Below are 72,089 nucleotides of genomic sequence, written 5' to 3'. Positions count from 1 at the left end.
AATGATACATGTGCTTGATTAAAGTGATTGTTAACCACTTAAAACTTGCTTTTCCTTTTAAAGAAGCAGATCAAAGAGCCTGTGATAGCAACCCCACCCTTACAATGCAGTAGCTATGACTAAAGAGCTGTCTGTCAGCCTAAAATTATCAGTTCTAGCCAATATACTTTGGTCCTCTAGAGCTGTAATGTCGGACAGTTGGCTCTTAGGTAGAGTGCAAAAGCTAGTAGGAGGAAACGATGTCATCCAGCTAGGTGATACAGTGGACCTGAAGTCAGGAAGACTCATCTTCCTGAAGTCAAATATGACCCTAGACATTTACATACTGCGTGACCCTGGATAAGTCACTTCACCTTGTTTGTCTCAGTTTCCATATTTGTAAAATGATCTGGAAAAGGAAATAACAAACCACTCCAATGCGATTGAGCACATGAAAGTACTGACTGAGCCTCATTCCCTGTTGTAAACTCCACCACATGAGAAATTCAAATATGCTTGTGAAAAGTCAGACCCATTTCTAAGAGATACCTATTTTTTTAGAATGAAGCAGAAATGAGGTTAATGGTCAGTGTCAGCTGATGTTTCCATTATATTAAAAGAACAAGAGGAAGTCCTCCAGGATGTCAGGTAGGTCTTTCGTGGAGAATCTATAGGGAAACATAGTGTTCTCAACAGACCATCATCAATCAGTGCTGAGGCCATTGACCATTTACTTCAGGCTGAAGTCAATCCCTCCTTAGCTGAACTTCCAACTGAAGAAGAGGTTTTGAGGGTTATTAGACTCCTTTCATGTGGCAAAGCACCTCATGCTGATTCTATTCCAGCTGAGATTTACAAGGTAGGGAGACCATTGCTCATACAAAAGCTGATTGAAATTTTCTAGATTATATGGCAGGAGGAGGTTATCCCCCAGGAGTTCAAGGACGCCTCCATTGTCCACCTCTATAAAGGTAAAGAGAATAGATTGTCTTTCGACAATCACAGGTGGGTCTCTCTCTGTCATTGCTGGCAAGATTCTTGCTAGAGTCCTCCTTAATAGGTTGATCCTTCACCTGGAAGATACTCATCTACTTGAGAGCCAGTGTGACTTCAGAAAGGGCTGAGGAACAGTCGATATGGTGTTTGGTGCCTGACAACTCCAAGAGAAATGCCAGGAGCAGAATAGAGGTCTGTACACAACGTTTGTAGATCTGACCAAGGCCTCTGACACTATTAGTCATGAGGGCTTATGGAAAATTATGTAAAAATTTGGTTGCCCAGAGAAGTTCATCAACACTGTACAACAATTTCATAATGGTATGTTTGCCCAGGGTTCTGGATAGTGGACAAAGCTCTTGCGCCTTCCCAGTCACCAGTGAAATGAAACAGGGCAGTGTGTTTGCTCCCATGCTTTTTAGCACGATGTTTTCAGCCATGTTGTCAAATGCTTTCAGTGAGGATGAATACAGCATCAAGGTCAACTACCACACTGATGGTAAAACCAAGACCAAAGTGGAGGGAGTGTTGGTGCATGACTTTCTGTTTGCAGATGATTGTGCTCTCAATGCAGCCTCTGAAGCTGAGATGCAACAAAGTATGGATCAATTCTCTGCAGTCTGTGCTAATTTTGGCCTAGTAATTAACACCAAGAAAACACAGGTGCTCCACCAGCCACTACCACACCAGCCATACATGGAACCATCAGTTACAACAAATGGAGAAGTTTTGAATGCTATGGATAAGTTCACTTAACTTGGTAGTGTACTGTCCAGGGATGTACACATTGACAATGGGGTTGATGCACGCATTGCCAGAGCTAGCTCAGTGTTTAGCAGGATCCAAAGAAAAGTTTGGGAGAGAAGAGGTATTTGACTACCTAACTGAAGGTCTACAGAGCTATTGTGCTGACCTCATTGTTGTATGCCTGTGAAACATGGATAGTCTACCAGCACCATGCCAGGAAACTGAATCACTTCCATTTGAACTGTCTTAGGAAGATTCTGAGGATCACCTGACTGGATAAGGTAGCAGATACTTGAACTAAACTGCCAAGTGTTCAAACTATGCTTCAGAGAGTGCAACTCTGATGGGTTGACTACATTGTTCAAATACAAAATGTATGCTTTCCTAAAAGACTATTTTATGGAGAATTCACATGGGGCAGGTGATCACATGAGGTCAGAAAAAGCCATACAAGGACACTGTCAAGGTCTCTCTCAAGACCTTTGGATTTGATTGTGCAACACGGGAGACACTGGCACAGGACCACTCAGCATGGTGTGCCCACATCAGAAAGGGTGCTGTGCTCTATGAGCAAAGCAGAATTGAGACAGCACAAACCTAACATAGGATGCTCAAATTTGGACTAATTTCATTTCATATGGACTATCTGTGCCAAGTCTGTGGTAGAGAATTCTGAACTCCTATGAGGCTGATCAGCCACAATCAAATACATTGAAACTTGACTTTATCATGGTGATGTCATTTTGGTCCTCTTCGAAAACAAAGGTCAACAACCATAGGGAGACATCGACAAATATCGCCCAGGATGAGAAGGCGTGGAAGAGCTGTGATCTTACCTGTGAAAAGAGCACCTGCAGCGATGAAATCATGTATTCACCATGACCAAAGAGCAGAACAAGTTTTCATCAAAGCAAAACATCTTTATAAAAAGCAGTTGTTAATTCTTTTATTAATTTAAATTTCTTTTTTTTTAATTTATGGAATAAAACAAGCACTTCCATAACACAGCTGATATTAAAAAGGTGATTGGACATGAAATTGCAGATTTTCTATGTACAACTTATTATTCTTTTATAACTATACAGCAAAGTTATAATGTAAATTTCCTTTCTCCCTTTTTTTCTTCTGTTCCCCATTAGGCACAAATAGGTAGGGGTGTGTGTGTGTGTGTGTGTGTGTGTGTGTGTGTGTGTGTGTGTGTGTGTGTGTGTGTGTGTGTGTGTGTGTGTGTATTCTTGACAACAGGTGCAAACTTGACACTAATGGATGGATTTACTCATTGTTATTCCTTGCTCTGCATTAGTAAGGAGGTCAGCTCTTTAGCAATGACCTTTTCATAGTGGGCTCAGGTGGCCAAAGGGAAGTCTTGTAATTTCAAAGACTGCATTCATGTCAATAAATAATATTAACTCATTATATAGTGCTATAATGTTTGCAAAGTGTTTTCCTCATAACAATACCGAGGTAGCTAGTGCAAGTAGTATTGTTCTGATTCTACAGACGAAATAAGAGGCTCAGAGAGATTGTCTGTGGTCACACAACTGGTGAATACAGAGCCAGGGATCAAACCCAAATCCAGTGCTCTTTCCACTTGGAGAATCTATTGCCCCTCAGGACTGCCATAGGATCACAGATCTGAGCCTGGAAGGGATCTCAGACACCATGTAATCCAACACTCTTATTTTGTAAATAAGGAAGCTGAGATCCACAGAAATCAAATGGTTTGCCCAGAGAAGAAAGGAAAAAAACAAGCATTTATTAAGCACCTATTATATTCCAGATGTGGTGCTAAGAGCTTAACAAATAGCATCTCATTTGATTCCCACAACAACCTTGAGAAGTATGTGTTGTTGTTACTACTACTACTACTACTACTACTACTACTACTACTATTAACTGTGTGACCCTGGACAAGTCACTTAACCCTATTTGCTATTATTATGCCCATTTTACAGTTGAGGAAACTAAGGCAGAAAAAACTCAAATAACTTGCCCAGGGTCACACAGCCAGTAGTGTCTGAGGCCTATTTGAACTCAGGTCCTTCTGACTCCAAACTCCACTCGCTGCACCTAACCGATTCTCAAAGTCACACCTAACAGGCTGGATTTAAACCCAGGTCCTCTGATTCCAGAGCCTGCCCCCTTACCTAATGCTTCCTAGAGTTTCTTACAGTCCAGAATGTGGTAATTACACTGGGCAAACCTGTTCAAGCCTAAATCAACAGAAACAGAACTCAGCTTGAATTTGTCAGGGAAGTTTGTCCTAGATTCATGGTAAATGATGAACAAAGAATTAGACAAAAATGAGTCTCTAGAAGGTGATGAGCAGAGAAATAGCAGTCTCTGACTTAAGGTCAAAGAGCAAAGACTACCCAGAAAAGGAGGGTAGTCTGCTCCCCCATCTACTACCAGGGAGCTCCCATTCTGACAAGTCAAGTCCTGTCCTTGATGAGACTGCATGTGGTGCTAAGCTAGTTAAACCCAGAGCTTGCTGAAGGCTGATCAAGGGGAAACTGGACCTCAACTGGCACTAGCAATTTGTTGTTGTTAACACCTGTGTATTAAGCCTTAAGAGGTGCCCAGCTGTTGGGCGTTTCTAAACTTCGGCACAATTTCTGGTCACTTATAATAGCAGGAAAGATAATAGCAAAGTTTGACTGCCTGTAAAAGTCAATCAAAGCAGGGTGGGGGAAGTTTTTATGTGTCAGTAAAAATGACCAGAGAATTCAGCAAAGTCCCTCTTGAACCATATGTGTTTCTTTTTATGAGTATTTTTCTATGTAGACTACATTTATATGCTTTTTTATGAATATAGCACAAAAGAAGGGTCAAAAAAGGACATGAGGATCCTTTCCTCAATCTCCTCCCCTCCTACTCCTCACCTCCCCCAGCTACTGGTACATTTCTCCAAAAAATTACTTTGTGTTTAAGCATATGTGTCCATATTGTCTCCCCGGATAGAATATAAGCTCCTTAGGGGCAGGGAATGGTTCGGGTTTTCTTTGTATTTCCAGTACCAAATATTGTCCCTGACTCACAGTAGGTGCTTAATACTTGGTGACTGATTGACCAATACAGAGGGTAGAGGAATCTACAATGGAATTTGTGACTTTTTCAGGAGGGTGTAGCTCAACCATTATACCCACCCCTCATTGTTAGCAGATCTATCTTCCTGCATGGTGATTTTCAGGCAAAAACACAGGACTTCAACCCAGGCTAGCCAGACACAGGCAGATATGTGGGTAAGAACTCCCCCCTTGCCCCTGGGGAGACTGAAATGTTCTCAAGCTCAGTTTTCATCTTCTTGCCTCCTATGACCGCCTGCATTTTGTTCATTGTGCTACTTATCATGCAGTATAATGCATGAAAGAATGTTAAATAAAGACATCAGCAAGGGTGTTGTAAGGCTCAAATTAGATGATGGATAAAAGCATTTTGAAAATCTTCAAGTGCTATATAAATACCAGTTATTAATGTTATTAGCCTATAATCATGGAGGCCTCCAATTTGTAGGTGACTTCCTACCCTGAGCCTTCCCCTGCACTCCTGCTGAGCTCAGGCAATGTTTGTAAAGCGACATAAGGGTGTGCTGATAAATGTTTACCCACAAGGGTCTGGGGCTAGGGAGGGGAGGGTTATATATACACACCTTTATGCTTAATCTGCATTATTAACACTTCTCTAACTCTGGACAATCCACAAAATAACCAATCAAACCCTGGTGTGTAAGTAATTGCCAGTTTCTGAGGTGTCAATTCTCACATTGAAAGTTGAACTTTGAGGCTGTAGAAAGCTGATGAGAGCTGGCCCCAGCACATTCTTAGGCTCAGGAAATCTGGATTCTAGCCCAAGCTTAGCTATTCAGTGGCTGTGTGACTTTGGGAAAGCCATTTTATCCCTGTGGGACTTGATTTCCTCAGCTATAAAAATGAAGGGTTAGAATTCTATGATTTCTAAATTCTAAGATTCCAACTCTCGAAGAAGAGACACTGATTAGCTGTGTGGCCCCAGGCAAGTCAGTTAGCCCTGTTTGCCTCAGTTTGCTCATCTGTAAAAGGAGCTGGTGAAGGAAATGGCAAGAAATAATCTTTACCAAGTAAACATCAAATGAGATCACAAAGAGTCAGACACGACTGGCAAACAGTTCAACATAAGAGGAGCAGCTGGTAGAAATAAAAATTATATACCACTATCAAAATTGCTTCAATAAATTCACCGGAACAGAAAAAAGGGGTTAAGCATGTAAGCAAGAAAAAGAGCTTCCATTGATCACTAGAGTTACAGTAAAGATACTAAAGACTGGGGGAAATATCTCTGGAGGCCGTTTATGAAAGGTTTTTCTCATCCAGAGAGGGAGGGATGAAGGACAGAAAGCCAAGGGCCCTATAACCAGAGCATCAAGAGGTCTTAACTTGGAGTTGTTGAACATATACTTTTAAAAAATATTTTGATCATTGTATTTCAATTTAATTTCTTTCTGCTATAATTCTATGTATTTTATTTTATGCTTTTAATAACAATATTCTGAGAAATGTTCCATAGTCTTCAATCAACTCTCAAAGGGGTCCATGACATGCACAAAAAACAATAAGAACCCCTGATCTAGAATGAGAGATAAAAAAACAGGAAGTTCAAAAGCAGGTTTGTCAGAGACTTAGCTCTGTGTGCGTGTGTGTGTGTGTGTGTTCATCTTTCATTGCCTAAGAAAACCATGCCATCAGATAAATGATGACATGACTTGCACTTTGTTTTGAGTGAGAGAGGGCTGTATAGGTCACCAGCCTCACTTTTGCTCCGGAGCCATCTGAATCCAGTGACCAGATATTCATCAGAATGACTGGAGATGACCCAGGATGAGGCAACTGGGGTTAAATGACTTGCCCAAGGTCACACAGCTAGTGAGTGTCAAGTGTCTGAGGTGAGATTTGAACTCAGATCCTCCTGACTCCTGCACTGGTACTCTATCTACTGTACCACATAGCTGCCCCGAAGAGACTTAGCTAGTTACCTTTCAAAGACCCAAGGCTTCTGAATCTGAAACTGTGAATGGAGTCTCCTATTCCAGAAAAATGGAAATACTCCGCAGCCCTTCTAAACCAAATCTATATCATCCAGTAACCTAGAACTTAATCTAATAATATCCAGTTCATTTGGGAATAGGTTGACATATTACTGGAATTAGCTCATGGAACATGTAATTCTTGGGCTAACAAGTATGAGGGTGACCTTTTCAGATTTCAGCAAATTTGTAGATCACAAGGGGCAAAGAGAAACACAATTTAAGGCTTTGAGTAGCTGATTTGCAAGCCAGGAAAGCAACAGAGACAATGAACTTGCTCCCTAGATGTGGACTGTCTTAGAACCTTGTTTCCCAGCTAATTGCTTGCATAAGACCCAAAGGAGACCCTTTAAATTAAAAATTAAGGAACCCTGACCCCAAAGCTGTTTGATCATTGAGTCCATAAACTACCCATCTAGCCCAGATGCCACACCCAGCAGTGAACTTTGTGAGGACCATTTAAGAAAGATAAAATATGCTGAAGTTCCACAGTGTGAGAGAGAGAAAGAGAAAGAGAGAGAGAGAGAGAGAGAGAGGACATCAAGGCCATGCAATTTCAGAACTATGTGTTGCCTGGGGCACATATGCTCCCTAAACATGTGCCTCACTATTATTGTGCCCACTTTCCCTAGATACCATGTGTATTAGTGAGAGAGGGTTCTCTAGGTTCATGAAAGGAATGTTATGTAAATGTTTTTGCTTTGTCATTTGAGTTAACCCCTTTGTTGATGTTAATTGAGTCTACTGTCTGAATGTTAATGGAAATCATACTAGGAGGGGTTCAGGGGCTACAGTGTTCATTGTGTTGCCAACCACAAAGGCTATCCCTAACACCTGAGACACCTACTGTTTCCTGGGAGACCCTATCGTATATGTGCAAGTTCAGAGAAGTGAGATCAGGGTTGGGGGAGGGAGTCCATACACACAAAAAAACATTCTTATACAAGTAATTAAACTTTCTGTCAGTAAAAGGAATCTGTTTTCTGGACCTACTAGAAAAGGATGTAGAAGAGTGGCCAGCATACTTTACTTTGAGTTAAGAGACCTGTGTTTTGTACTGACTTAGGTCTTACTAGCTACATTGTGATGGGTAAGACACTTAGATTGAGTCTGTCTTTGAATAGTGAAAAAGAAAATTAAGACTCCCATCCAGACAAGGAAAAAAAGAATCCACCCCCCTCAATTTCAGTAACCAGAAAAGTCTAGTCAAGAGAAGGTATTTCAGAGCACAATTAACTAAAATAGGTCATTTAATCTTTTCAACGCTATTCTGTAGTTATCTATAAAACTATGCTCTAGCTAATAAGATCTCACAGTCTGATGAGATGAGAACATAAATCTAAATACTAAAGAAAATAACTTATTTCTTTTGAACTTACAGATGTTTTCTCCTTTTTCCCCCTTTTCAATGATCACTTTTGGGTTGCTACATAATAATTTCTCTCTCTCTCTCTCTCTCTCTCTCTCTCTCTCTCTCTCTCTCTCTCTCTCTCTCTCACACACACACACACACACACACACACACACACACACACACACGCACACACACACCACACACACACAGTTTACTTCCAAATAATAATTCTACACACCAAGATAATAGGATTTGTTTTGATTTAGAAGGCTAAGAGAATTAGAGGAGAAAGTTATACAGTATTTTGAAGATTAGGAAAGATAAATCCCAACCTTATTAATTTTATTAATAATCTTTTAAAAAATCTTTGGAAATATAAAAAAGTAGTCTTAGCTAAGAATACTTTGGCATTGATATAAGCAGCAATGCATGAGGGAAACTTCAGTACATTGGAAGAGGGGACAATGAAATATAATAGCTCTTCTAATCAGATGGAAGCTGATGTGCTTAGCTATAAGCATGAATTCATTTTGCCTCATACTATAAGGTTATTCAGGAACTAAATCTAGGAGTAAGTCCTAAGGAGTGATTTTCTTGAAAATCAAATCAGATTTAGGGTGAATCTTGGTTGAAACACTCATTTACTTCCTTGAATCCAAAAAAACTTTAGGATATATACACTGGACAAATTACCAAACTGGAAACATTGCATGATGTGTGTATACATATGTACATATATATATGTACACATGTACATATACATATATATATATAAACCATGTTATTGAGAGGTAAAGTAGTTACAATTTTGGTAACTTTTATTTCCTAGCTATTGAACAAACCAAGCATTTTATCTTGTCTTAGGTGATAAGATACCATTCAAGACACTGTTTATTGACATGATCTTGATAAATTGAGAGTGAGAGAGAGAGAGAGAGAGAGAGAGAGAGAACAAAACAAGGAGAACAAGGTTCAGTGGGACTGAATTCTGGGTAATTCTATAAAGAATAGATCAGTGCTGCAGTCAGAATTGTTATACTCTTTTATCTAGTGATCTTAAGAAAGCACTAAAACTAAGAGGAGATCTGAGATCTGGGGTGGGAGGAAAGCCTAAGTATGCACACCGTCTCCCACCAGGAGGTGGTAATGATTGCTTTGAGGAAAAGGTACTGTGTAGCTCAGTGGTGTCCCTTAAATAGAAATGAGGGCCACTAAACTATAAATAAGCATCCATTGGGCTCCATATTGACTTAGAAATCCACATATTAACATCTACTTTCTACTGTAGTTTTCTTCATTTTGTTAAATGTTTCCTAATCACATTTTAATCTGGTTCCGGCCCCCTCCAGAGTGTTGCCAGTGAAGGAGGCTGAGGAGCGGTATGTTTGACTCCTCTAGTGTAGCTGAAGGTGCTTTTTACTACAGGACTGAGAAGAGAAGTCCTGCAACTAAACGTTTTTATGGCTCCAACCCAACGATTTCCATAACCAACTAATTTAACCCCAAGCAACTATTTGCAATCAACATTGATCAATCAATAAACATTAAGCACCTACTATGTGCCATGCACTGTTGATAAGCACTGGATCCCAATCACCTGGATGGAGCAGAATGAAAAATTTACTGGGCAATGCTAGCCAGTTGGAGAGATGATCTGAGCAAGCAATCTTGTAGAAGGGAAAAAGAATTCCTGGGCAGCATCAACCTCCAGGTTGCCACGCTAGCAACCTCAAGTTTTAAAGGTCAATGATCCAACCTTTTAGAGGGGGTGGGGTAGCTTCTGGCCAATGTTGGTCATTTAAGGAGATGAGAATCATTCACATGGTTCTGGAACTGGAAGAGAATCAGGAACCAATCCAGGAAATGAGGGAGCAAAACACCTAGACCTTGCATCTGAAATTACCATGGAATTATCTCAAAATTTGGACAGTTGCCTCTCTCACAATCTCAATTTTTTTTTCTTCCAAGAAGATTCCTATCTCTCTAGGCAACAGCATAAGGTATTTCACAGCAAAGCTACTAAGAGGAGCTGGCAATATCTTCAAGAATCATGTCCCCTGGCAGCAGAAAAGAGAGCCAGCAATAGATTAAAGGAGAACTGACTTTAGCAATTGAAATTTGAGCCATGAAAGGCACTATACAAGAAGAGAAGGACATCGAGGACCTGTAGTTTCAGAGCCATGAGTTGCCTTGACCTCATACTTTCTAAATGTTTCCCTTACTCACAGTGTACCCAAAAGTTTCTGCCCCTTTTTCCTGTGGAAGCTGCCCAACTCTGTGGGAGAGTGCACCAAGAGGTGTGTGGGTAAATTTTCCATCTCTCCAGGAAAACAGTACACACAACATACTTTAAAGTTTAACTGGCATTATTACCATTTTTTCCACATTGCTTTCTTAAATGCAGAGCAGAGGTCTGCAAACTACAACTTGCAGATCAGATCCAACCAGAAGTCTCATTTTGTACGGTCCCTGAGCAAAAAATTTTTTTCTATTTTTAAATAAAGTTATAATAAATGTGATATTTTTTACTAAACAATTTAATTATAACAAAACTGCAAAAAACATTCTTAGTTCAGCCCCATGAAAATAGGCCTCAGGTCTTATTTGGCCCACAAGTCACAGAAAGCTACTTCCTGGCTTCAAGGTATCAATGCTCACATCAAAAATTTAACACATGACTCTAGTGTGAGCTGACCCCAGTACATCCCTAAGTACACCCCTGAGTTGTATGTGTTGAGGGGGAGAACATTATAAAGCTGCTGTTCTTACTATACCATCTTAGAAAATGGTTGTCATTGGACCTAATTTTGTATAATGTCTGACTATTAATGGGAAGGATATCAGCAGTATAGCTCCAAAGATTCTCTCTAAAACAAGTTTCTTAATTTTTTTGTGTATCATGGACCCTTTTGACAAGCTAATGCATCTTAATGCCCTCCTCAGAATAATGTTTTAAAATGCACATAATAAAATACATAGGATTATAAAAGAAAATAATTATATTGAATGTAGTTCTGAAAAAAAAAGTTTATAAACCCAAATTTATGAACTTTTGCTCTAGAACTCAAAGTTATCAATTTTATCTCCCTAGGGACTCAGTTGCTCAGTTTGACTTCAGGTAGATGGGCATTTGGGGGGGGGTCTTAAGTGGACAAGAGTCTATCATGTTTGTTAACTTTAGGAGCCCAACCAATATTTATTAAAGAAATTCACATTTTTAAATGAAAATATAGGCCCAGAAAAGTTAAATGTCTTGCTCAGGGTAAAAAAAAAAAGTCAGTGATAAAGCCAGTTGAGTTCCTTTCATATCATGCTTCCAGTAAGGAAATTCTTTCTTATACCTAAGCTAAAAGCTAAAGAGTAAGGGCAGCTAGGCTATAAGTGGATGGAGTGCAGAGCCTGGAGTCAGGAAGACTCATCTTCATGAGATCAAATCTGAACTCAGACACTAACTCTGTGTGACCCTGGACAAGTCACTTAACCCTGCCTACCTCAGTTCCTTCATCTGTAAAATGAGCTAGAAAAGGAAATGGCAAACCAGTGTCTCTGTCAAGAAAATCCCAAATGGGGTCACAAAGAGTCAGACATGACTGAACAACAACAGGACCATTTTATGTCATCAATTGCTCACTTTCTCAGAGTTAACAATATCTATTGAGCTGATTGGGTCATACTCCTAAAATGAAACATCTTTGAAAGAAGGGAGTAAAAAAGGACATCTATGTTGAAAAATAAAGCTGACTCCCTCTATGTGGCCTGTAAATATGGCCAGGTCTCTCCCATCCTTAAAAAAAAATCATTGTCTCTACCACCATGTCAAACTGCAACATATCTTCTGCCTTTTACAGCTAAACTCCTATAAAAGATCATCTATACCCATTGCCTCTGTTTCCTTGCTTCCCACTCACTTCTTGACCTCCTACTATCAGGCTCCTGACACCAGCACTCTGTTAAAACCACTTTATCCAAGGTTACCATCAATCTCTTAACTACTAAAATCAATAGACTTTGCTTAGTTCTCATTCTGCTTGACCTCTGTACAGTTTTGACACTAACAACAGCCCCTCCTCCTGGACACTCTCTTCTGGCTCCTATGACACTAAAATCTCTTGATTTTTCTACCTGTTGGATGTTCCTTCTAAGTCTTTTCTGTTGGATCATCACTATCCTTCCACCAAGTATGAGCATTCCTGCATGTTCTGTTCTGGTCCCTCTTTTCTTGATGAACTCTCCCATGATGACCTTATCACTGGTTCAATTATTATTTCAAAACAGGTTACTTCAAAATCTATGTATCCATGCCTAATACCTTTCCTCAAGTCCATTCTTCAGATGTCCTGTAGACATCTCAAATGGAACAGGTCCCATCTGCTTGTAACCCATCCCTCCTCCAAATATTTCTATTTTATTCTTTTTATTTCCCTTTTCAATTAACATTCATTTATTTTCTCTTCCTTCTACCCACCCCCAATTCAAAAGAAAAAAAGAAAAAAAACCCTTGTGATAATATTAGTGAAGTTAAAACCACACATTGATCCTATTAAAAAAAATTCTTATTCTGCACCTTGATCCATGGCCTCTCTGCCAGGATGTGGGGAGCACAGACCAATATCAGACCTCTGATATTGTGACACCACCACCCTTCTAGCAAGTCTCCTAGGTTAGCCCCATTGGAGACATTATTGACTCTTTCCTCTTATTCATTCTCCAATGAATAACCTACTCAGTTGCTATATTTGTTGATTCTAATTCCATAATAACTCTAACACCTATCTCCTTTTGGCCACTCAGTTGCTAACCTGGTATAAGTCCTTACCACCTCTCTTTCCTGGACAATAACTTCCTAACTGGCCTCCCTGCTTTCAGTCTCTTCTTTCCTCCTCTGCTGCCAGGTTAATATTACTACTATTATTACTACCTGCTACCACTACCACCACAACCAGCACCAACAGTAATAATAATAGCCAGCCTTCATATAGCACATACCATGTTCCAGGCCCTATGCTTAAGTGCTTTACAAATATTATCTCAGTTGATCCTTCTTATTATCTCCATTTTACAACTGAGGAAACTAAGTCAAACAGAGTTAAATGACTTGCTCAAGATCACCCAGCTAGTACGTGAGCATTGGGCATATGTTCAGCTGTTTCAGTCACATACTGCTCTTTGTGATCCCATTAGGGGCTTTCTTGGCAAAGACACTGAAGTGCTTGGCCATTTCCTTCTCCAGGTCATTTTAGATGAGAAAACTGAGGCAAACTGGTTAAGTGACTAGCCCAGGAACACACAGCAAGGGCCTGAGGTCACATTTGAACTCAGGTCATCCTGTTTCCAAGCCCAAAGCTCTATCCACTGAGCCACTTAGCTACCCCAAAACATAAAGTCAACTCTGTTCTTCTCAAATAAAAAATCTTCAGTGACCTCCCCCATTATCTCAAGGAAAAAAAATAGTTAATATCAACCTGACACTTGAGGCCCTTCACAATCTAGCACTTCCTTTCTAACTTCATCTCTTCTTATTCTGCTTCCTGCATTTTTCTTTCCGATCAAACTGTCCCCTTAACTTTTCCCTATAAACAACATTCCATCTCTTATCTCATGGTCCCCCATAACAGGAATGCACTCCCCACTCTAGTCCACCTCCCAGAATCCTTCAAAGCACAGCTCAGAGGCCAGCAGCTATGAGGATTTTCCTGATTCCCCCAGTTGTTAGTGTTCTCTCTCTTTTAGAATTATTCTGAATCATTTTATGTACGTGTGTTTGATTGGGAGAGGATGGAAAGGGGAAGGGAATAAGCATGTATGTAGTACCTACTGCGTGTCAGGCACTGTACTAATACAAATGTTGTCTAATTTGATCATTACAACAACCTTAGTGCTGTTATTAGGTGCCGTTATTATCACCATTTTGCAGTTAAGGAAACCGAGGCAGAGGCTAAGTGTGCCACTTGCCCAAGGTCACTCAACTGGTAAGTTTCAGATGCAGCCTTTGAACTCAGACTCTAGGCCAGGTGCCATCTAGATATACATTGTATTTACTGAATTTTGTACCTATTATTTCAAATGCAAGCTCCTTAGGACAAAGACTGTTTTGGTTTTGTCTTTGTATCATTAGCACCTAACACACTGTAAGCATTTAATAAATATTTGTTGAATTAAATTAAGAATTGGTTACAGGCCATACTCAGATTTTATACACACCCTGATGGTGAGATCCAGAGAAGGAAGGGGGAGAGGAATGGCACCTATATTAGTATCAATATGGTAGTTATTACACTTGCTTCATATTCAGTTGGAGAAGGAAATGGCAAACCACTCCAGTATCTTTGTCAAGAAAACCGCAAATGGGGTCATGAAGAGTTGGACGGGACTGAAAAATGACTGACGCTAGGGATAAAGAGTAGAAGAAATAGTCCTTATCCTCAGAGAGCTTACACTCTACCTGAGGAGATAAGATTAATTTATGTGAAACAAGAACAAACATGGCATGTCCATGTGGGAGTTCATTTCAGAGAAAGGAAGATCAAAGAGATTTAAGAAAGCTTCATAGAGAAGGTGGAGTCTGAAAGATCCCTAAGTTCTAGATGGAGGAAAAGATATGTTGAGGGTAAGGGGTGGGTAAGTACATGAGCAAAGTCGTTATTTCAAAGGAAGTGATTTCAGTTTTAAACGTCCTCTTTTCCAGCTCTACAACCCTTCTAAATGCTCTTTAAGTTCTTTATAATTGAAAGGGATATACAACACAGACCTAGATCTAATAAGTTAAGTGCACTGTATATTGGGGCAACAGTCTTCACTAATAATTATCCCAGTATCATGCCTGTTTCATTCATAATGGTTCTAAATTATTGACTCAGACTGAATTATTGGCCCATTATGACCTCTAGTGTTGGAATCCTACCACCATCAGACGTTTTCTTGGGATGGGGGTGGAGGAATAGCATATATTCATAGGAATGGTCTTTGGGCACTGAACACTGAACACACACGTTGATCATTGGTGATCCCAAAGCTTGTGACCCTCATGATTAATTGCTGCCCTTTATGACTTTTCCTTCCTTCCAGAGCCCTCTCACCAGATATCCTGCATGCAGCAGAGTTTTAACTAATAATTTTGATGGTTAGGCAAGCAGTAAGAAATAATTCTTCAAATTCAAATTATAATTCATGAAGTGGAGGGGAAAATAGAATTGAAGTCAAATCAAGTGGAAGGAGAATTAGTTATTACAGTGGCCTCTATGTTGCTGAAGAAGCATTATGTGTTATATGTTTTTATCCTCTATATTTTAGTACCTCTGACGCAAAGCTCAGATTGTCCTGCCTTAGTTATGGCACTACCCCAATACCTATGGTAATTGCCTTCCCTTCTAGAGCTTGCAAGTACTGGTTCCTGGCTCTTTCCATTTCCCTAGCTTCTTCATCACCCTCCCCTTCTACAGAATAGAATTTTCATTATGAAATTCCCTCTAAAGACTGTAATATCACCTACTTAAGCACTATCCTCCAAGCGATGCCCTTATAATCTGAGAAGTCCATCAAAAACATCGATATCATTTTCAGCCATTTTAAGTTATTGTCTTAACTTCAGTCAAGCTAAGTTATTGTCTCAAGTAAGATTTGAATTGATGTCTTCCTGATTTCAGATCCAGAGTTCTATCCACTGTGCCACTTAACTGACTAACAAAATGAGGGAATGGGACCTAGAGACCTCTAACATACATCTGGCTCTTACATTATATGATTATATTATGACATATTAAATGGAGAACTGGCCCTGAAGTCAGAAAGACCTGAGTTCTAGCCTCTGAGTTAGAACTGACTAGAGGTAACTAGGTAGCACATAGCGGATAGATCACTAGGTCCAGAGTCAGAAAAATCTGAGTTCAAATCCTGTGTGACTTATCAGTTGTGTGATCCTGGTACCATTGCCTGCCTCAGTTTCCTTAATTATAAAATGGGGATAATAATAGCACCTGCCTCCCTGAGTTGTTGTGAGAATCAAATAAGATAATATTTGTAAATTTGTAATATTTGCAATATTTGCTTAGTAGATACTTAATAAATGTTTCCCTCCTACATGGTCCTTGACAAGTCACTTAGGTGGTCTTGTCCTCATGGTTCAATTAGCTCTCTCAGTTATAAGACAGATGTTGATCTACATTAGTAGAAGAAATTTCCTCACTCAGAAGTTTCTTACACCAGTGAAATCACAAGCCTAATTTAAGAAGAAAAAGAAAAAAGGTCTCATACATGAGATCAATAGTCAATGCAAAGTCACGTAAGTCTGGCACCTGACAGAAATCAGCTGATAGGTAAAAATGTTGTTAAACTCAGTCAAGGAAACTGAGGCAAACAGGGTTAAGTGGCTTGCTCAGGATAAGACTTTTGTTGTTCAGTCATTTCAGTCATGTCCAATTCTTTGTGACCCCATTTGGGGTTTTCTTGGCAGACATACTGGAGTGGTTTGCTATTTCCTTCTGCAGCTCATTTCTCAGGTAAAGAAACTGAGGCAAACAGGGTTAAATGACTTCCAGTCACACAGATAAGAAGTGTCTGAGGCCAGATTTGAACTCAGGAACATGAGACTTCCTGACTCTAGATCCAGCACCCCATCTACTGCATCAGCTAGCTGCCCCAGGTAAGAATGTTACTAAATATTAAATATTTGGCCCATAATGTTAGTCCTATACTTATTCTGGCTATAGATAGTTAACTACCATCAAATGACCCGTTATGGAAAGCAGTGGGGAACCTTTGAGAGAAAGAACAATGCTTTTGTTTTTGCAAGGAGTGTTGAATCTACTGAAGGGTTTGGGTTATTGTCCTTCTGTACTTCCTAAAAGGCTTTAACTTCGTGTCAGTGAATCATTGTCTGACAGTTGTTTCATAAAAATTAAAAGGCCACAGGCAGAAATTTGAAGGTCATTTCAGCCCTTGTGAATGGGAATCAGATTTCTTTCAATAAGTGAAGCAAAAATAAATGGAACAAAAATGAGGTATGACCAGCTGGTGTGGCCGTATGTATTTTTGTGATAAAAATGCTGATATTCATGTATATGAATACATAATATATATATTTACATGTGTGTACACATATGCAAACACATAGATATTTATACAGAGAGAAAGAAAAGCAGAGATAGAGACAGAGATAGAGCACAACAGGTTTCCTGACAAAATCTTGTAAGAAATTTAGCCCCCTATCTGCAAGCATCTTAAATCATATACTTGATTTCCAATCCAAACCCTGTTTTTTTACTACCTATGTGACCTTGGGTACAGGAAGATACATGACTTGGGCTCCTATCCTGCTTCTCTCGTTTACTGCGGTGTGACCTTAGGGAAGTCACTTAAACCCCCTGAGTTTCAGTTTCTTCATCTCAACATCTCTAGGTCATAGTTACCTAATCTGAAATAAATGACCCCTAAATTCCCTTTTGGCTCTAAATCGGTCATCCAATATTGTAATGAACCCATACGCCATAAAGTGAAAATAAAGAGAAGGGAATAGATACATCCATTATATATGTAAATATTATATGTGATATATAGGATATGTGTGTACACATGTATGTATTGTAATTAGGGAAGCTAGATGGTACAGTAGATAGAGTGCCTGCCCTGGAGTCAGGAGGACCTGAGTTCACATTTGCTTGCTGTGTAACCCTGGGCAAGTCACTTAACCCGGTTTACCTCAGTTTCCTTATCTGTCAAATGAGTTAGAGAAAAAAAGGCAAACCTCTCCAGTATCTTTGCTGGGAAAATCCTACATGGGGCCATGAAGAGTCAGACATGACCAGTCAACTAAACAACAACAAATGTATAACTGCCTCCTCTTAATCTTGCTCTGTATGTATATATAAACACGCATACATGTATATTTACACATATATACATACATGTATGTGTATATATACACATGCAAAAATTATCATCATATGCATGTGCATATATTATGTGTATATGTATGTGCATGTGCACATGCACATGCACACATCAACTTCATGGTATGGGTCCAGCCTACTGGTTCCTTGGAGTCCTGCTCCAGGACTGGGGGCAGCTTCCACATAAAAGCTCTATCTAGGCCAGTCACCTCAGGAATAAGCCTTTCAGTTGGGCTATTGCACAACAGTTGCCCACAATTCTGTCCTGTCCACTTTCATCTTCAAGACCAGGCTTTTATTTTGACCCTTGACTCCACTTTTTTGTTTTTTCCTGCAATGTCAGATGTCTAACTCTGTCCCCACTCCACTGATTAAGCCCTTTGGTATTTCCATTCTGGCTTGGCTCATGATTATGTCCTTCTTCCTCCCAACCTCCCATGGAAATCTCCTCCTGTTTATTTGCTCCATGCCAGTCATAGCAGATAGCCATGTTCACACGAAACCCCTTGTAGACGTAGGTCTAAAGTGGGTTGCATGCTGCCCAGCCTGTATATTTTGACTATAGCATCTGAAATATATTGGCTATGATCATTAGATAGATAGACAAGACACACAGGTAGGTAGACAGATAGACAGACAGACAGACAGACAGACAGACAGACAGACAGACAGACAGACAGACAGACAGATAGATAGATAGATAGATAGATAGATAGATAGATAGATAGATAGACAGATAGATAGATCTTGGCTATGATCATAAGATCATAGACTAAGAGACAGATAGGACCTGAGCAATATCTAATTTAAATACACTAACAGCCAGATCATAATTAATTATTACTCAGGATAATCCTTAAAACGTCTGTAACTGAAGTCGATTCACCATCTCTTCAGAATGCCTATTTGTGTTCTTTTTTGGGCAATGGCGCATGAATTAGTCGCAGGCAGTGTGAACTTCGAGCCATAAACTCCAAAAGGCTTCAGGCCTCTCCACAGCACAGAGCCCAAACCCCTGCAGAACAAAGGATTAGAACTGCCTGGCTTTCTCTGGTGGGGAGCCATCCACAACAAAAGACATCAAGGTCTGCCAGGAAAAGTAACTCCAATCAATACTCTGAAAGGTTCAATAATTCATTTTGCTCTGTGGCAGTAAAATAAATAAATAAAAACCCGGCTGGAAGTTGAAATTGTCCGTGTTCGGCTCTTCTCGGAGCTAGAGCTGATGTGTTTTAATAGCTTTAGCAGGAACGGAGAGCCGGGCAGCTCGTCCCAGCAGTATACCCTGGTTTCCTAGGTAACCGAAGTTGAAGTGAGGTGGATGGCTGGAACTGGGTTGTATCAAATCAATTTGTCTGAGGTGTGAACATGGAGAGGGGAAACTTCACATAAATCCACCAACTGTAAACTACAACATTTCTTATGATGTCACTCCTGCTCATCTTTCACCCTTCATCATCCACCTTTCCTCTTTGTATACCTCCACAACCCTTTTCCCCACCCCACCCCCAAACTCATGGGCTTCAATTGTGTTGTAAAGATCAATATGATTTTTTTTCATGAAATTTTTCAGGAGGAGGATCAGATGAAAGAGACTATATAACACCTCAGCCAACGGGACTTAGCATTCACCATACATGAAGCTCTACAGGACTCTGTCCTTAATAGAAAGAAATAGCAATTGTTGTTTAATCTCCACCCAGATCTTGGTGAAGTTCTGGGACTTTTCATCTCCCTTGTAAACTCAAGGTGAAAGGACTCAGTGTCCATGGGCTTCTCTCTATGCGGTCTCTCTCTTCAGGCCCCCTTTGCCACTCTTTACCCTCATAGCAGAATGTCCTGAGGAAACCCAGAATAAAATAGTGTGAATTGGCATTAAGTATTAGGCATTAAGTATAATATCCAATCTGTTGTTTCATACTTCAGATGAAGTGATTTTGGAGTCAGAGGACTTGAGATCAAATCCCAGCTCTGCCATTTAATAGTACCCATGGAGCTTTGGGCAAATCAGTTCATTTCTCTGGGCCTCTTTACCTCATCTGTAAAATGAGGAGATTGGACTGAACAGCCTCTAAGGTTCTTTTTCAGCTCTATGGTCCTAGGAAGTGACAACATTTAAAGGAATGCTGCTGCCTTAAGGAGGTGTGTCGATGAGCAAGGATTTTTGTTTCTGGTCCCCTCTACCCCTGGCCCTCTCCTTTTGTCAACATGTCTCCCTGATTTAGGATCCCTAATCTTCCGGTAGGGGCTATGGATCAGTGATAAAGGGTGAAGTGAAAAGAAAGATACAGAAAAAAATGTAGCTAAGAAACCTAGACCCTTTCCAGCTCTAACCTAGGATCCAATAATTTCACGATCATATTTTTTTAGGATATCAATGACAATCAAATTTAAAATAATAAACACATTCACTAGAAAACTGCCAGAAAAAGAAAAGCTAGTTTTGGGAGACATGGTTAAATGACACATAAACCACTAGCAAATTTTGCTATTGTCACCTAATTTTGAACACCAAAATGTCACCTTTTGGGGATCCAAGCAGAAAGCATTTCTCATACAAGGAGAGCAAAGAGTGAAGAGACAGGTGACTGATCTAGAGACAGACAGGAAATGAAGGGGAGGCAGACAGCTGTGACACTGCCTCGTTTTCAAACTGGACAAGGTGCTTCACTGTATCAACCCCTAACTCCATGGTCCAGGTCTGGTTGGCAGCCCTGCACTGCCCAGTACCTGGAATGGTAAAGGAAACTTCAGGAGGCCATGGGGATGGTTTGCCTGCTTAATAAAATAATCCATTTTTCATGTTACCAAGCATGCTCACTCCTGTCCCCAGGGATTAATTAATAAGAAATGCTAGTCAGGCCTGTGCCTAAGCAAATTACTCATATACATGCACACACACATACACACAAATACATATGTGCATACCTATATGTGTATGTATTTATATATGTGTGTCTATATGTATGTACAGATGTACAGATAGATGTGTGTATGTGTGCATGTGTGTGTGTGTGCGTGGGTGTGTGTGTAATCTGAAAGGACCAGAGTAGGCATAAATCTGTATCTGTTGACAAGCAAAAATGACCTTGCAATGTTTCTTACCCTACACAAAGTAAACTCCTTGAAGATGTAGTCTGTTTCATTTTTGTTTTTATAGCCCCAAGTGCCTAGGAAAGTACCTGGCATACAGTTGGTGCTTAATAGATACTCATTGATTGACAATTGGAAAAGAAGAGCAAGTGATCCACCTAGAACATTTTGTCACTTCACATACTAGAGAGGAAATATAAGGGGATCTATTATTTATCAATTTGGGGCACTCTCTACCTGATGAGGGAGATAGACAGAGAGAAGGGGGGGTGGAGAGAAGAAAGGGAAGAAGGGAGGGAGTAAGGGAGGGAGAAGGAAAGAAGGAAGGAACTCTTATTAAGCCCTTTAATATATATATCTGCCATAGTACTAAGCACTTCAAATACTAATGCAAGCAAGAAAGACAGTTCCTACCTTCAAGGAGTTTATATTCTAATGGGGAAAAAATATCATATGGGACAATAGAAAAGATGCTGGCAATTTTGTCAGTCTGGAAAATTTTTGCTATGGAAACTCTTTTTTCTGATAAGCTCCTCCCTACCTCCAAACTCTCCCTCTACATGAATGAGCTCAATTCATCTATGACTTAGTAAAAAAGTTGTAGTGAATTACTTAAGACTTTGATATGTTCAATGATTTACCTAGGATTATGTGGCTAGTAATTATCAAGAGCTGGACTTGAACCCTGATATCCTGATCTCCTGTCCATCTTTCTATCCTTTATATCATGTTGCTTCTACAATATATCAAAACAATGTTTCAGCTCAAGAAACATTCATTAAGTACCTACCAGACACAAGGCACTATGCTAGGAGATGGGAGGGAAGCATGCATTTATTAAGCACCTGCTTTGTGTCGAATGCTTTACAAATATTTCACTTCATCCTCAAAACAACTCTCGGTTGTGGGTGCTACTATTGTCCCTACTTTACAATGGAGAACACTGAGGCAAACAGAAGTTAAATGACTTGCCCGGGATCACACAGTGTCTGAGGCTAGAGTTGAACTAAGGTCTTTCTGACTCCAGCCACAGGGCCACCTAGCTGGAGATATAAAGATACTCCCTCAAGGAGCCTACATTCTACGGACAGATTCAATATTTCCACCAAGAAGCCAATCCAAAACATGTACAAAGTTATGCAGCGTCATTTCAATTAGGAGAAAAGACTTTAAAAGGTGGGTTTAGGGAGGAATCAGTAAAGAGGTCATCTAAGAGTGGCACCTGATATTTGGTTTGAAGAAAGCTAGAGACTCTAGAGCAATAGGTAAGGAAGGAGTACATTCCAAGCACTGGAGACCAACAGGGAAAAGTCATGGAGCAGTAGATGGAATGAGAAGCAACCAGCAGACTGAAATGAAAGCTCAAGAGGGGAAATAATATGAAACAAGGCTAGGAAAGTAGGTGGGATCCAACCTATGGATGGCTTTAAATGTCCCACTGAGGTCTTTCTGTTTTATCCAAGGAACAAGAGGCTCCCTATTACTACTGAAGATTTTTTAGTAGGGAGCTTATATGTTCAGATGTTCATTTAGGAATATCACCTTGGCAGCTATGTGGAAGACAGATTGGAGAAGGGAAAGACTGGAAGCAAGGAGACCCATTAGGAGGCTATTTCAATAGTCCAGGTAAGAGATGATGAGGACTTGAAATTAGCCACGTAAATGAAGAGACGGCAGAGCAATACAAGTGATGTTATGAAGATAGAATTGACAAGATTTGGAAGTTAATTGGATGGGGGAGAGGCAATGAGAGAGACAAGAAGAGTTGAGAATGACTGATGTATTACAAATCTGGGTGACTAGAAAGATGGCAGGATCCTTTAACAAAGGATTATGAGATGCAGGATATCCAAGTGGACATGTCCAGTAGGCAGCTGAAGATATAGGACTAGACTACAAAAGAGCACTAAGGATTATTATTTGTTATTTTTCAAAAACCTCCTTATATCATCTCTGGGATCACTTGACTTTATACATATGGCTCCTATCTGTCCTAGTTTGATCAAGTTCCTTGAGGGCAAGGATGGTGTGTTACACTTACTCATTCGGTATCCTCCAAGGCACTACAAACAGTGCAGTGCACATAGTAGGGACTTAATAAATAGTACTTAAGTGTATGAAAAACTCCAAATGAATATGAACTTTCATGGTGGCAATCGGCCTATCATAAATGGGAGGGAATGGAAGTGGTAATAGCATCACCTCTAAGTGGACTGCTGGACAGTCATCACATCTCAGCTGTTCTGTCTCAGTCATTCCTATTTCCTGCAGACCCTTCCTATCCTCCTTCCACTTTTGTATTCTTGCCTTTTAATCATTATCTGAGTTAGCCAGTGAAGTCTGACTGCTGATTATCACTTCATTGTTTTGTACATTGAGATTCCTGCATGATCAGCTGGACCCAGAGCCCAAACATTGCAGAGCTTTGTGGTTCCCAGATTTAAAACTGAGGGTACCTTAGGAGACTACTAAGGATAGGATAGGATCGGGATAACTTCGTTAGGTGTTCACTATTGATATTAGTGTACCTTAAGATACTGAAGAACCACCCCACCCCCACTCCCAAAACTGAAGGATATACAAAATTTAGAAGCAAGATTGACCCCTCAAGGAACAGTAAGTGATGGCAGCAACTTTTATACCATGTGATGTCCAAGAAAACAGATATATCACAGTTGGGTTTTGGTGGGAAATGGTCAAGGAGATATTTTTTAGCCAACATTTCTTTTTTTTTTTTTTTAATTTTTTTTTATTATTTTTTAATGTTTAACAATCACTGCCATACAATTGAGATTTTATCCCCCCCACACCTACCCCCCACTACCCCCCTCCCACCCCACTACTGCGTACAATTCTGTATAGATTCTGCATATACTTTCCTATTGAGTATATTTTCACTATAGTCATGCTATGTAGTCAGACTAAAATAAATGAAAGAAATCGTATAACAAATCAGAACATGATACACAAACACATACACATACACAAACATGATCTGCTGCATTTTGTGAGTGACTTCCATATTTCTTTCTCTGAGTGTGGAAGGCATTTTGCCTTGAGAACCACCTTTGGGATTTTTTTTTTTTATAAGAAGTTTTTGTGTTATTACAAAATTCCAAGTCTACCAGAAAAAACTCTCACACACTGTGGTCGTTGCTGTGCACAAAGTTCTCCTGATTCTGCTGCTTTCACTCAGCATCAGGTCATATAAGTCCTTCCAGGCCTCTCTGAAGTCTTCTTGTTCATCATTTCTTATGGCACAATAGTACTCCATTACATTCATATACCATAATTTATTCAGCCATTCCCCAATTGATGGACATCCCCTTGACTTCCAGTTTTTGGCAACTACATAGAGTGCTGCTATAAATATTTTTGTACATGTGGGACCCTTTCCCATTTTTATGATCTCTTGGGGATATAGTCCTAGTAGCGATATTGCTGGGTCAAAGGGTATGCACATTTTTGTAGCCCTTTGGGCATAGTTCCAAATTGCTCTCCAGAATGGTTGGATGCGCTCGCAGCTCCACCAACAATGAATTAGTGTTCCAACTCTCCCACATCCTCTCCAGCATTTATCATTTTCTTGTTCTGTCATGTTTGCCAATCTTATAGGTGTGATGTGGTACCTCAGAGTTGTCTGGATTTGCATCTCTCTAATCAATAGTGATTTAGAGCATTTTTTCATATGATTATAGATATCTTTAATTTCTTCCTCTGAAAATTGCCTGTTCATATCCTTTGACCATTTATCAATTAGGGAATGACTTGTATGATTATACATTTGAGTCAGTTCTCTATATATTCTAGAAATGAGGCCTTTATCCCCGAGCTTAGCTGTAAAAATTCTTTCCCAATTTACTACATCCCTCCGGATTTTGGTTGCATTGGGTTTGGTTGTGCAAAAACTTCTCAGTTTAATGTAATCAAAGTTATCCATTTTGCATTTCGTAATGCTTTCTATCTCTCCTTTAGTAAATAATTCTTCCCTTCTCCATAGATCTGATAAATACACTATTCCTTGCTTCTCCAGTTTATTCATGGTATCAATCTTTATACCTAAATCATGTACCCATTTGGACTTTATTCTTGTGTACGGTGTCAGGTATGGGTCTATGCCTAATTTCCGCCACACTGTTATCCAGTTTTCCCAGCAATTTTTGTCAAACAATGAGTTCTTATCCCAGAAGCTGGGGTCCTTGGGTTTATCAAACAGAAGGTTGCTATATTCCTTGCCTACTGCATCTTGAGTGCCAAGTCTATTCCACTTGTCTACCTCTCTGTTTCTTTGCCAATACCAAGTGGTTTTGATAATTGCTGCTTTATAGCACAGTTTGAGGTCTGGTAGCGCTAGGCCACCTTCCCAAGCATTTCTTTTCATTAGTCCCTTTGATATTCTGGACCTTTTGTTTTTCCAAATGAATTTTGATATTATTTTATCCAGATCTAGAAAGTAATTGTCTGATAGTTTAATGGGTATGGCACTAAATAAGTATATTAATTTAGGTAGAATTGTCATTTTTATTATATTAGCACGGCCTACCCATGAGCAACTAATGTTTTTCCACTTACTTAAATCTGACTTTATTTGTGCAAAAAGTGTCTTGTAATTGTGTTCATATAATCCCTGGGTTTGTTTTGGCAGGTAGACTCCTAAGTATTTTATACTGTCTACCCTAGCTTTAAATGGGATTTCTCTTTCTATCTCTTGCTGTTGGACTTTGTTGCTAATATATGGGAACGCAGGAGATTTGTGTGGGTTTATTTTGTAACCTGCAACTTTGCCAAAGTTGTTTATTAATTCAAGTAATTTTTTACTTGAATCTCTGGGATTCTCTAGGTAAATCATCATATCATCTGCAAAGAGTGATAACTTAGTTTCTTCTTTGGCTATTCTTATTCCTTGAATATCTTTATCTTGTCTAATTGCTACAGCTAACATTTCTAGTACCATATTGAATAACAGTGGTGATAATGGACAACCTTGTTTCACCCCTGATCGTATTGGGAATGCATCTAGCTTATCCCCATTGCATATAATGCTTGCTTAAGGTTTTAGATAGATACTGCTTATTTTTTTATGGAAAGTTCCCTTTATTCCTACATTCTCCAGTGTTTTTAGTAGGAATGGGTGTTGTATTTTGTCAAAAGCTTTTTCTGCATCTATTGAGATAATCATGTGGTTTTTGTTAGCTTTGTTGTTGATGTGATCGATAATGCTAATAGTTTTCCTAATATTGAACCAGCCCTGTAGTCCTGGTATGAATCCTACCTGATCATAATGTATTAATCTCGTGATAAGATGCTGTATTCGTTTTGCTAGAATCTTATTTAAAATTTTTGCATCTATATTCATTAGGGAAATTGGTCTATAATTTTCTTTCTCTGTTTTGTCTCTTCCTGGTTTGGGTATCAAAACCATATTTGTATCATAGAAAGAATTTGGGAGGACTCCTTCTTCCCCAATTTTCAAAAATAGTCTATGTAGTATTGGAATTAACTGTTCTTTAAATGTTTGATAGAATTCACTTGTGAATCCATCTGGCCCTGGAGATTTTTTCCTAGGGAGTTCATTGATGGCTTGTTCAATTTCTTTTTCTGAGATGGGGTTGTTTAAGTATTCAACTTCCTCTTCTGTTAATCTGGGCAATTTGTATTTTTTAAAATATTCATCCATCTCGTTTAGATTATCGAATTTGTGGGCATAAAGTTGGGCAAAGTAGTTTCTAATTATTGTTTTAATTTCCTCCTCATTGGAGGTGAGTTCACCCCTTTCATTTTTAATATTAGTAATTTGATTTTCTTCTTTCTTTTTTTTAATCAGATTGACCAAAGGTTTATCAATTTTATTAGTTTTTTCATAAAACCAACTATTGGTTTTATTTATTAATTCAATAGTTTTCTTAATTTCAATTTTATTAATCTCTCCTTTGGTTTTCAGTATTTCTAATTTGGTATTTACTTGGGGATTTTCAATTTGTTCTTTTTCTAGCTTTTTCAACTGCAAGCCTAAGTCATTGATCTCCTCTTTCTCTATTTTATTTATGTAGGCATTCAAAGATATAAAACTTCCCCTAATAACTGCTTTTGCAGTATCCCATAAGTTTTGGTATGTTGTCTCACTATTGTCATTCTCTTGAATGAAATTGTTGATTGTTTCTATGATTTCTTCTTTAACCCAACCCTTCTTTAGAATTAGATTATTTAGTTTCCAATTGATTTTTGGTTTCTCTTTCCATGGCCTTTTATTACATGTAATTTTTAATGCATTATGATCTGAAAAGGATGCATTGATTATCTCTACCTTTCTGCACTGGATTGTGAGATTTTTATGTCCTAGTACATGGTCAATTTTTGTAAATGTTCCATGTACCGCTGAGAAAAAGGTATATTCCTTTCTATTCCCATTTAACTTTCTCCAAAGATCTATCATATCTACCTTATCCAGAGTTTTATTTACCTCCTTAACCTCTTTCTTGTTTATTTTGAGGTTAGATTTATCGAGTTCAGACAGGGGAAGGTTGAGGTCCCCCATTAGTATAGTTTTGCTATCAATTTCTTCCTTCAACTCCCCCAACCTCTCCTCTAAGAATTTGGATGCTATACCACTTGGAGCATACATGTTTAGTAATGATATTGCTTCATTGTCTATGGTGCCTTTTAGCAGGATATAGTTTCCATCCTTATCCCTTTTGATTAGATCTATTTCTGCTTTCGCTTTGTCTGAGATTAGGATTGCTACTCCTGCCTTTCTTACATGAGCTGAAGCACAACATATTCTGCTCCATCCTTTGACCTTTATCCTATGTGTATCCCCCCGTTTCAAATGTGTTTCTTGTAAGCAGCATATTGTTGGATTATGGCTTTTAATCCATTCTGCTATCCGTCTCTGTTTTATGGGAGAGTTCATTCCATTCACATTCACAGTTATGATTACAATCTGTGTGTTTCCCTCCAACCTCTTTCCCACCATTTGTGCTTTTAGCTCTCCCGTCTCCCTTCCCCTCCTCAATAATATTCACTTTTCTCCCCCTCCTCCTGCAGCCTTCCCCTCCTTCTTTTAGCCCCCCTCCCTTTTACTCCCCTTTACTCTTATTGCTTCTTTCCTCCCTTTTAGCCACCCTCCCTTTTCTCCCCCCTTCCCCTCCTACTACCTATAGAGCTAGTTAGGATTATCTACTTAAGATTATTGTTCCCTCCTTTGAACAAATCAGATGAGAGTACCTCTCAAACAATGCTCATCTCCCCCCCCTCCTTCCCTCTACTATAGTTTTGTACTTCTTCCTGAGATATAATTTGCCATTTTCTGCTTCCCCCTTTTCACACCTCCTATTACAATCCCTTCTCATACTTAAATCATATTTTTGACATGACATCATTTACTTTATGCCCGTTCCCTCTACATATATCCCTTTTATCATAATAGCTGCACAGTTCTCAAGATTAACAGGTATCATCTTCCCTTATAGGGAGGTAAACAGTTTGCCCTGATTGAGTAGCAAGTTTTTGTTTTTGTTTTTTCCCCTCTGTTTACCTTTTTATGATTCTCTGGAGACGTGCATTTGAAGATCAAATTGTCTATTGAGTTCTGGTGTTTTGGTCAGGAAGCTCTGTAAATCCCTTATTTCATTGAATGACTTTCTCCTTGCCTGAAATGTTATGCTGAACTTTGCTGGGTAGTTGATCCTTGGTTGAAGTCCCAACTCCTTTGCCTTACGGAATATTGGGTTCCAGTTCTTTCGATCTTTTAATGTAGAAGCTGCAAGGTCCTGTGTGATCCTGACTGTGTGTCCTTGATATTTGAATTGTTTCTTTCTGGCTGCTTGTAGTATTTTCTCCTTCACTTGATAGCTCTGGAATTTGGCAACGATATTTCTTGGGGTTTTGAGTTTGGGATCCCTTTTGGGAGGGGAACGGTGGATTCTTTCGATGACTATTTTGCCCTCTGAGTCTAGTACTTCTGGGCAGTTTTCCTTGATGATTTCCTGGAAGATATTGTCCAGACTCTTTTCTTCATCATGGGTTTCTGGCAGGCCAATAATTCTTTAATTTTCTCTCCTGGATCTATTTTCCAGGTCAGTTGTTTTTCCAATTACATATTTTACATTTTCTTCTATCTTTTCATTCTTTAGATTTTGTTTGACTGATTCTTGTTGCCTCATTGAGTCATTAGTTTCTACTTGCCCAATTCTAATCTTCATCGTATTGTTTTCTTCAGTTAGCTTTTGCATCTCCTTTTCCATCTGACCAATTTTTCCCTTTAAGGAGCTATTTTCTCCATTTAATTTTTGTACTTCTTTTTTCCATTCGACCAATTTTCCCAGTTAGGTTTTGGGTTTCCTTTTCCATCTGATCAATTTTCCCAGTTAGGTTTTGGGTTTCCTTTTCTGTTTGATTAACTCTTCCTTTTAGGGAATTATTCTCTCCAGTTAATTTTTGAACTTCCTTTTCCATTTCTTCAATTTTCCTTTTCAGAGTGATGTTCTCATCAGTGAATTCTTTTTTTATAATTTTAAAATCATTGGCCAGTTTTTCTTTTATTTCCTCCTTCAGATGTTCCAGGTAATCTAGTTGTGCTTGCGAGAAATTCATAGTCCCTTCTGAGGTTTCAGATGGAAGTACAGTCTCAGCTCTGACCTCTTTGGTGTTTGTGTTTTGGTCCTTATCCCCATAGAAAGATTCTATGGTTTTTTCACTTTTCGTCTGCTTTTTCCGATTCATGATGTTGGCTGAGTGTTGTAGCTTCTGGTTCTTTCAGTCAGAAGGTACAGATCTTTAAGTTGAGCTGATGTGTGTCTAGGCTAAAAGCAGGCTTTTTTTGTTTGTTTGTTTCCCAGATCAACCCTGGGGTTAGCTTGTTAGGTGTGTGGGAGGGGTGGTCTGGTCTCAGGAGATCTCCTCAGCTGACCTGAGGCAAAGGCAAGGTCAGGGGATGGTGATCCCAGCTTCCCTATTGTCTTCCCTTTTCCCCTGGAGGGCTGGGGCACGCCTAGAAGCTAATTCGTGTTCCCACCCCTCCTGGGGCTCATCTCCCGGCTGCTGAGGCTTGCCTGGGTCTCAGTGCGAATTTTCTCTGCCCTGGGTCATCTGTCCTTCCAGATCACCTCCGCCACAGTAGAAAGAATCCCCCTTTGCTATTTTTCTAGCCTCTGGTGTTATGAGACTATTTGCCCCCTTCTGCTGTTCCCGCTGATCCAGGATTTATCTGGGGAAGTATTTTATGGTTCTTTCACGGTCATCAGGGGGGAGGAGAGAGCATTTACTGATCACTCCGCCATCCTGGCTCCCGGAAGTTCAAGTAGGTGACTTACCGAAGTTTAGTCTTCAGGCTGAAGGTTTCAAGGGCTGCTGCGCTGATATCTGGCGCTCAGCGGCTCTCACCGGCTCAGTTTGGCTTGTCTCCTGCTCCACTGGTTTCGCCCGCCACTCTCGGGCTTCTCAGGTCCCTTCCGCCCTGCTGCGCTGACCGCGCTGCTCTGTGCCCTGGGGGCTTACCCCTGCGGAACAGATCCTTCCCGTGGACCTTCCAGTCCAACCTCGGCTCCGAGTCTGTCAAAGTCTGTCACCCACTGGATTCTACACCTCCAAAGTCTGGTCAGATTCTCCTTTCAGAGATATCCAGAGGAGTTTGTCCAGGAGCTTAGGTGAGTCGTTGCTTTCACTCCGCCATCTTGGCTCCGCCCCCAACATTTCTTGAATCACCTACAATATCTTCCACATCATGCCAGGTATTACTGGATATACAAACACACACACACACACACACCAGCCTCTGCCCTGAAAGGTCTATCTCCATTTTACAAGTGAGTGAACTGTGGCCTAGATGTATCCAGGTAGAACATGTCAAAAGCAAGATTTTAATTCATGTTTCCTTGAGTCCAAATTCAGCACTCTTTCCCCTATAAGCTGCCCCAAAGTGAGATGGAACACCTCGGGAAGCTATGGGTTCCCCATCACTAAGAGCTTTATATAGAGGCTGGATGACCCCTCATCAGATATCAGAGAGAAGATTCCAATTAAAGTATTAGCTGAATGAAATGACTTGAGGTCCCTTTCATTTCTGAGATTCTGAAATTCTAGTCAAATTCTAAATTTTGTAGTATAGAAAAAGGAGCCTTCAGCATGTTCTGAAATCTTCAGGGAAGGATTCATAGAGCAAAAGATATGAGTTAGGCCTTGTAGGAAGGAAGTCTCTGAATAGGAATGAAAGACCAGAGTGAGAATTACAGATGGGGATTCCAATGGAAACTAAGAATTTTGAACTCTGGAGGTCCTTTCACTTTCCTGTTTTTGTTTTTGTTATGAGATTGTCTTTCTCATTCATTGTTCAGTTATATCAGTTATGTCTGACTCTGTGACCCTATTTGTTTGGGGGAATTTCTTGGCAAGGATGCTACAGTGCTCTGCCACTCCCTGTTGATTTTACAGATAAGGAAACTGAGGCAAACAGGGTTATGATAAGGATCACCCAGCTGGCTTAAAAAGATGAGTCTTCTTGACTCCTAGCCTAATACTCTATCCACTTCATCACCTACCTGCTCCATGTCTTTCTCATAGCCTTCCTTTAATAGTTTTTCCTTCAGTAATGGTAAACTGTAGGCCCAGAGGCACTGGACTTGGAGTCAGGAAGACTTTGGTTCAAATCCTTTCTCAGACTCAGTTTATTAGTTGTTTGTCCCTGTGAAAGTCACTTAATCTCTCTGCTCCCTCAGTTTCCTCAACTGTAAGTTTAGATGTATTGTCTCTAAAGTTTCTTCTACCTTTAAATCTATGATTCTAAGGTGTCTGAGTCTGTGATTCCTTGTACTTGACCTAGCCCCTAATATTTCTAAGCCCTAGATGCTCTTAAACTAGTTTTCTGAGGTTTGTCTCACTGAAACCACAGACTATTAGGATCATTTAAATAATCTTTGGCTTTCAACTAAAAAGTTTAAAATGAAACCTTCAAATTACATGTGTGATATTTATGTATTTTAAGAAATTAAATTCCTTGGCATAATAACATTGCTGTTACTGTTACCAGTTTCACAGTTAATGACTAAATAAATGACTCCTACTTTTGGCTTGGTAAATATTTCTTTCCCCATTATCATTTATTCTCTTGTGGGAGCCATAGACTGAATCATAAACTCAGCACGGAGAATTGTTTTAAGTTTATTTTATGCAACATTTAGTAGAAACTTCCTATAACATCCATTAACAGAGGTAATGGCTTTCTTTCCTTTCCTGGCTAGTTTGTACTCCTTGGATATCCATAAAATGAGCATTTAACACACTCTGGGCCTGGGTCTACCCTGTTCTCAAATTGTGGAGATTTAGGAGGAGGCACGAATAAAATTCTCTGAAGCACAGTAAGTGTCAAGTCCATGCCACAGCCTTGGCTGTAGAATAAAAAAAAAGAAAAAACAACCTCTGCACATTTTTATAACATGGGGAGGACTTCAGAGGGAAAGCTGTAAAAATACACAGAACCTATCTCCCCCTTGGGTTTTGCTCAGGTGTATATTGGGTCATGGAGAGAAGACATTTTATCCATGCCTGTGGACTGTGAGCCCATAACCAAGACACAATTCACCCGGGGCTACTTCCCTAATTCCAGGCCAAATACTTAGGAGAAAAGAACAGCCCCTGGAGTGTTAGTCAAACAAACCTGAGCCCAAAAGGTAACAGCCAAAATGCGAGGGAGACCATAGACCCTTTGTTCGTCCCGTGTAGCAACAGCGTTGGAAAGAGGACTCACTGGATTTGGAGTCAGAGGGAATTGAGTAAAACCCTAGCTCTGCTGTCATCTCTCAGCCTCCCTTTCCCTGTCTCCGTGTGGTACTCCTTCACTCTATTTGCCCACCTTCCATTCTGCTGAAAATAGCAAAGACATGACTGGGCAGTGTGCGGCAGCTACAGAAGAAAGGTCATAGACTTAAGGACATCAGTGATGGCAGCAGGAGTCTCCTTGCTGAGTTGACGAGTCTGCCTCCCCTGCTCTGTGATAGACTAGTTGCATTCAGAAGATATCACAGGTCCTTGCCAGGGACAGCTGATGTCATAGTGGAGAGAGTACTGGACCTGGAAACAGGAAGGTCTGAGTTTAAATGCAGTGGCAGACACTGTGTGATCCTAGGCAAGCTACTTAACACTTTTTTTGTCTCAGTTTCTTCACCGATAAAATGGGCATAATAAAGCATCAACCTCACAGGGCTATTGTGAAGCTCAAATGAGATATTGGCAAAAAGCACTTGGCACAGTACCTGGCACATAGTAGGTGCTATATAAATATTTATTCCCATCTCTTTTCCTGCACGTCATTGTCAGGATAGCTAAGGCCAAGGTTTGCATGGACAGACAGAGCTTCTGCCTTCTTTAGAGTTCACCATTTTCCCATTCCCAGGTATCCACAATCCACCCCCATCCCTCACCTCCACCATGACCTTGACTTCTAGGTTCAGAGTACTTGCCGATTTTCTGCCTCATCCTCTGAGGACCAGTCCTACAGAGATTATGATAAGGACTAAATAGAAACTCCTTTGCCCACACATTTGGGAGTAGCAATGGCCAAACAAACTCCCAACTATGCATTTCTTCAACCTGCTGGGCTTGACAGAATTCTCTGTAGTGGCTGGAGGTTTTCGGTAGCTAACAGAGTGCTATTAATAATAAAAATATTGTTATTATTACGATATTCTTTTTATTTGCTTATCCATTCTGTGCTGAAGAAAACAGCTGTATGGGGTATCTGAGCGTGCTGGTCTGCTTTTCTAGATAACTGATTCTATTACGCCAAGGACATGTGACTCTGACTCATTGAAACGCAGAAAGCTCAAAGAAAGAGGCAGAGTTCATCAGAGAGTAAGGGCTAGAGAGTTTGTTTTTGATTAGGTAAATTCACAAATTCACTCACCCTTCGAAAATGGCTTAGTACTGTTCCACAGAGAAACACAGAGTAGCAGGATAGATGATCGCTCTGAGAACCAGCGGGGAATGTACAGTTGGCCAGGGTGGCCATGATGCTACCATGCTTCCAATCTATCTTTTCAAAGAATGTCTAAATAATAACCACCAACAGCGCTTGGAGTTAAAAATATAAAATGAGAGAAGAAGACTAGATCAATTTAACATTGCTTTTCATTTTAAATCCTTTTTTTTTTTCTTTTTACTTCATGACCCCAGTACCTAGCATGATGCCTGGCACCCAGTATATACTGAATAAAAGCTTTTAAAATGTAAATGAATCTTATTTATAAGTAAAAGACCTTGTTTATATTATAGAGGTGACAGAATTAATGCAAAGTGCAGTGATCCTTTCCACATCACGACTTTCCCCATCTCAGTTTTGATATATTGTGAGTCAGCATAAGAAATTAAATGAGAATTTGGGGGGAATTTTGCAAAAGTCACAGACAGCACATGAAGGCCAGAGGTGACTAAGAAAAAGTTTAGAAACTCAGAAATGCATATGCATATGTGTACTATTCTATAATATCAACATATTTCATCTTTTAATACCATAATAATTCAGACCTCTTCTCTTGTTTTGAGAGCCAAAATAATTTATGTGAATTTTCCAGATCTTGGGGGCACCACACCCTGAACCCTAGTGATGTGGGAGGAATAACTGTAGTTCACTGGGAAACTGTTGGAACTGAAATCAGAAGACCTGGTACAGATCCTATCTGTAATTTATTACCAAAGTGAGGTTGCAGGGGTTGTGTCACCCAGTTTCTTTGGCCCTCAGTTTTCTCATCTGTAAAGTGGAGTTGAACTTGATTTATAAGGGCCTTTCAGACTCTAAAAATGCATGACAGTATGAACATGTCTACCATTATAACATTTTCTTTCAAAGAATAATAGCTAGAGATACATTGTTGAGCCTGGGTGATTCCACAGAGCTTAGCTTTAGAGCCAGAGGTCAGCATGGAGCGTAAGCCATACCCTTCCTTCAAGAAGACCTAATCTTGAGCAATCCAAAAAACAGCAATCTACTATTTTATTACAATTCTTTAACAGAGGAAATCATCATTTTCCCCTGAAAACTCATTGCAGCACTTGGCAAGCCTGACAGTCAGGAAATTTGCCCTAAATCCTTCCTACTGCAAGGTAAGCCTGTTCTCACTTATCCTATGCTTAGTTGAAAAAGAGAATTTCCACCCTTCTCACTTTCTCTACTTTCAGTCTGCTAATAGTTTCTATGCAGCACAGTCCACTGATTAATGAAAACTAAAGGCCGATAGGAAGTCAAGAAACAAGTCTTAGCTACAGTCAGTTAGTTGCTCATTAAACTTGTTTTCCTCTTTCTGAGTAAATGTACTGAACTGTGCTACAACCATTTTCCCCTTTATATAGATTCCCTTTGATCAAATTCCTAAGACATTGATTAGGATGAATGAAAGTACGTCCATCTTACTTTCCATCCATTTCTTCCCTTTCTGAAAGGCAGCTTTCCTGAATTAAGAGATCAATTTCCAGAATAGTAACACTGGGTTTCAATCTTGGTTGTATTTAATTAGAATTTATAAATTAATAGCACTTCTTCAGAGAAAATACATCCTAAATCCACCTGGGATTCAAGGAACTACTGAACTGAAGCAATTCACTAGCTCTGCAGTCCTTAATAAATATACAATTCTGTCTAAGAATAGCAAGGCATTGTTCTAAAATTAAAAATAATCACTAAAGCTAGGTGGCAGGATGCATGTTGTATGTGGGGTCTCCACAGGCCTGGCTGTGCCAGATTTAATTAAAGAGTTTTATTTGTATCAATAAATTATTATCCAAGATAAAATAAAAGTTACTCGAATTGTTCACAGTCAATTTTATTTAGGTGTACAATTAGTGGTTTTTGTCTACTGCAAAATAAATTATACAGGAAATCAATTTTGGCACCTAGAAAGAACACAACTAGCCTATAATTACAATCTCCCAAAAGCTAATTGCAAATAACTATGGAGAGGAATGTACATGTATTTCTTTGAATTGGCCTTAATCCTTCACTAAAATCCTGTTTCAGTGTCCCATTAAATTATGGATGGACCCAAGTTCTTGAAGCCCGCTTGAAGAGTGAAAACTTGGACAGTTTCTGGTTTCTGAGCACCAGCCTAACTAAATTCTAAATTTTTAGAGGTTCATTCTCAGGATGATGAATGGGAAGAGAGAGAGGAGGAGAGGAGAGGAAAAAAGAGCAGAGGAGAAGAGATACAGAGAGAGTATAGCAATTACTAAGGCATGGAGGGTTTGCAGTATGTATCAGTGGACAGAGTACCCAAATAGAGTAAGTTAAGAAATCATCATAGGATTGATCTGCAGGTCTCCTTGATTCTTCTTAAAATTGGACTTATATAGAACCTGAGATGTCATTTCCATGTATAGCTCTTTGTGTGTGTCTATGTGTGTGTGTGTGTGTGTGTGTGTGTGTGTATGTATGTATGTATGTGTTTCCCAAAAAGGAATATGGACCATATTGGGGGATGACCTATCTTCTAACAGTTGTTGTCAACAATTATTAGAAACAAGTCAATAAGTGGGCTTTATTCCAAATCTTTGGAAATTTGTCCAAGTAAATGATATTCCCAAGATCAATGTGTCAGACTGATTAAAAAGAAAAAGACTATCTGGGAGAAAGGGCAAGAAAAAGAGAAGGGTTTAAGCTGAAACAGAAGAATGAATTTTGAAAATAATTCGAAAGGCTTTGGAATTGTGATCAGTCCAGAGATTGAATGAGGGGAGAACAAATTTAGGAAAACTTGAAAACAAATTGAAGGGGGAGGAGTAGTAGGGCTGAATAGGAGAATTATAACAGGGCTGATACAGGATAGACAAGCAGAAGAGCATGAAGAAGAAGAAAAAAAAGAAGTGAAAGGAACTCAGAAGGAGTTATTTGAGTTGGAGGAGGAGAAAGATAGTTGGTAATATGAGGAAAGAAATGATTTCTGGACACACAGCAAAATAAATAGCACAAAGGCCTCAGTTGCATTATATCTTCAGATACTAAAAGAACTGAGTGCTCAGCCACTACCAGGGGTCTCTGAAAGATTATGGAGAACAAAAAAGTTACTTTGGAATTGAACTTTAAAAAAAAAACGATTATCCTGATGTTTAAAGAAGGAAAGACAAAGATGTCTACAAACTGTAGGTCAATGAACTTCAATTGCTGGCACCTCTCTAGAATGTATTATCAGAGGAATGATTAGTGAACATTTAGAAAAGGCTGCAATGATCACAAAGAAATTGTATGGCTTCATCAAAAAAAAGGCACATCACATTAATACTATTTCACTTTTTGATGGAGATTCTGTCATGATAGATTAGGGAAATAATATAAATGTAGTTAATCTAGATTCTAGCAAAGTATTTGATGACGTCTCATTATAGTCTTGCTAGAAAAAAAAAAGAAAATGGAGAGAGATAGAATAGCTGGTAGGATAGTGAGGTGCATTTGGACATAGTTGAATAACTGGGCCTAATGAGTAATTGACATTAATGGGTATGCATCGTCTTGAAAGGAGGTCTGTAGTTGAATGCTTGGCCCTGTACTGTTTAACACTTTTTAATTGTGACTTACATAACGGCATAGATGGCCTCCATATCAAATTAACAGATGACACAAAACTGGAAAATATATAAAATATATGAGATAACAGAATCAGAATTCAAAAAGATCTTGACAGACTCAAACAGTGGGCCAAATCAAATAAAATCAAATTTTAAAAAATAAATGAAAAATCTTATACTTGTTTCAAAAACTCAGCTTCACAAGTACAAGGTCAGTGAGGCATGGCTAGATGAGTTCATATGAAAAATATCTGAAATTTGTCATAGCATAACAAGTTTCACATTGATAATTGACTTTTACATTTTAAAAAATATTATGGGGAAATACAAGAAGGTACCTCTTACATCTATTTCTAGGCGGAGAATTCTTAATCAAATAAGACAACTACAAAAGATAATGTGGACAATATTAAATACATAAAACTTAAAAACTTTGGCATAAACAAACTCAATGTAACTAGAATATGAGAAACTGTCAAATAAAAATATTTTTATCAAATATCATTGATACAAGTCTGATGTAAGAATATATAAGGAATTAACACAAGGTTATAAGACCAAGGGGCATTCCTCAGTAGACTAGTGGTCAAAGAATACAAAAAGTTTTTCAAAGAACTGCAAATAACCATATTAAAAAATTCCCTAATCACTAATAATAAAAGAAATATAAATTTTAAGACTCTGAAGAATCATCTCATCTTACCCAAGTGGCACAGATGATGAAACATGGAAAGAACCATAGGGGTTTTGGGAAATTGGGCACGCTAACATGTAATATTACAGCTGAACATTAGTTTTGCAAAACAACTTGGAATCATCTGAGAAAAGTGATTAAACTATTCATATCCTTTCATTCAATCATCATTAGGTACACACCCCAAGGAGGTAAAAAACAGAAAGAAACATTTCCTATATGTCCAAATATTCATAGCATCTCTTTTCTAAGGTAGCAAAGAAGTAGAAATGTGATGGGTGTCCAAGGATTGGGTAATAGCTGAATAGTGTCATGAACATAATGGAACACCATTGTACAGCATAAAAGGATGACTATGATGAATTCAAAGAAATGTGGAAAGACTAATATAAACTGATACAAAATGAGAGGGCATCTGGGTAATATAGTGGAGAGAGTGCTAGTAATCTGGACTCAGATACTTACCAGCTGTGTGACCTTGGGCAAGTCACTTAACCTTGTTTGCCTCAGTTTCCTCATCTGTAAAATGATCTGAAGAAGGAGACAACAAACCATCCCAGGATCTTTGCTAAGAAAATCCCAAATGGGGTCACAAAGATTTGGACATGACTGAAAATGACTGAAAAACAACAACAAGCAGAGCCAGGAAGACAAGATATAGACAGATAGAGAGATAGATAGATGATAGATAGATAGATAGATAGATAGATAGATAGATAGATAGATAGATAGATAGATAGATATAGATATCTATATATATATATATATGGTGTCTAAAGTCCTTGTACAGCTTTAAACTTTAATAACTTTACTTGCATACATGATAGAAGCACACTGTAAGTGACATACATACCCTTTGACTCAGTTATTCCACTATAGACACTCCAAGGAGGTCAAAGAAATAAAGACTTCTTATATACCAAAATATTCGATGGTCCTAAAATAAGAATGGAAAGGGAGGGCAAGTATAATGGATAAGTAGGGAAGGGAGAAGAAGGATTGGGGATATTATCTCATATAATTGGGGTACACATGTAGAAGCCTACACAAACAAGGAGGAAGGAGTAGGGGTGAATGAGCAACACTTGAATATCACTTTCATCTGAAATATTCCAAGAAGATAAAATTTATATATGCACAGTTCATTACAGAAATATATTTCATTCAATTGGGAAACAGAAGGGGAAGGGAAGAAGGGAAAGGTGTAATAAAATGGAAGATAGATTAAGGAAAGGAGTATTACTAAGCAAAACAAACTCTTAAAGGAAGAAAGAAACAAAGAAAAGGAAAAATATAAAAGAACAGGATGGAGGGAAATATTCAATCAACAATCCTAACTGTAAATGTGGGTGGGATGAACTCATCTGTAAAATGGAAAAGGATAGCAGAATGGATTAGAAAGCAGAATCCAGAAAAATTCTGGTTACAAGAAACACATCTGAAGGAGAAAGATGTAAACAGTCAAAGTAAGGGGCTAGAGCAAAACCTATTATGTTTTAGCTGAAGCAAAATAAGCAGAGGTAATAGTTATGATTTCAGGCAAAGTAACAGCAAAAATGAAAATAATTAAAAGAGATAAACAAGTAAACTACATTTTGCTAAAAGGTACCATAGAAAATTAATTAATAGCAATTCAAAAATTACATACACCAAATGGCGTAGCATCAAAATCTTTAAAGGAAAAGTTAAATGAGTTACAGGAAGAAATTGACAGTAAAACTATAATAATGGGAGACCTCAATTTTTCCCTCTCAACCTAGATAAATCTAAGCAAAACAGAGGTAAAAGATCTAAATAGAATTTTTTTAAAGTTAGATATAGTTAATCTCTATAAACTATTGAATGGGAATATATATCTCACCTTTACATGGCACTCTCACAAAAATTGACTGTTTAGGGTATAAAAATATCACAAGCAAATCAAGAAAAAGCAAGGGCACGTTTTATGAAACACAATGCAATAAAAATGATATTCAGTAAAGGGCTGCTGATGAAATGATTTTTTAAAACATTTAACAACCAGAAAATTTACTTAATGGTAGTATGGAAAGGATATTCAGCAAAGATTTATTTATGATCATTTATGATAGATATAGCTCTTTCATCTCCATGCATTAAACAAGTCTGATCACAAGGATGTTTTGACTTGCATAATAGTGGGACATCAATCAATTTTAAGAGGCTCTGATTCTTCCTGCGCTGAAATTTTTATGCCTTTATCAACCAGAAAGCTGAGTTAGTGGTTGACCTAGTCACCTAAATGAATCAATACTTAGGAATGGCTTCTCTATCTTTTAAGGGAAAATTAGCCCAGCCTATGATTAGTAATCCCAGCAGATTGTTGCTTCTACCACAAAATTCCTTTACAATCAGAATCCAACCTTCTTTTCCAGGCTTATTACACATGATTCCCTTTTATGCTCTCTATGATTCAGCCAACCCAGCAAGTAGTTCATTTTCCTCTGTCTCTAAGACTTGCATAAGCTGTTCTCTATGCCTGGAATATGTTTCTTCTTGATGTCTGCCATCTAGGCTCCTGATTATTGACCTTGGCATTGGAATAAGTTGCATGCAAAAAGGTGATGACCTCTTAGCTACCTTACTACAGATGACCCATATTGATGATGAGGATCAGTGACTGTGCAAGAAAAATCATCATCTCATCATCACCATTCTAACCCTGGTGTTGCTGGTACTATTCCTACTCATTAACACTACTTTATATTAGGAGACTCACAATGAACTGAAAAGAAATGGTATCGCCAACTATGTAGAGCATATCATTAAGATCTGGGAATCAGTTATTCTGAAAGTGGAAGATTAACCCTGGGATTTCTGGTCTTCTTTCTCTTCTATATCTTCTCACTCTTCAGAAAACTATTATATAGCATGTTTCATTTTGGTTTGGGGAGATTTGGGGGTGGGGGGGGAGTTGCTATCTTTTTATGTTTTAGTTTTTCTTTTCCTCCACCATTATTGACTGTTCCAGGCTTCCCATATCCCTGAATTCAGGGTTGTCTTGTAGCAGCTATCAGAATGGTAGGAAGTCCACCAGAAGACCTTTAGAATTTTGTCAAAAAGGTTAAGATCCTACCAATGAAAAGAGGCTAATTTTTCCTTAAAAGGTTTTGAAACCATGCCAGTGACTTAATTGGTTCTGGGCACTGAGATATGGGTCATTGATCTCGTTTCCTGGTGGCCTAGGTCCAAAAAAAATCCAGGGCATGCATGGTCAGCAGCTCCTCCCTAAGACTTCTGACCAATGAACCATTGCAGGAAATAGATAAGCAGGGAAACTTTGTTATATCTTTGTTTATATGTTATATCTCTGCTGAATATCCTTTCCACATTCTGAATATTCTTCCCCTTCTATGGCTAAGTAAATCTCCTTTTCATTACTACAGATGGTCTATGTTTCATTTTAATCTAATTGCAAAGCTTAAATTACCACACTGATCTAAGTCAGGCCTGGCCTTCATCCTAATGAGGAGGGAAGTTTCTCTCTCCCTCTCTAGGTAACAGCATATAACTCTGGGACTTACCAAGGGTCCTTTCCCATACTGATAGCGTAGCAGCTGTTCCCACGTGGTAACCAGAACTGAGCTTTGGACAGTCAAGATAGAATTTGGACTTTGGGTTGCCTTATCTGCTTTATATTTCTTTGCCTAAATATACATGACCAAACAGCAGTCCTGACATGGATGTATTCAGCCTTGGAAGAAATTTGGTGAATTCAAGAGGTCTAGAAATCTTTGACCCCCTGAGGAATATATGTATCATATAAATTGGCCACCAACAGAGGGAGGAGTTCAAGTCCTGGTGTGGCTTACCAGAAAGTATGAACCTAGAGGGAATTGTTTGGACAATACAGAACTGAGGTGAAACATTAAATGCCTATTCAGTAAAACTACAAACTGTGTAATGTATTGATGATTTAAGTATCAAGTTTCTGGGAGAGGATAATAGTAGCTCTAAGTTATTGATATTTGTTTAAGCTTTTCTGTTAATTTATGCTTGTGGGTCTTGTGTATATTATGCATTTTTATAGAAGAAATAAATAAGTGTCCTATACATGTACACAGAATACTTTTGTATTTCTCTCTTCAGGGAATTACCCTAGATATGAGTAAAACCTAAGCTATAAGTACCTTTCCAGGAGGTGGGGAAAACTTAATGAGCCAGAGATGATGAGATAAAAGAGCCTGACCCCCTTCTTTGGAGGTCAGGTTTCCCCAGGTTTTAACTTAGTCCATCTGTATGGGTTCATAGCTTAGAATGGTCCTTTATGAAGGGAGGACGATCTGCCTCAGCACCCAGGGTCATCAAATTGTTGTTGCATAGGTTTCTACAAATGTAAAAACCAGGGTTCCCCTATACAAATATTTAATGCATTTATATAATAAATTTATATAACAAATTTATATAATATATGCCTTGGTGACAATAATAAAAGCATATTGGAAACATGGAAACCTTTATTTTACCCTACAGAAAACACAGGAAAACTGATAGAAGAAAAGAATTAAGCACTTACAGTAGCAAATAAGTTCTTCTTAGAAGAGGAGTGAACATGCAGTCACCAGTAGAACTAGCAAATTCCACTGAACTTTTACTCTCCCAGGCATGTAGTAATACTCTGGTTTTAGGGCACGCCCTCCATTCCCCTAAGAAAAGCAAATATAATTTGGGGATGATAGATGAGTAATTCTTTCCTTTAGAATGGTACTGTCTAAATAATTTGTGGCAACATAGGGTCCTAATCTCATCCTCTTATCCAATTATATCGGGACTTTAGTCCCTTCGGCGCTCTTGCAGCTTTGGGAACCAGGCTGGTGGTCCTCTTCTTTACCTGAAGAGAGATGTTGTTTGTGCCCAATAACAGTCACATTGTGTAAGGACTAACTTTGACAGCCTTAGCTCTTCTCAGCCATGCAAGGATCTAAAACAACTCCAAAAGACTCATGATAAAAAATGTTATCCACATCCAGAAAAAGAACTGTCTGAATGCAGATTGAAGTATACTATTTGCTGTCTTTTTTTGTTTTGTTTCTTCTTTCTCAGAGTTCCTCTCATTGGTTTGACTTCTTCTTTCAATATGACTAACGTGAAAATACGCTTAATATGAATATATATGTAGAACCTATATCAGACTATATGCCTTCTTGGGGAGGGGGAAGGGTAAAGAGGAGAAAATTTAGAATTCAGTATCTTATGAAAGTGAATGTTGAAAAGTAAAAATAAATTAATTTATTTTAGAAATAAAAAAAGAGACATTGTTCAGGATATTCCCTTTTCTTTCTACAAGGTTCTTAACCTTAGATTTATCAAATATAATTGGCTTTATAATTCTATGGGTTTTATTTTATACATTTGAAATCATTTATCTAAGAAAAGGTCCATAGACTTCACCAGACTGACAGAGGGATCCATGACACAAAAGAGGTTAAGAACCCTACTTTAAAGGTCTAATACCCAAACTCTCCCAGTTGGTCTTTATTCCAAAGCAAGTGCTGCTGCAGCCTAATAAATTTTCCTTTGTTACAAGAAGGCTACATTATGATATCTTACTCCCTAGGAACTTTTCCCATTCCTTTAACTAGGAGGCTGGGATTCACAAACATTGTCCATCAATGCTCAGCTAAGTAAGAAGTAAGCACATTTCTGCTTCTGTACATGTTTTTGCAAGATCTCTTGATTTTTCACCATTTACTCAAATGTTTCCATCTCTTGGACTAGGAAACTCTACTCTCATTTCTTTGATCTGTTCTCATTAAGAAATAGAAAGGGGGACTTCCAGTGACAAGACGAAGGAACCCTCTGCATCCCTCACAAATTCCCCTCCAGACAACTAAAAAATCATCACAGAATTGGTCTAGGAGCAGGGAAGCAGTTTACCAGCCCAGCAGAAAAGGTCGGTCTCACTGGGGTGTGAAAGAAGTGAGGTCTAAGAGCAGCAGCAGAAGCCAGGCTCACAACAGGTAGCCTGCAACAGAGTTTTAAGCCTGAGGCAATTCACCAGTGAGGCCCTACTCTCCTGCAAACCAGAAGACCTCTAAGCAAATGAGCAGTCTGTTCAACTCAGCAAGGTCTCACCCCAGCAACCCTATCCCAGGCATGAGCCACCAGCCAGGCCTTGACCCCTTGCTGACCAGTAGTGAAACCCTGCCTTTGGGTCAACAGCAAGACCTCACCCCTGGGGCCTATCAGCAAGGAAACCTAGTTTTCATAGCAACCCAGCAGTAGGGTCCCACCCTTGGGACAAACCAGCAATAAGATCTCTCCTACAGGGCCAGTCACCAGAAAGACTCTATTTCCATAGCAACCCATAGCAAGGCTCTACCCATAGAGCAAGTCAGCTACTAAACCCCACATCTAGAAGAGGCCAACTAGGAGGCCCCACCCCACCTCCCAATATAAGCCAGAGAAGAAGCCTGTCCTCTGAAGAAACCAAGCAGCTCAGCTCTGAAGCTTAGTGAAAGCTAGCAGTGAGATCTGGAGCCCCAATACAAAAAGCTTGGGACAGGACCAGAGCCCAGCTCTCACATAAAAACATCAATTTACCCCCAAAAAAGGCAGAGAAAATAGGGGGGAAAGAGCTTGACTACAGAGAATTACTATGATAAAAGGGAGAATCAAGGCATAAACTTAGAAGGGGACAATAGTGCCAAAATGACTACATGTGAAGCCTCAAAGAAAAATGTAATTTTGTTTCTGCCACAAAAAGAATTCTTGAAAAACTTTAAAAGGATTTTTTAAAAGCAAATTAGAGAAAAAGAAGAAAAATTGGGGAAAGAAATGAGAGCAATGCAAGAGAATCATGAAAAAAGAGTCAACAGTATGGGAAAAAATCCACAAAAATATATCAAGGAAAATAACTCCCTAAAAAATAGAATTGGTCAAATGAAAAAGGAAGTATAAAAGTTCACTGAAGAAAATAATTCCTTAAAAAGCAGAAATGAACAAGTAGAAAGTAATGACTCTATGAGACATCAAGATATAATAAAATAAAACCAAATAAGTAAAAAAAGAAGAAAATGTGCAATTTCTCATTGGAAAAACAACTGACCTAGAAAATAGATCCAGAAAATATAAGTATTATTGGACTACCTGAAAGTCATGATCAGAAAAAAAAAAAGACTGCACAACATCTTTCAAGAAATTATCAAAGAAAACTGCCCCAATATATTAGAACCAGTGGGCAAAATAGAAATTGAAAGAATTCACCAATCACTTCCTGAAAGAAATTCCAAAATGAAAACACCCAGAAAGACCATAGCCAAATTCCAGAGCTCACAGATCAAGAAGAAAGTATTACAAGTAGCCAAATTCAAATATTGTGGAGCTACAGTAAGGATTACACAGGATCTTCCACATTAAAGAACCAAAGGGCTTGGAATATGATATACCAAAAGGCATAGGTTGTAGGATTACAACCAAGAATCATCTACCCAGAAAACCTGAATATAATCTTTCAGGGGGAAAATGGATATTTAACAAAATAGAGTATTTCCAAGTATTTCTAATTAAAAGACTAGAACTTGATAAAAAATTTGACTTCCAAATTCAAGACTCAGGGGAAACATAAAAAAGGTAAAAAGAAGCAAGGAAGAAAAAACTTAAGAATTCAATAGGTTAAACTGTTTATATTTCTATACGGCAAGATACTTGTAATTCTTAATGACTTTATTATCATAAGAGTAATTAGAAGGAATATATGTAGACAAAGGTGGATATACGGTGACTTTGATGGGATGATACCTCAAATAACAAAATAAAGGGGTGAGGAAAGAAGGAGGGCAAAGACAGAATGGGGTAAATTATCCCAGATAAAAAACACATGAAAAAGCTATTATAATGGTGAGGAAGATGGGCAGGGGTGAGCAGGTTGACAGAATATTAAATGCTACTCTCATCAAAATTGGTTCTTACCATACAAGGAAGTAAAAAGGTATAGGGATAATAGAGGGGAATGGGGGACTGCTAAAAGGGAAGGTGTATTGGGGAAGGTGGTAATCAGAAGTAAAATACTTGTGAAGAGGAAAAGGGTTGGGGGTGAGAGAGAGAGAGAGAGAGAGAGAGAGAGAGAGAGAGAAAGAGAGAGAAAGAGAGAGAGAAAGGGATAAATAAGTGAAAAATATCATGAAGGGAAAAACAGTTTGTTATCATAGCTATAAATGTGAATGGGATGAACTTACCCACAAAATGGAAATGGATAGAAGAATGGATTAAAAAGCAGAATCCTACAATATGCCATTTACAGGAAACACATCTGAAGCAGAGAGATACACACAGGATAAAGATAAGGGGCTGAAGCAGAATCTATTATGCTTCAGCTTAAGCAAAGAAAGCAGGGGTAATCCTGATCTCAGACAAGGCAAAAGCAAAAATAGGTCTAATTAAAAGAGATAAAGAAGGAAATTGTATCTTGCTGAAAGGTACCATAGAACATGAAGTCATTTCAATACCCAACATAGCCAAGAGGACAGTAGGCTCCACTTCTTTTCTTTCTCTCTCCCCTCCCCCTCTCTCCCCGCTTGTACTTCTACTTCCAATCCCTTAAGCTTAGCCTCCTTAGGAAATCTCCCCCTCTTCCTCCTAAGGAAGATCCCCCTGCACTTGTAACTAGACCCTGTAATAAAGCTCAACCCTTGTTCGACTCTGGAACGTCCTTTCTCTCATATGTGCATCCGGCGTGGCCAGCCGAAGACCTCGGGAGGTGAGGTAAGAAAGACTCGGGTAGCCCAATACAGGCCTCTAGGCCTGGCACAACATATATGCATCAAATGATATAGCATCTAAATTTTTGAAGGAGAAGTTGAAGGAGTGACAGGAAGAAATAGATCATAAAACTATACTAGGGGGAGACTTCAATTTTCTCCTCTCAGAACTAGATAAATCTAATCAAAAAATAAACAAGAAAGAAGTTAAGGAGGTGAATAAAATTCTGAAAAAAGTTAGATATGCTAGATCTCTGCAGAAAACTAATTAGGAATAGAAAGGAATATACCTTTTTCTCAGCAGTACATGGCACCTACACTAAAATCGACCTTGAATTAGGACATAAAAACCTTACAACCAAATGCAGAAAAGCAAAATTGGTAAATGCATCCTTTTCAGATCATAATGCAAAAAAAAAAATTACATTCAATAATAGACAATGGAGAGATTAAAAATTGATTGAAAATTAAATAATCTAATTCTAAAAAAACAAGTGGGACAAAGAACAAATCACAGAAATAATTGGTAACTTCATTAAAGAAAATGACAACAATGAGACAACAGATGGGATACAGTCAAAGCAGTATGCAATATATAAGAGAAAATTTATCTCTATAACTGCTTACATCAATAAAATAGAGAAAAAGTAAATCAATGAGTTGGGCATGGAACTAAAAAAACTAGAAAAAGAACAAAATAAAGATCCTCAATTAATACCAAATTAGAAATCCTGAAAATCAAAGGAGAGATTAATAAAATTGAAAGTAAGAAAACCTTTAAACTGATAAATAAAATTAGAAACTGGTCTCATGGGGGAAAAAATAAAATAGATAAACCACTGGTTAATTTGATTTTAAAAAGGAAAGAAGAAAACCAAATTATTAGTATCAAAAATGAAAAGGGTGAATTCACCACCAATGAAGAAGAAATTAAGACAATTATTAGGAGCTATTTTGACCAATCATATACCAATAATTTGACAATCTAATTGAAATGGATGAATATCTAAAAATATGTAAATCACTTAGATTAACAGAAGGGGAAATAAAATACATATAAAACACAATCTTAGAAAAAGAAATTGAATAAGTCATCAGTGAACTTCCTGAGAAAAAAATTCCCCCAGACCAGATGGATTCATAAGCAAATTCTACCAAACATTTAAAGAACAATTAATCCCAATACTGTATGAGCTATTTGGAAAAACAGGTGAAGAAGGAGTCCTACCAATTTCTTTTACAACACAAATATGGAGCCAATACTCAAATCAGCAAGAGCCAAAAAAGAGAAAGAAAATTATAAACCAATTTACCTAATGACTATTGATGTAAATTTTTAAAATACTAGTAAAGAGATTACAGCACTACATTTACAAGAATCATATAGTATGATGAGGTGGAATTTATACTCAGAATGCAAATCTGGTTCAATATTTGGAAAACTATCAGGATAACTGAACACATCAATAACAAAGATTATCTCAAAAGATGCAGGAAAAAAGCCTTTGACAAAATACAGCACCCATTCCTCTTAAAAGCAATAGAGAGCATAGGAATAAATGGAGCTTCCCTTAAAATGATAAGTAATATTTCTCTAAAACCTTCAGCAAGCATTATCTGTAATGAGGATAAGCTAGAAGCTTTCCCAATACAATCAGGGGTGAAGTAAGGATGTTCATTATCACCTCTATTATTTAATATTATACTAGAAATGTTAGCTTTACAAATAAGAGAAGAAAAAAATTAAGATAGGTGATAAGGAAATGATGAATTAGTGAAATAGATTATGTACAAACTACATTATAGTACATGACCATAGTAATCTAGTATATAATAAACCCAAAGATTCAAGCTTTTAGAAGAAAAACTTATTATTTGACAAAAACTGCTAGGAAAAATGGAAAACATTATGGCAGAAACTAGGTATATACCAACATCTCACACTATATACCAAGATAAGGTCAAAATGGATACATGATTTACATACAAAGGGTAATGCCATAAACAAATTAAGAGCTCGGAATAGTTTATCTGCCAGATTTATGAAGAGAAGAATTTAGAACCAAAGAAGATATAGAGTGCATTACAAAATGTAAAATAGATAATTTTCATTATATAAAATTACAAAGTTTTTGCACAAACAAAATCAATGCAACCAAAATTATAAGCTTAAGTGACTTACCCAGAGTCACAAAACTGGTAAGTGTCTGAGGCCAGATTTGCACTCAGTAAGATGAGTCTTCCTGACTGCACAGATGGAACTCTATCCACTGTGCCATCTAGGTGCCCTAATCAAGTGTTGTTTGGCCTGTTAACAATATGCCACTTAATATGCCTATTCTCTACAAAGCTATCTAATCATCAGATTGCTCAAGGGGACTACAAATAATTCAAATTAAATTGTGGGGTTTTTTGGCAGACCTCCAGCAGATGTACCGATAATTCAAACCCTCCTCTACTTGGTATCATCTAGTTTTCCCTTCTGTCCAAGTCATCTGCATTGTACTCTGATGAACAAATTAATTCATCAATCTTCACCAACATGCTGCCTACCATATTTTCCTCCACTGGCTCTTGAATTTCCTCATAGGTATATGTCTTCTTAATATACAATGCTACCCACCTCTTCTTTCTCATTTATTTATCATACTGTTATGGATCTCATTCTACCAAGTCTCAGTGATTGCTCTGAGGTTTGATTTTCTACTTTTTCTTAGGATCTATTGTTTATTTTATTGCCCATATATTGTACATTTATGTGGAGCTATTTAAAATCATGGATTTTATTATTGGCTCTTTCATCTGCCTTTGTCTCTTGTGAACTTTTGGATATCTCTGCTATTATTTTCTTCTGCTACACTGAAGAAATTCTTTATGATACCTAGCTTGGTGGATCTATATAGTCACTTTTCTCCCCCATCCCCTTTCCAATTTCAAGCCTTTCTAATTAAATACACTAAACTCCAGGCAAATACGTTCTTACCAGTTCATGTATTAGGTGCACTTCATTCCTAGACAGGATCCTATCCTTTCCTTTATTTTAAGCCATGGTCCTGAAATTCAAATTCTGGTCTCAAGAGTCCTTTTCTTAACCAGCTGTTCACTTCCCAAAGATAAGTACTGTTCCTTAAACTGTTATAAAATATAGTCCCTTTGAGGAACTACATTATCCTTACCAAAAATAGCAAAATTGTATTTCCAGTATTTATGGTTTACCTGCTCTTATCCCTACTCCAGGATCACAAATTCCATCAGGAATAGATTGATATAATGGTACAAAAATGGAAGAATTGGTAGATTGGCAAAAGCAAATATATCTCTACAAAAGAAAGTACTGCCCACCAAATATAATTATGAACAACTCACTCTTTGAAACTCCTAGTATAGTTCTTAGTTGTAGTAAAAGTAACTTAACCAACAAAAAGAAAAATGTAACTTAGTAAAGGTGTGTGTGTGTGTGTGTGTGTGTTTGTCCTTTGTTGCCAAAGAAGACCATGCCATCAGAGAAATGATGACATGACTTGCACTTAACTTTGTTTTGAGTGAGGGAGGGTTGTGCAGGTCACCAGCATCACTTCTCCTCCAGAGCCATCTGACTCCAGTGATCAGATACTCATCAGGATGACTGGAGATGACCCAGGATGGGGCCATTGGGGCTAAGTGACTTGCCCAAGGTCACACAGCAAGTGAGTGTCAAGTGTCTGAGGTGAAATTTGAACTCAGGTCCTCCTGACTCCTGCACTGCCTAGCTGCGCAACTTAGTAAAAGTAACATTATACTAAAGTTAGCAGTGGAAAAACCTAATGATTAACTATAGGAATCATTGATTCACAAAAAAAAGAAAAAGCTAAAGTAATTGGACTAGTGATGTTCAGAAGATAAAGTTTATGTATGCATTGAAGAAATTGCTGCTTTTCGACATTTGTAAAAGTGATTTTAAAATGCTGGTCCTGAGTTAACCATTATTCATAGACAACAGGAGATTGGTGGGGTATTTTGTCTGATTTACATGGTAGGCACATTTTAAGTCCAACCAACTTTAGGACCGAAAATCTAAAAACTTCATGGAAAAATGAACTACTATATAGGTATATATATTAAAAAATAACAAATATTTATTTATAACCAGAAAATTGTCAACAAAAAACAATGCAAATATAGCAAAAAGAGAAAACTCAAAAAGTTCTAACTATTAAAAGTACTTTATCTTCTCAGTTTGATTGTTTCACTCTTCCCTTTCTCAGTTCCCACCTGGTTTAAACAGTTAAAATGGCAATGCTTAAAAAATTTGTTAACATCACTTCCCTACTTACTAAGTTCCACAGCATCTTCATTTCATCTAATTGATTCTTTCTCATTGTTGGGCTGGGGAGGAGCTGCCAATCACCCACAGAAGGTGAGGTTATCTCTGCTCAGTGCCATATTGTCTTTCTAAAGAGCGCAGATCTTTTCTGATCATCTTGGGTCACCTTTACCTAGAGGCATCCAAAACACCCTTCTCTCCCTTTCCTAAGATCTCCCCTGCCTTTTATAGTGGAAGTACATAATGTCATTTTGTCTCACTTGTTTCTAATTAACCTTCCATCAAACTGCGTCTCTGAATGATTCAGCAACCTGACTTTTTAAGTGGCCACACTATTCTGAACCACAACCAACATATGCTACCTACAATTAATCCTTCTAACATCTGAATTTCAAGTTAAACATAAACAGATTTCATCAGTACTCTCTACACACTTAATAATTACAAACAGAAATATGTCACAGGGCAAGAATGGGCATGGGCAGAAAATTAAAACCATACACAAGAAGTGGCATATTTTAAAGGTTCGTTTCAGTAAACATGTATTGGCCAGCTATTATGGATTTAACGTTCTGTTAGACCCTGTGGTGAATGTATCAAAACGTGCATGACCCATTTCCTGCCTTTAAGGAATCTACAAACTGGGGAGAGGAAAAACACAACTCAAAACAATGAGAAAAAAAGTACAATTATTGGTTGAATATAATCTAATATTGATGTAATCATTGATTGATAATAATTTTAAATTTATTGATTGCCTGAACTCTAACCTCTGAGTGAATGAATAAGAAGTTAAAGAAAGTGGGTGTGGTAAGGTGGATAAGAGGTTGGTTGGTTGGTTGGTTGTTGTTGTCCTTCATTCTCCAAGAGGACCAAAATGACATCACCATGAAAAAGTGAAGTTTCAGTGTATCCAACTGTGGCTGATCAGACCAATATGAGCTCAGAATGCTCTACCACAGATTGGGCACAGATAGTCAATGTGAATATTTGGGGTGGTCTCCAAATATGTACATCCTACTTTCCTTTGTGTTGTCTCAATTCTGCTTTGCTCATAGAACACAGTACCTTTTCTGATGTGGGCACACCATGCTGAGCGGTGCTGTGCCAGTGTCTCCCATGTTGCACAGTCAAATCCAAAGTTCTTGAGAGAGACCTTGAGAGTGTCCTTGTATCACTTTTTCTGACCACCATGAGATTGCCTGCCCCATAAAATAGTCTTTTTGGCAAGCATACATTTTGTATTCGAAGAACACGGCCAGCCCATCGGAGTTGCACTATCTGAAGCAAAGTTTGAATGCTTGGCAGTTTAGTTCAAGCAAGGACCTCAGTGTTTGGTACCTTATTCTGCCAGGTGACCCTCAGAATCTTCCTAAGACAGATCAAATGGAAGTGATTCAGTTTCCTAGCATGGCACTGGTTCACAGATATGCAACAATGAGGTCAACACAACAGCTCTGCAGACCTTCAGTTTGGTATTCAGTCTAATACCTCTTTTCTCCCAAACTTTTCTTCAAAGCCTCCCAAACACTGAGCTACTTCTGGCAATGCATGAATCAATCTCATTGTCAATGTGTATATCCCTGGAAAGTACATCACCAAAGTAAGTATCCACAGAATTCCAAACTTCTCCATTTGTTGTAACTGATGGTTCCATATATGGATGGTGTGGTGGTGGCTGATGGACCACCTGTGTTTTCTTGGCGTTAATTATTAGCCAAAATTAGCACAAGCAGCAGAGAATTGAGCCATGCTTTGTTGCATCTCAGCTTCAGAAGCTGCACTGAATGCACAATCATCTGCAAACAGAAAATCATGCACCAACACTCCCTCCACTTTGGTCTTGGCTTGTAAACTTTTCAAATTGAAGAACTTATCATCAGTAACAGTAGTTGACCTTGATGCCATGTTCATTCTCACTAAAAGCACTTGATAGCATGGCTGAAAATATCATGCTAAAAAGCATGAGAGCAAGCACACAGCCCTGCTTCACTCCGTTGGTGACTGGGAAGGCACAAGGGCATCGTCCACTATCCAGAACCCAGGCAAATATGTCATCATGAAATTGATGTACCATATTGATGAACTTTTCTGGACAACCAAATTTTGACATAATGTTCCATAAACCCTCATGACTAACAGTCTCAAAGGCCTTGGTCAGATCTACAAACAATTGTGTACAGACCTCTGTTATGCTCCTGGCATTTCTCCTGGAGTTGTAGGGCAGCAAACACCATATTGACTGTTCCTCAGCCCTTTGTGAAGCCACATTGGCTCTCAGGTAGATGAGTATCTTCCAAGTGAAGGATCAGCCCACTAAGGAGGACTCTAGCAAGAATTTTGCCAGCAATGACTAAGAGAGAGACCCCCCCGTGATTGTTGCAGGACAATCTATTCCCTTTACCTTTGTGGAGATGGACAATGGAGGCATCCTTGAAGTCCTGGGAGATAACCTCCTCCTGCCATATAACTGGAAAATTTCATTCAGCTTTTGTATGAGCAATGGTCCCCCTACCTTTTAAATCTCAGCTGGAATAGAATCAGCACCAGGTGCTTTGCCACTTGAAAGGAGCCTAATGGCCCTCAAAACCTCTTCTTCAGTTGGAAGTTCAGCTAAGGTGGGATTGACTTCAACGTGAAGTAAATGGTCAATGGCCTCAGCATTGATTGATGACAGTCTGTTGAGAACAATATGAAAATATTCAGCCCAAGAGATGGAAAATAGCCAGATTACAGGGGATAAGGAAGAAAATTCCTTTATATTCAAGTGGATATTAGGTTGGAGGCTGACCCCAGTCCCCAGAAAAAGGATTGCTCCTAAACATTAGTGATTGTCCTTGTTGTTGTTGAGTTGTTTCAGTCATGTCCAACTCTTCATGAGCTCATTTGGAGTTTTTCTGGCAAGGATGCTGGAGTGGCTTGCCATGTTCTTCTCCAGCTCATTTTACAGATGTGGTACTGAGGCAAATGGGGTTAAGTTACTTGCCCAGGGTCACACAGCTAGTAAGTGTGTAAGGCCAGATTTCAACTCAGGATGATGAGTCTTCCTGACTCTGGCACTCTAGCACTGTGCCACCTAGCTGTCCAGTGATTGCCCTAATCACCATCATCTATCATGAAGTCAGTGTACAAAGGTGCAGATCTGCTGTCAGAGGACCTCAGTTTAAGTCTGAGCATGGTTACAGACTACTTGTATCATTTCTCTAGCTCTTCTCTCTTTAACTCCTCTGTTGACTCCTTTTTCTCCTTCTGCTCCTAGAATAAGGTCTTGCCCCCCTTTTTTCTTTCCATTTAACCCTCCTTTGGACTAGTTCTAATTTCCTGATTTTTTCAACTACTCTATTTCTAATAACTTCTCTCATATCTTTATTTCCAGTTCTTGAGTTCCAGGTCTATATCTCAACCACTTATATGACTTGCTCAAATACTCAGATCAATCCAAGATTTCATTGATTAAGGACTTCATTCTAATGAAGCAGATGGGAACCCATCTATCCATAGCTACCTATCCTATGCAACTCTTGACTACGTCCTCTCAAAAGTCTGTCATGAAAGATTCACCTAATGCCATGAAGGCCTTCTTTCCTTCCTCATGACATTTCAAGGATTCCAGTGGAGCATTTTGGCTGCCTACCTATCATTCATCATCGTTTTTCCATGACCAAGTCAATTTCTCTTGTTATCATATAGTTGCTGGATCACATCCTTCAACTTTATTCTATTTCAGAGTTCCTCATTAATTATACTTTGCATCCTACTCACATTCAACATTTGTATCTCTCTATTACTCTCACATCTACCATGTATCTCTCTACTTATTTTCAGTTCTTCGGAGGTAGTGGTACTCTCTGTCACCAATGCCACATAGCAATACTATTTTAATGTTAGTATTGAAAAGACAGACCTTTGTTTTCATGGGAAGTCTGAGATAAATAAAAGAACTTAGCAATTTCCCAACAGTAATCTACCCCTACTTTCTTTCTCCTGTTCAATTCCAGTCCCAGCTCATTGTCCATTTGTATTATCAGTCAATTCATCCATAGGTAAAGGAGAGAAAAATCTAAGAATAAACAGATTGCCTATAAACTATGACCAAAGAAAACATGGGCATCATATTGCAACAGCAAGAAGGCAAAGAGAAAATAGGAAAAGTCCACTGATCAGCTCCTAAAAAGAAACCCCAAAAGGAAAAGTTTCAGGAATGTCATAGTTAAAATCCCAAGTTTCTAGTCAAAGAAAAAATACTTCAAGCATACAGAAAGAAAGAGTTCCAGTGCTAAGAAATTGGAATTAATGTCAAACAAGACTTGATAGCTAGCACTAAAAAGGAGAAGATAGTCTTGAAATTTGATATTTCAAAAGGCAAAAGATTTACCAACATGAATAACTTGTCCTATAAAACTAATAATTATCCTTTATGGGGAAAAATAAATCTTTAATGAAATAGAGGGGTCTTTTAAATCTTCTGCATGCAATATACTAGACTTGAATAGAAGCTTTGAACTGCAAATGCAGGACCCAAAAGAAACTAGAAAAGTAAATATGTGGAGCATTTGAAAATGGCTATTCAATAATGAGTACTTACATTCTAATAGGGGAAGGAAAACCAGTGAACCTTCAGAATTCTCTTGCTTTCAAAGATGAGATGGAGTTAAATAAACCAACCTGAAATGACCTGAAGATGGTTTGTTTTGATGTTCTTAAGAGAAGAAACCAGATTTTTTTGTACAAAATGACTAATATTGAAATGTTTTACATGATTGCACATGTATAAACTATTCAGTTGCTTACTGTCTCAGTAAGCAGGGGAGTGGGGAGAGAGAAAGGGAGGGCAGGATAGAATTTGGACCTCAAAACTTTTTTTAAGAAAACATGTTTTAAAATTGTTTTAACACATAATTGGGGTAATAAAATATTAAAAATTTTTCAAAGAGAAGAGGGAAGAAAAAGGGAAAATTGAGGTAGGGGGAAGAAAAGGGGTAGAACTCTAATCACATAATCAGCATGAGTGAAATGAGGAATATACCAACATGGAGGAAAGGCTTAAGGAAATTAACATCATGTGAACCTCATTTTCATATGAATATGACAAAAAAGAGTTAAGCACACAAACATATTAAAAACTTTGTGTAGAAATGCAATTTTAAACTGCACTAAAACTTTTAGGACATCCCTTATTTCTCAGCCCTGATGAGAAATTTTTAGAAAAATTGATCATATAGTGTAGCATTAAAACCTCACAAATGCAAAAAAACAGAAATATCAAGCATATTTTTCCTTATTGCAATTCAATAACGTGTATTCAATAAAGGACCTTTGGAGAAAGGATTAAAAATCAACTTGAAACTAATAATTAATATGTCAAAGAACAAATCATAGAAAATACTTAATTTCATTAAATAAAATAATGATAATGAGATAGTATACCAAGACTTTTAGGATGCAGCCAGGTATGTGATGATAAATGTTTAACAGCAGACTCCGGGGGAAAGAGGAGAAAAGAAATGTACACAAAGCACACTTTTAAGTTTAATATACATAATTAATATTCTCTCCATCACTTTCTTAAGTCTAAGCAATCGAAATAAAAATAATAAATCAACCCCTAATTTGTAGAATTTACTAATTCCCAAGGCTGAAAATTTAACAATTGGCTCTTGAATTTGAGCTTCTTCAGAGTAGTCTAAGATGCAGCCCAGAGTCCTTGGAGAAAACACATATCTCTAAACTCTTTCATCAACCAAAGAGAGGAAGAATACATCAATTAATTTGATATACAACTAAAAAAGAACCAGAAAACAGCAAGTCAAAATACTCTGAGTACCAAAGTTAAAATTCTGAAAATCAAAGTGATTAAGATTAATTAATTAAAATAATTAATAAAGCATGAAAGTATAGTCCTGTGGAGAAATTCAGTAAGCAAAGCAGCAAAGCATAAAGGAGAGAATTTTGGTACAGATTAATAGTGACATAAGCAGAAACAATTTTCTCATCAAAGTATACAATAGACCAGAAGTATCAAACATGTGGCTCAAAGGCCTAATGCAGCCCTCAACATTCCCAAGTAGAACTGGAACCAGGCTAAAACAGAAATGAGAAATACTCAACAAAATAAATAAAAATACAATAAAACATAGATGATGCCAATATGTGGTTTTCTAACTCAGTATGCATCTTGCATATTGCATTTGTGTATGGTTTAAAGGTCCCCATCTCTATTTGAGTTTGATATCACTGCTATAGACCACTTAGACAGAGGGATTAAATGAGGAATTCAAGATACAAATCACAGGGCTAGTATTATATAGTAGTGATGGGAGACTTCAATTATTCAGATATCTGTTGAACGTTCTCACCAATGCAATTCACTCATCTTAATGATGACTTCATTGTTCAAAATATGGGGGGTGGAGACCAACAGGACAAAATTCTATTCTAGATTAGTTTTTCCCAAAGAGCAAAGAATCGATCATTCTGGTTACATAATCATTCTACTCTTGGTCAATCAATTCCCATCACCTTCCACATCAGCTCTTACAAACCTTAGACTCTCTCCTTCTCACCTTCTCTGCTAAGGACCTTCCCTCATAACTGACTAAAACTGCAAAGAACTTTCCCTTGTCCTTTCCTCTTCTCAAAGTCATCTTCCCTCACTATCTCCTCCTTCATTCTTGTTTGAAGGCTATGACTAGTCTAGGAAAGAAGTGATAAGGGTCTAAACTGGGACTTTAACTGTTTGAATGGAGAGGAGATGCATACAAGAGATACATAAAGGTAGAACAGGATTTGAGGATATGTGAGAGAATGAGTCAGATTGAGAAAGTGAGGATGATGTGAAGATTATAAGCCTGGGTGACTAAAATTATGGTGGCACCCTCATCAGTAATAGTAAGGTTATGTGAATCTAGAACTAGTGTCTACTGGAGTAGATATCCTTCTTGATAAGGGTCCCTAGGTCTTAGCTGAGGTAGAATGTCTGAATTCTAGTCAGGGTGCAGGCAGCAGGTCTTCTTCCTCCCCTGGGCAGCTCCTCCCACTAAGTCTCTCCAGTGCTGAAGATGAGCATTTGTGTTCCTTGGCTCTGCCAACTCTCACCATTCTCTCCATTCTTTAAACCCTGGCATTAAAATGACCCAGAAGCTCCAATAAACTTCCAGAAAGTTGTAGAAACACTGGAAGGAATAGGAGCTTAATAAGTATAGTTGATTGAATGAAATGAATCATAGCTAAGCAACTTCTGTTTCTTCCTCATTCTTCTCAGGATTGGCAATCTTACCTGGGTCTACACTTAATATGTCCTATCTGTCAAGAGAAACTAGAAAGATCACTGTACTGCATATCAGTCTTGATTCAGTCACTAACTAGTCCTGTGACTTTAGGCAAATCACTTTTTTATATCTACATAATTATTATACATTCTCTTCCTTCCCCATCTCCCTTAGCATTTGATTGTGAATTCCTTGACAGCAGGGACTGTTTTTGTCTTTCTTTGTATCTCTAGTGATTAGTGACTGGTACATGGTAGGTGCTCAATAAATGCTTGTTGATTGATTGACCTCACTGTTTTGTATCTCAGTTTCCTCATCTGTAAAATGAGGAGTTTGAAGAAAATGATCTCTAAGGCCCCCTCCAACTCTACCATTCTATGGAATTTCCTACTGGAAGAAAAGAGGAAGAGAGAGAGAGAGAGAGAGAGAGAGAGAGAGAGAGAGAGAGAGAGAGAGAGGAAAAAAGAGGACAAAGAGGAGGAGGGAGGAAGATGCACATTTATCTACTTATGTTTGTGTTCAAACTACTTTGTTATTTTTAAAGTTTGCAAAAGCTTGTTCTCGCCTGCTGCGGGTTTTTTTGATACCCAAATATGTTTATATATTCCCCATATGCTCTGAATTCATTGTATATGATATCCTTTCAGTTTTTTTAATTGCTTTTACGTATCAGTCAGAAAAAAAAATGTCCTATACATACAAACAAGAGAATAAAATGTAGGGCCATGTGGCATCGTGCAGTATATGTATGAATTCAGGGAAACAATAAGACCTAATAACCTCACTCACTGTTCTAATTGCTTTCTTTTCCACACAAAGAGTTATACCAGTAGCACCACCAGGCCCCTTGGGGAAATCTTGGGCTTGCTATAAGACTGGTGGGCAGTCCTTTGATCACTATGAATCGCTAGCAGGTTGTGTCAACAAATCCAATTTTAGTCAATCAATACCCAGGCCACCTGTCAGCTCAGCCTGCACTCGCAGCTCTGGTAATGTCTCAGAATCAACTTCCCACTTCCTCTTCCCTTACAGTAACCTTGTTTAGCTGCTCTCACCCCAATTTGATGTCCAGAATTCTGTTGGTCAATCCCACCCCTTGACTTACAAGCACAAAATGGCTCAGAATAGCCAACAGAGATTTGGTCCTCTAGCTTTCAGCTGTCCCAGTGGAATGATCAGGAAATCAAAACGCTTCTTGTGGCTCTGTTTGCAGTGTGGCAAGGAGGATTCAACACTTACCTTCTGTACTTCATTTGTGTAAATAAATGAGGAAATTCATGTTTGATGCTGTCAGAATTGTAACTAGAGTAGAGCGACCAGGACTTTGCTCTAGGAAAGAGATTATTAACCTTTTTGTATGATAACACAAATTTTTTTGTGTTTGGCCATCGAGTGAAGCCTATGATGATTTCTCAGAATGATGTTTTTTAAATTCATCAAATAAAATATACAGAATTACAAAGGAAACCAATTATTCTGAAATAGTTATCAAAATGTTTTTAAAAAACAAGTTTACAGACTTTAAGCCAAGAACCCTAGGTCATTAAATTTAGAAGGTACTAACTGCACCCTCCTTTAATAGGGTAGAAATTACAGTTACCTAGTTATCAAGAATAATTAGACAAAATATAGTGGTACTACATGGTAGACCATTAAAATCTCTTCATCCACATCATTGGCCTCCTGAGGGGCCTTGCACTAAAGTTCCAGGCTCTCTGTCTCCTCTTTGTTCCACTTTCCAATTGAGGAAATTACCCAGGTGCAAAGATTCCTAGGTTTTCTGTGTGTATTCTGGTAAGACACAAGCCTCTACATATGTTCCTGATAACTAATGGTTATCTCATATTGACATAATCAGTAAAAGATATTAAGTTTGAATGGAAAAAATGACCAAGTCATAATATAGCCATCAAAAGAGGAACACTTCATGTCATCTGATACGTCATCTCATAAGTAGCAGCTGGCTAGTGGATTTTCTCTATCTGCTGGTAAAAACAGGGTGATTATTGTGGCTACAGAGATCCCAGGCCTGGTTGACAGTGGGTAGAGGAGCTCAGAGGTGATTTTCTAGATTTTTCTGCCTTTCCCCTTAAAATAGGAGGTAGCCTCAACTATCCAGAACTTATCCATTTGTTTCTCTCACACACTCCTGGCTTTCATCCTCATTTTTCTTTTCCTGTCTCCATGGGAAAAAGAAAAAAAAAGAAAAACTCATAACAAATATGTATAGCCAGTCAAAATAAATTTTCACCTTCGCTATGTCTACAAATGCCTGTCTCCTTCTGCATATTGCCTCCATTACATCTCTGTCAGAAAGAGAATGACATTTTTCATCACTTAATCATTTCCTGTAATCACAGTTGGTCATTTACGTTCAGAAAGGCAATGTAGTGGTAGCACTACAGTGTAATAAAAAAAATCACTATCTACTTGGAGTTAGAAGACTGGCCTAACTAGCTCAAAAAATACATTATCTGCATCAAATACAGTTCACCCCCTTTCTCCTATGAGGGGTTTCATCTCTAGATTTGCAGGAGATAGATGCAGTTTGACGGAGCTTGACCCTGAAAAGAAAGGAATCAGCTCATTTTCTCTTACTCTATGTGTGCATGTGTGTGTGTGTGTGTGTGTGTGTGTGTGTGTGTGTGTGTGTATCTGTCTCTGTCCCTCTCTCTCCCCCACCTCCTTCTCTCTTTTCCTTTCCCTCCATTTTTTGCCCCCAATTCTAGAATAACTTTGCAGAAAATCTCTGACAGAAACTTTCTGTATGACTCCTAACCCCAAATGGCTTCTAACTCCAAAGGGATAGTGTCCTTTCTAGAAAGGTGTTGTAACAAAGTAGTAGACATCATGTATAGGACAGCTATTAATTTCCTCTTCAACAAAAGAAAAGTACACAAAAGGCTGATAAACACATGTTAACAATGACTTAAAAGTATGGATCAATAACCCATCACCTCTATCTTACTCTGAGAAACCACTGCAAAAATCGTCTCCTACTAGGCAACCACCACTCCAACTTGGAACTTCCTATCTCTTTAATTCAAAAAATGGTCATCAGGATTAGAAGTATCTATTTCTCAGCCTCTCTATTTGATAACCTGTTCTTAGGGAAGGGAACACAAGGCCTAAGAAGTATCCATGGACCTAAAATTCCATTATAGACTTGCCTAGGAAATCATACATTTCCATGTCCTCATTGTAAGCTAGGGGCATGTGAGAGGGAGGGAGAGAAATCCATCACCTGCCCCATCACCTGCTAGAAGTCCAAGGTACAACTGGCCTGAATATGTCCCCAAAAGATCACTAGTCCATGAAGAGAGAGGGGTAGGTTCTCCCAGCTAAGATGTGAATCATCTGCAGTCTAGTCTCCAGTCACAAGGCCAGCCATGCAGAAACCAATTGGGAGCTGATGGATTGTACATGTCCTATTAACAAGGTGCTAGGGCCCTGGCTCATCCCCATACATGGCTAGAGCACACACACACACGCACACACACACACACACACACACACACACACACACACACACACACACTCATCACCATGATGGCCCCCACTCTATCCATGTAAACCTATAGCAAGCAACTTTACCTCAAAGGGCCTCAGTTTCTTCTTTTTTTATGAGGATAAATGCAGCCTAACTCACAGAGATGATATGAGGATCAAATGAGGTAATGTATGTAAAACACTTTGTAACTCCAAAATACCACTTGACAGGGAGTTGGTATTACAAGCTTTTTCAGTCCCTAGATCACTGAGACTGGGACAAGACATCCTAGAAACTACTTATCACTTCTGCTCCATTGGTTCCCCTCCCTGATGATCTAGTGATTAGATGTCAGTGAAAAATGACGGAAATAAATTATTAATTTACTACAGGAATAAATGTAAAGATATTATCCTATCAAAACCCTTGACCCTGCAGAAAATCTGGCTGTGGACAATCAAAGTTGCTCTGGGGAAAAGCTTCAATTCAATAAATATTTATTAAGCACCTATTATATGAAGACATTAGAGACATAAAATTTTTTAATGAAAATAAAGTTAAAAATGAAGAGAGCTTTCTCTCCTTTCAAGAGCTTACATTTTATTGCAGTAATACAACATTTACACAGATAAGTAAATACAAGGTCATTTGAGGAAGGAGGCTTTTATCAGAGGGTGAAAATAGGAAAAGAGCCACTTAGAGCAGTACTATCATAGCATCTCTGAACCCAGGAGTCCTGGGAAGATTGTGATCACTGAGAAAAGAGGTTTCTGTAGAACTCTGTGAAGTAGATGACTCTGACTTCTAAATTACCACTTTGACAGTCATAATTTCTAATTTAAATATATAGCTCTTCTACTATACTAGAGAAGATTACAGTCTACCCCTCCTCCCTCTAACCCCAGAATATAAAAGCACTTTATTCATGGAGGGTGGGGGGAGAGAGAAGAGCAAAGAATGGTTCTACTCAATTCACTTTTTTCATTGCTTTTATGTCTAAATTAAATAATTTTGCTACTGGATTGGTAACTCTTGCATGGTGTGATAATAGAGAATGTTGCACCAATGGGGGCTCAGGGCAGACTAGAGATCTAAGGAGCTTTTTGCTTTGGTCTTGAGCTTATAAGAATACCACAGGTTCTCATTGATTCAAAGACACCCTGGCAGTACTGTTCCATGAAGCTTCCTTGCTCTGTCCATGGTCTGCCACTTCTTCATCTGTGCTTACCGTTTTGATAGCTCTACTTAAAAAAAAATGCATCTCCAAGTTTGACTCTATACTAATGGAGACTCATGAACACCCAAGGACTCCCTTTCCCATGTGGCCTCCTGTCTCTTTCCTTTCTTTTCCAAGTTCAGATGCCTGCTGTAATTCCTAATCCAGATAATAGGTCCCATGAGAGTATGATACCCTGGAACTTTTTTCAGTGAATAGAACGCATTTTGCCTCCTTATGGAGGCAACTGCACTGGACATCTCCCACTAAGAGCAAGCTGCTTCTATTTCGCCCTCTATACAGTTTCTTTGGCTTTGGGTCCCTTTAACCCAGGGACCTTCCATAAAAACCTCAGTGTTCGTAGTAATTCTTTATCATGCCCTCCCACTGTCTAGCAGAGAGAGATGAAAAAATATTTTCATATGTGTATCCCAGAGCCTAGCAAAAGATCCTACGCATAGTAGACATTTATAAATTCTTGAATTTGTTGAATTGGGCTGGTAGAAGAGTTACTGGAAAACGTGTGACCAATTTACCTATTTGGTCCAGGGCAATCTATGGTTAAGCACACCTTATATTACACACCTTGGGCTGTCACCCTTAATATATTGGGGTTGAGACATCACAGCCTCAGTATGTGTATTCCTTGAGATTAAGGTATCAGGCAGAGCCCTTTAGAGCAAGATACATTGGAGCAGGAACAGATAAATCAAACTGTTATCAGGCTTTACAAAACATGGAGAAGTTTTTTTTACATTATGTGAGTAATGTCTTTGCTGACAACCCAAGGATGCACAACTTCCTCCAGGAAAACATGTTTAAAAGTAATTAAAGGCAGGTTGTGTATTAGGGAAGGAAATAGGCTAATAAGGCAAGAATTTCTGAAGTGTCTATATAAAAGTAAATATATAATACAATGTAGTACCTTTCAATCAACTGAAGTAGAATGGTATAGGGGCAAAAATACCGGATTTAGAGATGGAGGACAGCCATTCAACATGATGCTCTTTTAACTACTTGTGAAAACCTGGGAAAGTCACTGTGCTTCAGTTCCCCTCATCTGTAAAATGCCTGGATTGGATAAAATGATCCTTAAGGCCCCTTCTTAATCTAAATCCTATGGTCTTTTCCCAGGCCTAATTCCCCTTTACCTATATCTATATCTCCATTTATACCTATGTATTGAGTGCTCAGGATTCCAGAAATCACTCAGTCTCTGTTGAGAAGGGAGCCTGATCAATGCAAGTGGAATGATGAGTTCCTCTCCTCCCCACCTTAGCCTCACTCCTAGCAGTTACAAAAATCTCTCCCCTGTATCCTAGGCAGTGCTTCGTAAACTTTTTCTTCTCCTGACTCCTTTTCCATTTGGGCAGAATTCTTGGTGATGAATGTCCTGAGGGCATCACAGTGCAAAGTTCCCATTTTTGTGCTCAGAACCAAGGCTACAGTGAAGTTGGTGTGCAGCCAGGATGAGTGCTGCCAGAAACACCCTGGATTCATTACACATTAGATTTTTAATTAATTTTTGGTTGTTGTGCTTCCAGAAACCTTTCACTATTGCCCAATTTTTGGAGTCTTGACCCACAGTTTAAGAAGCCCCTCCCACACATCCAACAACATAAAAAAATGTGTATAATAAGTGTTTATTAACTGACTGATGAATCAGTTCCCTCCTCTTGGAATTCCCTTCCATTTTTAGGTCCCAATCCTACATGAGGCTTCCTTACCTCAGTTTCAGAGGAACCCATACAGGTAATAATGGCTTCCTGTAATGTTTCCCTCTCTTACCATTGGAATATATACCCAGGTAGCCCCTTTCAAGGACTTCCAAGGGAATCCTAGAATTTTTCATTGATAAAAAAGAAGGCAACTTTGAAAGCATATTTGATTTAAAGTAAGTACTCTTTTCAAGTTTAGGGCAAGATGTAAAACAAGACTTCTAGTCCAAACTCTGCCACTAATTCTCTCTATGACTTCAGGGAAGTTACTTCTCCTCTCTATTAGAATCTCCTTTGATTGGCAATTCCTTCAGCAGATGAGATTTAGCCTTCCTTCATTGCCTTAATCTCACACCATTAGTCCTCATTATATAGTCTAAACTACTAACCAGAACCTAAAACATTTTTATTACTCTCAGTTTTGTCTAACACTGTTCCCTTTCTCTATGATGTTCATCTTTCCTTGTTGACAACCTTCGAAATCAAATTTAAATCATTCCTCCTTTGCAGAACTTTCCTTGATTTCCCCAACAAGGAAATACTCTCCCTCACCTTATGCCATGTTACTTAATATTATTAAAAGTAATAATTATATTCTAATTGATTTTGCTTCTTTGTTTATGTATTTTACCTCCTTTAATAGATTGTAAGCTCTTTGAAAACAAAGAACATGCTTTATTTATTCTGATAAACTGTTGTGGTTGTTCAGTCATTTCACCTCCTTCCAACTCTTCATGACTCCATTTGGGGTTTTCTTGGCAAAGATGAATGAGCATTAAATAAATGTTTGTTCAATGAATAAATAAACTCCTTTTGTGACCAAACTAGAGTGTTGTCTATTGGTGATCCACATTGTGCATGTTCATTGAGTTGAGGGCTATACAGTCTAATGCCATCCTTCTACTCCCTCACGCCACCAAACCCTCAGGTTTAAAAAATAAAAGACATTTCCTTATGCAGATTGATGGGAGTCTTTGCTGATGCCTGGTAGTGTGGGGCAGTGGATAGAGTGCTGGACCCGGTGTCAGGAAAGCTTGACTTCAAATTTGGCCTCAGACACTTCCTAGCCACGTGATCCTGGGCAAGTCATTTAACCTCTGTCTGTCTTAGTTCAACTCTAAAAAGGAGATAATAATAGCACCTTCCTCTTAGAGTTGTTGTGAGATCAAATTAGAAAAATTTGTAAAAATCACTTAGTACAGTGCATGGCACACATGGGTACTAATATAAATGCTTATTCCTTAACTTTCCCTTCTCTTTTAGGATGGAAAATTAAGACATGAAGCTGCCTTGGATTGTGTTTAGGAAAAAGAAGTAAAGCATTTATTTGGAGTGATGGTCATTCACAGATGTGCCTGTATAGGTTTTGATGGATTGCATACAACAGATTTTCCTAAGATACTACTTGTCTTTTCTCTGTTCAGTCTTTTCACTGAAGTCAGACTCTTCTTGACCCCATTTGGGGTTTTCTTGGCAAAGATAATGGAATGGTTTGCCATTTCCTTCTCTAGTTCATTTTACAGATGAGGAAACTGAGACAAACAGGGTGAAGTGACTTGCCCAGGGTCACACAGCTAGTAAATGTAGGCTGCATTTGATCTCAGGTCTTCCTGATTTCATATCTAGTGCTTTATCTCTTTTACAATTCATTTCAATTCAGCATTTATTAAGTGCCTACTGCATGCAAAGTAGTGATTTGCATACTAGGGACAAAGACAAAAATAATGGCCTGCCACTTAACAGATTATCAGCCCACAGAATTTTAGGGTTAGAAGGCAATTTATTCTGATATCTCCTTTTAACAGGTGAAGAAATTGAGGCCCCAGAGGTTAAATAACTTTTCCAAAGCCACACAGTTAGTTAATGGCAGAGTTAGGATGTGAATCTGGGTCTCCTGACTCTTAATACATTGTCCTTAACACTACATCATGTTGCCAGTCAGTCAACAAAGGGTTTTTTTGGGGGGAGGGAGAGGCAGTAAGGTTTAAGTGATTTGCCCAGAGACACACAGTCATTAAGTGTCTGAGGTTAGATTTGAACTTGGGTCCTCCTGACTCCAGGGTTAGTGCTCCATCTGCTATGCCACCTAGCTGCTCCTTCAACAATATTTTATTGAGTCTATCTTGGTGTCTCCTTCCCTTCTAGCTATCTGAATACTAATACTAAAAAAAAGTAGCAATGGGTCATGTAAATGGCTTGAGTTGTTAACAACTCTCTGTTAATAGGGTTCTACCTCCTTGATTCAAAACACCCCTGTCCCTTTAAAAAGAGCAATACCATCCTCCCTCATCTTAAATTTGGCCTTAAAAGTGGAATACAGAGGTACAAGCTTGTCCCCAGCCCTCAGTGGGTTCAATGCCATCTAAGGGGCAGGTACTCTAGACTAGAATTAGCTGGAGGTCAAAGGAGAACAGAGCAAAGGTGAATCCTCCATTTTCCCTCTCTCTCAATTTTCTCTCTCTTCCAAACAGGCACTATCCCTCTGCTGTTCTCCTCTTCTCCTTAGCTCCCCTGTCTCCTGTGCTGGTCACGTTAGAAGCAGCAGCTCTTCTCCCCATCTCTTATGGGTCTTTTCTTTCTCCCTGAAAGGCTGTTTGACTTCATGTCAACGAACATTCAAAGGAGGCTAGGAGAGGTATGGATTTATAATCGAACTCCATCCTATTTGTGGGAATGCTTGTATGCCTGTAACTTTAAGGTTTCTAAAGATTACATTTTCAATTTATAGCAGTCACTTTAACTAGATTTGCATGCTTGTACTAAGCCAAAAATTCCCCTAAAGTCCATGTTCTTAGGCATCCTTATTAAGTCTGCTCTTCCTCTCTCTTGAGTACAGTCCTTTCTTTACTGAATGAGGTTATCAAATCATCCTATCAGACACTTGCTTTTAAGGCTCAAGACTAACTGGCTAGAAAGGTGGAGTCAATTGTACCCCCAAATCCCTTCCTGGAGATATAAGAATACAAAGCATTATTCAAGTGGAAAAGATTAGCAGAGACAACCACCACACTTGGCCATAACAAGAAAAGAGCACTAGCTCTAGAATTACGAGATATGGACTCAAATCAGTCCTTTCATAATTAGTGCTTTGGACTTTAACCTCCCTGGACCTCAGTTTTCTCATCTATAAAAGGATGTCCCCAACCAATTCTAAATCTATGATCCTAAATTTAAAAGGAAGGAGAGATCGCTACAGAGTGAGGTGGTTAGGGGAAGTTTCAGAGAAGTGAAACTTAATATAAGCTTTGAAGGACGGATACTATTTGTTATAACACAAGAGTACATCCTAGATTTCTTACATGGGAATGAGCATGTACATGTTCATCCTTCATTTTTGAAGAAGACCATGACATCAGAGAAATGATAACATGACTTGCATTTGACTTTGTTTTGACTGAGGGAGAACTGTGCAAGGTCACCAGCCTCACTTTCTCCTTCTGAGTCTTCTGAATCCAGTGACCAGGTATTCATCAAGATGACTGGAGATGGCCCAAGACACAATGGGAGACCTTGACCTTTTAGGCTGAGGCTTTTTCAGGTACTCACTTAAAGTGAAGTAATGTTCATTCAGTGAATAGGCCTCTTTAAAAGGTAGTGGGGGCGTGGGGGTGGCCCCTTTAATAGAAAAGAAAGAAAAATAGATAAATCACTCTGAGAGGGGCAGGAGCCTTGGTCTAAGCCTTTAGGGGAGAGAAAGGAAGGAAGGAAGGAAGGAAGGAAGGAAGGAAGGAAGGAAGGAAGGAAGGAAGGAAGGGAGGGAGGGAGGGAGGGAGGGAGGGAGGAAGGAAGGAAGGAAGGAAGGAAGGAAGGAAGGAAGGAAGGAAGGAAGGGAGGGAGGGAGGGAGGGAGGGAGGGAGGAAGGAAGGAAGGAAGGAAGGAAGGAAGGAAGGAAGGAAGGAAGGAAGGAAGGAAGGAAGGAAGGAAGATAGGAAGGAAGGAAGGAAGGAAGGAAGGAAGGAAGGAAGGAAGGAAGGAAGGAAGGAAGGAAGGAAGATAGGAAGGAAGGAAGGAAGGAAGGAAAAGAGAAAAGGAAAGGAAAGGGGCAAAAGTGACCTAGAACAGCTTTTCAAGCTATTAAAGGCAACATAATAGTTGTAGGAATCGTCCATGGATGATAAATCTAGAGAAAGAAAGCTCAGAGACCATCAAAATCAAAACCCTTATGAGGAAATTGCCTAAGATCATACAGGGAATAAGTGGCAGAATCGCAATTCAAACCCAAGTCCTCTGGCTTCCACTCACTCCCAATCCAGGCTTCTATCTACTGGACTCTGCAGTGCCTCTCTTGATGAAGCTGTCGCTGCAGCAGACCTGTGATCAAGGATTCTGAAAGGCAGGCTTGGCTCTCAGCCTTTGTGAAAATGGAGGGTGAGATTGCGTAATGTGGCACCAGTGCCCCTGAGCATCTCTCCTGCTCTAATGTGGCAGACAGAGCAATAGAGCCTGGTGGAAGGGTTAGTGGGTCCTGCTGCGCCAGGGCTCAGTGGGAGGAGACTAATTAGAATCCTCATCTCCTCAGGGCAAGCTCAGCCAGTTGGAGTTTCACTTGATGATGTAATGCTCCAAACCTGACATTTCACTGGCTGAATCTCTTTCTGAGTTCAAACTATTTATTCATTTTCAGAAACAGCAAATGGGCATAAACAAAACATTGGGAAGGGAAAATCTGAAGCACTGACAAGTGGGAGATACTAGTAAAATGCAGGACAGTAAAAAAAAAAAAAGTGATTTAGTGAAAGTACAGTGCCAGTTTTCAAAGCCATTTTCATAATGGGCAGGGATGCCCTTCCTTAGGAAGGGGGCACATCTCCCTAAAATAAGATAGGACTCCCCTTTTTGGCAGTACTGCTCAGAGCGCTCCCTCAGGCCTATTAAAGCTGACCCTCATCTCATCAGATGGTGCCTGAATCACTCCTCTGGTATTAAACTCAGGTTAGGTCTGCCCTTTGTGTAGCACTTATTAGAGGAATTATTGTCTGATTTAAGGGCCAGCATAGAAGGTTGTACTTGTCACCCTCGTCTCAGCTGTATATCAGGTCAGATCTCCTGGCATTTTATACTCCTCTCTTGTATTTGTATTCTAATCTATGAGACCTTTGTGTACATTTCTTATCACTCCAATCCCCTCCCCACTAAAGCAAGACCCTTGAGGGCAGGGACTCTGTTTTATCTTTCTAACTCCCCATGCCTAGCTGAGTGTTTTGCACACATTGGGTGACTAATAAATGCTCTTTACTGTGATTTAATCAGATCTTAACTGGTTCTTTGAATGGGCTCGATTGGTCAATCTTTAGTAGAGAAGAAAGAAAACCCATAAGAAATACCCAGAAGAATTCCTGAGGAATCAGATGGAGAAACAGGATCATAGAATGATAACTGGAAAGTACCTGAGAGGTCATCTGACCCAACTAAGACCCTAAGAGGTTAAGTAATTTCCACAAAATCACACATGTAGTAAGTGACAGGGGTAGAATTCCTTTTGCTCTAAATTAAGTACCATATTCACTTTTTTTGAAGCATGAGCTTTCCCTGCTCTGTGATCCTATTAAGTGACCTTCAGCTTTCAGAAAGAGTAGAAGGGCCTGTGCTAGTCCATGTCCTGACCAAAGTCCAGTTCTGCTCCTTCTATTGTGAGACTCAATATTGTCCCTAGTGTGCACTAAGACTTCAAGATTATTCTTGTTACATCCAAAAAGAGTAAGGGAGACCTTCCCTAAGTGATCTTGGACCAGAGGATGATTGTACAATTTAAGAATATCCCTTGTGAAACAGGATGAGCAAACATCTTGACCCAAAGTGCCAATGGGAGGCTAAGCAAGAAGCAAAGAATACCACTGGGTGTCTAAAACTCAATCTATCAACAAGTATTTATTAAGTACCTAATATGTGCCTAGCACCAAGACTACGAAAACAAAAATGAAAGAGTTTCTGCTCTCCAGGAAGTAGCCTACATGATCTATGGAGAAACCCACAGAAGTAAATACAACATATATGAAAAGTATACAAAGGAATTTCAGAGGGAGATACTAGAAATTTGGGGTGGGGGGGAGAGAATTAAGAGAGGGATAAGGAAAAGATCTCTTAAAGGAGGTAATTATTGATCCTACTCTGAATAGGGCTGGAGTTCCAAGAGATAGAGGAAAGGGGGGAATGGAGGAAGAAAGGCATTGCGAAAATAGAAAAACAAAGAAGGAAGGCTAAGAGAAAAGAGAAAGAAGGGAATGAAGAAAGGAGACAGGATCATATCAGTGGAAAGAGCATTGGACTGAGGGTCTGGGGCCCTGGAAGTTAGTCCAGCTGTGTTACTAATTAGTCATGTGACCTTGAACCAAATCACTCTCCATGTTTAGATGAAATTTCCTCATCCGTAAACAGGTATTTCACTGAGATTCACTCTGAGTTCCCCTCCCAGCTCCCAAACACTGGGAAACCTGTTCACAAGAAGTAAAAGAGTGCCTCCAGTCTCCGTGCTTTCTTCTGAGAAGTCCTTTGCCAACTGCTGCTGTCAGTATTGTAAGCAGAAAGAGAAAAAAAAAATTTTAACTGCAGTCGCTCTTCACAAAGGACCTCAGAGCCTCAGGGCCTCTATGTGTAGGTTAGCCTCACCTTGGAGCCCTCTGCATAATTGAAAGCACAAGGAAATGCCTTCACTTTCCAAACCTTCCCTTCCTAACCTCCCAGGACACATCAGCTCAAGCAATCATCTCTTTGAAACCCTGGAAGTGGGCCTGAAGTGAAACAAGGCTCCACCCCTCTGCTGGCTTCATATTTGGCAATGAGGTAGTGTTAGAGGAGGTGCAGATTCAAAAGAAGAATGAGATCCCAGTTCCAGAGATGGTGAGCTCAGCTACTGGAACCCACTTGGGATAAGGACAGAACAGGAAATCTTTTTCCAACTCAAGCAGGGCTCAGATGAAAAAGCTGTTGGGCAGCATCTCTAAGACCCTGTACTACACCCACTCCACACAAATCCCTCTGGTGCCATGGTGAACTCAAGCTTACTTTCCTTTCACAATTCAGTTAGGTAGA

At 38.8% G+C, this 72,089-nt stretch overlaps 1 long non-coding RNA gene across 1 annotated transcript; it reads right to left on the bottom strand.

Annotated features, from left to right (window-relative positions):
• Positions 1 to 32,250: 32,250 nt before the first annotated feature.
• LOC140500799 (uncharacterized) lies at positions 32,251 to 42,981 on the bottom strand. Its single transcript, XR_011965891.1, has 4 exons — positions 42,883 to 42,981; positions 39,202 to 39,285; positions 34,008 to 34,174; positions 32,251 to 33,175 (listed from the first exon to the last, which is right to left on the bottom strand). It is a non-coding gene; the product is annotated as an uncharacterized lncRNA (long non-coding RNA).
• Between the last annotated feature and the right edge of the window lie 29,108 nt (positions 42,982 to 72,089).

The sequence above is a fragment of the Notamacropus eugenii genome, chromosome 4, assembly GCF_028372415.1.
Source record: "Notamacropus eugenii isolate mMacEug1 chromosome 4, mMacEug1.pri_v2, whole genome shotgun sequence".
Classification (NCBI taxonomy): Eukaryota; Metazoa; Chordata; class Mammalia; order Diprotodontia; family Macropodidae; genus Notamacropus; species Notamacropus eugenii.
This window is presented reverse-complemented; position numbering and strand designations above follow the sequence as displayed.